At 44.2% G+C, this 72,089-nt stretch overlaps 5 protein-coding genes across 5 annotated transcripts; 2 read left to right on the top strand and 3 right to left on the bottom strand.

The window, feature by feature from the left end:
- Positions 1–468: 468 nt before the first annotated feature.
- Positions 469–10,478, top strand: bcorl1 (BCL6 corepressor-like 1; the record flags this gene model as incomplete). Its single annotated transcript, XM_080526907.1, has 12 exons — positions 469–485; positions 869–953; positions 1,080–3,719; positions 4,697–4,817; positions 5,750–6,217; positions 6,680–6,876; positions 7,189–7,464; positions 7,582–7,748; positions 8,152–8,297; positions 9,183–9,260; positions 9,524–9,683; positions 10,145–10,478. 12 exons carry the CDS (start codon positions 469–471, stop codon positions 10,476–10,478), a joined length of 4,689 nt encoding a protein of 1,562 aa, XP_080383033.1.
- Positions 10,479–25,632: 15,154 nt separating this feature from the next.
- mid1ip1l (MID1 interacting protein 1, like) lies at positions 25,633–26,996 on the bottom strand (the record flags this gene model as incomplete). The annotated part of the gene is made up of 2 exons (XM_080526861.1): positions 26,884–26,996; positions 25,633–26,217 (listed from the first exon to the last, which is right to left on the bottom strand). Exon 2 carries the CDS (start codon positions 26,140–26,142, stop codon positions 25,633–25,635), a length of 510 nt encoding a protein of 169 aa, XP_080382987.1. The 5' UTR covers positions 26,143–26,217; positions 26,884–26,996.
- Positions 26,997–32,849: 5,853 nt separating this feature from the next.
- tspan6 (tetraspanin 6) lies at positions 32,850–39,353 on the bottom strand. The gene is made up of 8 exons (XM_080525400.1): positions 39,173–39,353; positions 37,759–37,947; positions 37,563–37,637; positions 37,383–37,478; positions 36,753–36,908; positions 34,233–34,316; positions 33,919–34,003; positions 32,850–33,597 (listed from the first exon to the last, which is right to left on the bottom strand). The coding sequence occupies exons 1-7, from the start codon at positions 39,257–39,259 to the stop codon at positions 33,935–33,937; spliced, it is 756 nt and encodes a 251-aa protein (XP_080381526.1). The 5' UTR covers positions 39,260–39,353; the 3' UTR covers positions 32,850–33,597; positions 33,919–33,934.
- Positions 39,354–47,353: 8,000 nt separating this feature from the next.
- srpx2 (sushi-repeat containing protein X-linked 2) lies at positions 47,354–51,325 on the top strand (the record flags this gene model as incomplete). Its single annotated transcript, XM_080526906.1, has 9 exons — positions 47,354–47,459; positions 47,754–47,945; positions 48,522–48,698; positions 49,378–49,501; positions 49,776–49,897; positions 50,209–50,388; positions 50,558–50,691; positions 50,875–50,996; positions 51,145–51,325. The coding sequence occupies 9 exons, from the start codon at positions 47,354–47,356 to the stop codon at positions 51,323–51,325; spliced, it is 1,338 nt and encodes a 445-aa protein (XP_080383032.1).
- A 917-nt stretch (positions 51,326–52,242) lies between these two features.
- sytl4 (synaptotagmin-like 4) lies at positions 52,243–61,132 on the bottom strand (the record flags this gene model as incomplete). Its single annotated transcript, XM_080526905.1, has 16 exons — positions 52,243–52,598; positions 52,999–53,207; positions 53,329–53,447; positions 53,543–53,653; positions 53,776–53,937; positions 54,489–54,591; positions 55,708–55,886; positions 56,578–56,667; positions 56,860–56,957; positions 57,333–57,438; positions 57,699–57,813; positions 58,007–58,141; positions 58,302–58,422; positions 58,728–58,837; positions 59,164–59,379; positions 61,014–61,132. The coding sequence occupies 16 exons, from the start codon at positions 61,130–61,132 to the stop codon at positions 52,450–52,452; spliced, it is 2,142 nt and encodes a 713-aa protein (XP_080383031.1). The 3' UTR covers positions 52,243–52,449.
- Positions 61,133–72,089: the final 10,957 nt, after the last annotated feature.

The raw sequence follows: 72,089 nt of genomic DNA, 5'->3' as shown, positions 1-72,089 counted from the left end.
TTAGATGGATCCTATCTTTTAAGCATAGCAGCATAATTTGCCAATTTTACGAAGTGAGGGCAAAGCATGAACTCTAATGTTGATCATTTTATTCCCCAGCAAATGTACATAGCAATTGAGCTCCATGTATAGAAATGTGGAGTGAGAGGTATTGAAAAATTATTGAGAATACCTGAATACCTGAAAATAATAACAGCCTAAGTTATCTTGTGGCACAATTTAGATATTTTGTACTTAATTATTCAAAAGGAAGACAACTGTTTCTCAACTCTCAATATATTGCACTGTACCTACCTGATTGTCTCCCAAATATTATTATTGTTATTATTATTATTATTTTAAATATGTTTTAGGGCATTTCTGCTTTAATGGGATAGAGACAGTAGAGATCGACAGGAAGGATAGGGGAGAGGGATGACATGCAGGATATGACGATTGCTAGAATTGAACCGGGGACCCTGTGATTACATGGCTGACGCCTTAATGTACTACGCCACCAAGCGCCCAATTCTGTCCCAATTTGAGGAAATTGTGACACATCTTGTCATCAAACTTCTCTTACACACAGGAAGCTTTCAAGTTACCCAGTAGTATTAACTTAAACGAATCCAACCAATTTCCCAATGAAATACTAAAACAATTATTTCTGATATTTTGCTAAACCCTGCAACTCACAAGATGTTTCTTTTTTAGGTCCATGTGTATTAAGCTAATGAAGTCAATGATGAAAATACAATGCTGTGCTGTGGGTTCAGTGGTATCACAACAGAAAGCAAGAACGATGAGAAAACAACTAAATACTCACAGCTTTGTTTTTGTGAATGAAAATAATTTAATCATACACCTATTTCATCTCTGCATTCAACAGCATAGCGTCTTATATTGAGGGCGCCCCTGCAGTCCTGAAGTCAACTCCACGTGGGGGATGTTGTGTTAAAGAATTGCATATGCAGGTAATTGTTGTGCATTGGTATTGTCTTAAGTAAATAGCCACCCTTGACAGGTGACGGGTGCCTTACCTGGGGAGATTAGCATGAATAATAAACTGGGATGCTTTATATACCTTTCTTTTCATCCAGGTGGATCCCACTCCAATGAATGTAAGGGATGGAGGCACGGTGAGCAGAGAGATCGGTGCACCGAACAAGGCGTCTGCGAGCATGGTGGGGAACCCCCCTCAGATGCTGCCCCCTGACCTCCGAGGAGATGGACCCCTCAGTCAGCAGAACAAGAGTACCACAGCAACAGACTGCAAAACGGTCAACGTGTGTCCAGACACCAGCACTTTCAAACATTGCCCTGAAGTCCCTCCCGCTCAACCGCATAACAAGGCCCCAATGTCAGGCCCTCCACTCGTTAGCTCTGACAAACGAACAGACAAGAGGTCAGAGATTGCCCAACTGAAGGCCGATGGTGCCGGTGTCTTTCCTACACATCAGTGGCCGTGTAGTACAAAGGTCAGCCCAGAGGATGCAGTTAACCCGAGCCACAGCAGTGTGACTTCCAATAAAAAATCTCATACACAAACCCAGTCAGTGATTAGTCTACCCCCTGGGTTTCCATGCCCAACACTTTTTAAACCAGGCCAGCCTGTCACGTTTCTTCCCTCCACTAACTTCTCGTCTCCGCTCTGCAAAATCACTCTTCCACCCGCGTTGGGTCAGATCGCAGCGTTGCGAGAGGCCACAGCCAGCCAGTTTCAGAAAGAGGGTCAGCCACAAAGCACAGGTGCAGGTGGGACGTCGCTGCTGCGGACCTACCCTTATCACTTCTCTGTGGGTCGGTGTCCAGCGCCCGAAAAGAAAGCGGCCACATCAGCGGCCAAACTCAAATGTAACTCTATGTCCAGTGGTAAGAGCTCTAAAGCTGGAGGGGAGCATAAGTCCACTATCGCCTCAGTGGTGGCTTCACCCGCCATTGGTCTCCCAATACAACACCCAGCGTTGGGGTCTGCCCCCGCAACCCACTTCACGCTGTCTCCCACCGCTGCCATCTGCTGTGGCCCTGCGCTGGCCGGCATCACTACTCAGAGCAGGCTGCTGAACCACGTGGAGAAAGGCCCGCCTCACCGCGGTGTCGACAAGGCCTCTATCGGATTTCTAAAACTGAAGGCTCCATCTGTTTCGGAGGACCACGCGGTAACTTGCCCGATTGAAGCTAGAGATGTACCCCTCGACTTGTCTGCCAAGTCGAAACGTCCAAAAACAGTCGTAGACCCTCCAACCACTGTCACTGCAGCAGAGCATCACCATAACGAGACGCGTCAGAAAGATGTCCTCACCGCGAAGAGGGCTTATTCTGCCACCTATACCTCTACTGCCCCATACCCCATCTTACCCAACACCCATAGAAATGGTGCGCATCAAAAGCAATCCAGTAGGCCATTGAATCACCAGGTCTTGGACCCCAATTCATCCTGGGTCAAAGGTTCCTCGCAAGGCCCTGTCAATAATCTCCCAGGAACATATGTAGGTGTAGCCAGCCCAATATTAGCCTCAACACTACGTAGCAAAGATGGGAAGGGTGCTTTCGTGGACGACCTTCAGACCTTTGCTAAACAGGAGACTATCTCCATCATTGACCAAGGGGATCAACTGGCCTCAAGGGGAAAGAAAGCATCGTTCATGATGAAGGGCAACCAGCATGTTCACGGTGTGAAGCACCCTAACAGTACTAGCCCAGCTGTGACACAGAGCTGTCCTTCTAAGGGTGCTTTCACCACAGCTCTGCCTGGCTCTGCCAACTCATACTCTCATCAGAAATCTGGTGTTGGGAAAGCAGCAATGTCATACTCCTCCACTATCGTCAAGCCATTATGGCAGCAACCAGCTCTCCTCCCTCACCAAGGGGCTTCTGTTCAGAGAAAGGTCATTCAAGGGACCCCCAAGGTCAAAGGGGCCACTGGCTCTGAAGGTCCCAAAAAGAGTGCACATCAAAGCCCGTCCAGAATGGAGGAGGAGAAATGGGACCGAACCAAGTCCCCCCTGTCCAACCTTGAGTCCATAGTGAAGCAGAAAGCTCTAGAGACAACAGCTTTGACTGTCGGTCACCTATCGCCTGTGGCGTCCAGAAAGCCTGAAGTGGTGAGCTCACACTCACACACTGTGGTCCATGACACTGTGTTTCACCAGACTGCAGCGTTCGTATCTTCACCATTCAGATCGTCGGACAACAGGGATGGGAGGCTGTCCTCTCAGGGGGACTCTACACAAGCTATGAACAGACTTGAGAAAACCAGTGTCTGTGAGCCCAGAGAAAAGAGTGCTGAAAAACATGGGAAACAGGGGGAACACGCAGGAGGCAAAGAGAGCCAAGTTATCGCCAAGAGACTCGCCCACACCTATCCCTTTGGAGGCAGTTGTTTGACTAACAGAAACAGGATGGAGAGCAAATTAGCCCAGGAGTTGGAGGGAGGGATGATGAAGGAAGAGAGTGTGACATCTGGCAGTCTGTCCTCCCATGCTGAGCTGGAGGGGATTGCTCTGTCCATCTTGACCGGCCAGTGCGCAGCAGAGGTAGCGGAGGCGGAGAAGAAAACCAATGGAACCAAAGAGGAGTCTCCCACCAAAGCGAAAGCTGCCATCACCAAACCGAAGAAGCCCAGGCCGAGGAAGCCAGCGAAGGAGAAGCCGTCACCGGACCCATCAAAGAAGGCTGTAGTGAAGAAAAAACAGGATAAGGACAGTACCACACCTAAGCAAGAACCACGTCCCAAAAAGGTGTGTGGTGAATCTACATTTACTATATGAACATATCTAGATTTTTGTTAAATGCATAATTACATTTTCATTGGTGAAACTGATGTGTGACAGGGTCTGGTGAAAAAGTCCCCAAGTAGGGCAAGGTCATTCTTCTTTTTTTTTTTAAACTTTTTTTTACAGATTATGAAAGTGCAGATTGTAAGCTTTCAAATTATGTCATACATTGAAATAGTTGAAGAGGATATGCTTATTTGAATGTTAGTACACCTTAAACCAAATACCAGAGAAAATCTGCTAGGAAATAACATCGCTATGAACATCTAACTGCATGTTGTTGAGCACATCACAACATGCTGATAGAACATCAACTTGTTAAAAACACATAATTACACATAATTAGATGATCACAGTCCTTGCTTTTGAACACGTCCTAAAACGTAAGTTTGTTTACAAGCCATGTATCACTAACCCAGTAGCCTGAAGCAGGACGTCAGACGATACAGGGAATCCAATTCACAAATTATAAGTAGGCTATTTCGTGATACTAAAACTGTTGTTTGTTATATTGAGTGGGCTCTTCAACACTTCGTAAAAAGTGTAAAAAAAAAAAGACGCTTTTTGGTCATTTGCGTGACTTCAGAATTGCCGGCATGCAGACCTTTTCACCGGACCGTGTCACATATAGCCTCAACAACAAACCTGAATCACACCCAAGACCACAATTCCAATAAAGCATCATGAAAAATATGTCCGATATGTGTCAAACAGACATTTGACAGCTTGTTTGACGGCTATCAAACCTGATCATCTTTCTTGTGTTATCTCACCCGAGTAATAGTGATTTATGTTAGTATGCTGATTAAAATGTCAACTCTAATGTTGTATACAGAGCCCAGTAGTTGCTCGTATGCTCTTTACCACCATCAAAGCCTTGTGATCAATAGTCTGAATGCCCCATTTAGTGCACTCACTCTGCCTCCCGCGTGTCGCCACAGAAGAAGCAGTGCGCACCTCTACTGGAGCAGAGTCTGGCAGCAGCAGACCCATTCCCATGCAGCGAGGAGGAGGAGGCTCGCAGCAGCCCCGTCAGCGTGGAGCAGGCTCGCAGCAAACCAAGTAGGCTATGTCTCTGTTCCTAATGATGCTGTTTTGACTTATTTTTTTTTTGACTTTTTTTGCCTGAAATTTCTGAGATCTTACCGCAAATAACCGTAGCGTTTAAAATAGACGGGAGGACACTTAATCTGAAGTGAATAGGTAGAATGGCATGGAGTACTGTAGCTCGCAATCGCATTGTGTTTGTCCTTGCTTATAGGCGAATTGACTTTCGCTTTATATCAGCATTATTGTGGCCATCTGAAAATATAAGAGAGGTTGTTAAATAAATTCCCCTTAAGTATTGTGAATAATATGGTTGTTAAAAGGGCAATCTTGGAAAGGTACATCAATTTTGTTTTCTTTTAAATTAATGATATATAGCCGTTGATCAGACCCTAAATATAATCTTATTTTACTCTCATTTTTGGAAACATTGTCGGTGTTAACAAACGCTGTATAGTTTTAACCACGTTTTAAAGGGATCATTTTGATCTCATGGATGGTCAGTCCTTGCACCCATAGCTCCGTTTATGCATTTGAGATCGGGTACATTTCCCATCCCTCAGCTGTTTACAAAAGAAAGTGGCAGGGTGACCGTTTTGTCGTTATTTGAATCCCAGATTGTCCTTTAAAGTGCATTTCAGGACTGTTGACACCTAAGTGGCACCTACTGTGCCTCCAAAAATACTGTTTTGGAGTTTCTGTCATGATCCCTTTGTCCCCTTTGTGGTGGAGCATCATATTTTTTTTTTTTTTTTTTTTAAAGTAATGTTTTCTGAGTGGGGCAGTCCCACTCATATTTTTCATTTTATTGGACAGATACAGTGAAGGATTCGAACCCATGCCGACATGGGCGTATGTGTGATCTGTAGACCGCAGCGCTAGACCACTGGACCACCCCAGGCCACGGAGCATCATAGGTTAACGTGTTGTTGGTGTGTGGTTCACAGGTGGTGGGACCGATCCTGTCCCCAGTCCCCAGAGCCCTGAGCCCCCGGTGTCCCTCAGCCGCTCTCGCAGACCCAGTAAGGAGTCGGGGAGCGCCACGCCACGGCTGAGGAGGGGGCGGCGGCGGACGGACGAGGCTCGGCTAGACCACTGGGGCTTCGCCACTCCCTCTCCTCCACCTCCCCCTACTCCTCCTCCTCCCCCACCACCCACACCACCCCCACCACCTCCCACGCAGCCCGTCCGCCGCCCCAGAGGGAGGCCGCGCACCAACCCCCTGCCAGATCAGGCTGACCGGGGCAAGGCCAAGCCCCCTCAGAGCGCTGAGAGAGACACCCCCACTGGCAAGAAACGGAGGCGCTGCCGAAACAGGAAGTACCAGAACGGGGAGTACATCACAGAGAAGGAAGGAGGCGGGGAGGGGGAGGGGATATCTCCCTCCACCAGACAGGGCACCCGCGCTGCAGCAGGTACTGGCTCAGACAATGATGCGTTTCAATGAAAAATCTGTCTGTTTGGTAATAAGGCAAATGACACAATCATGCTACATGTTGCATCAACAAGCGAATGATGCAAAGTTGTTGATTTATTCAATATATATTTCTGAATGCAGTAGCTGATTTCCCATGTAGGTTTGCTTAGCATCCCCATCATGTGATATCTATGTTGTTAAAGTGCCGTTAATCCACCTTCTATTCTGGACCCCACCCTGAGAGAGGGTTGCATGTTGACTAGTCTCCCCATTTGCTCCCCCGACAGTCTTCAACCAAACGTGAGAAAGTTATATACGAAGTTAAGTCTTCCCAAACAAACTTTGTCGACTGATTATAGAACACAGCTGGTACTCCTCGCTAAGCGTGAGATCGGAAGATGTTTAAATAACACTCCTAATTTAACTCTGAAATAAAATAAATGTGTTGGTGTCATCATAGATTCGAGGGCTGATATGTACCCACGCCTCAGCGCCACCCTGACCTGCCGTGGCGCCAGCCCCGAGCCCAGTCCCAAGAGGCCCTCGTTCACTCGGTCGGGGTCCGTGCGGCGCCTCTCTCCGGAACCTTCTGCCAAGCCCTCCGGGAAGAGGAAGTTCAAAAGCAAGCACTTGTGTGATTCTGACGAGCCCAAAAAGGTAGGAATCGCTGCAGCCATTCATGAGGGCTTCTTTTATTTAGATTTTTTTTTTATCTCATAGACCGGGTCAAGACCGGGTCAAGCTCCTTGTTGTGAGATACATCGTGCCCTGGGTCTTAAAGGTTGGTCCGTGGTGCCCCCTTGTGGCTCAAATAAACATTACAATATATTTCTTCTCTTTTTGGGGGGGGGGGGGGGGTTTGTTCATGGCAGCTGATTTCACGGTGCAGAGTGCGGGGGCCCCTTGTCCTTGCTGTGACACTCCCATTACACACAACATTCCTATGACCCTGCAATTCCTTTATTCCAGACCAAGACCAAACGTGGATCCTTAGGCAAGCGATCCGCCTCTCTCCCCACGGACGATGACAGCCCGGACGCAAAGAAACCAGCAGTTCTCCTCGCCAGTCCAAAGGGCTCTCCCTCTCCGTTCTCCTCTCCGTCCAATAAGAAGGGGACGTCAGGGAAGGGAGCAGCGCTAGACTCTCCCCCCGGGAGGCCTGTCCCTCCAGAGGTCCGCCGGCTGATCGTCAACAAAAACGCCGGGGAGACTCTGCTACAAAGAGCCGCCCGATTGGGCTACCAGGTGCTGCTCCACCCAATCACGTACATACATACTGATGTCAACATAACACGTGATTAAACTGTTGAAGTACCGGTTTACGAGGGTGTGCGGCATCCCTGTTTTGCCTCCCCCCAACAGGACGTGGTTCTGTACTGCCTGGAGAAGGATGTGCGGGAAGTGAATCGCCGTGACAACGCAGGTTACACGGCTCTCCACGAGGCGTGCTCCCGAGGCTGGACCCACATCGTACAGCTGCTCCTGAAGCACGGGGCGGACGTCAACTGCAGCGCCCAGGACGGAACGCGGTAGCTAGCCAGGCCTCTACAGGCTCTTTATAAAAAATATATAAACCACAGTGGCATGAGCATCTGCTTTATTTTCCCATTTCCATAAGTGGCAGTCACTTTAAAGCCTAACGCAGAAAGAACACTGAACACAGAACACACTTGTTCTGTGCTCCCAACTATTTTTTTTTTTAAAGATTTATTTCAAAGTTGTTGGGTGTATCCTCTTGTATATTAATTTAGTGAGGCATAAACCCAACACTCTAAAACTGACAATAAGGATTATACAGTACCCCCAGTAAATCACGATGGCCTTTTCCCAATGTGTTTATTGTTACAAATTCTAACATAAGCTTATTATTTCCACGAGGCCAGTTGTAATGTAGCTGTACTCTATGATTTCATGTGTGGTTTTATTCTTCAGCCCAATTCACGATGCAGTGGCCAGTGATAACCTGCCTGTGGTGTGGATCCTGCTCAACCACGGGGCAGACCCCACCTTGGCCACCTACTCTGGCATGACTGCAGTCAAGCTGGCCCACAGCCCCAGCATGAAGACGTTCCTCACAGGTAGGAGGAGGTCTTGTGCTTTCACTTTTACCTTTTCACTTTTAAGCGACACTAATTGTCACTTTTACCTTTTAGGTCTTGTTCTTTTAAGCAACACTGATTGTAGAACTCATTTTTCGGTGGATTTGATTTGGATTTTATCTTGAAATTCCATGTGACGTATTTTGAATTTGAAAGTGAATTATGAATCTATATCTATATCTATATCTATTTGTCTATATATATCTATACTGTATATATACAGTACAGGCCAAAAGTTTGGACACACCTTCTCATTCAATGCGTTTCCTTTATTTTCATGACTATTTGGTACATTGTTAGATTCTCACTGAAGGCATCAAAACTATGAATGAACACATAGGAATTATGTATTTAACAATAAAGTGTGAAATAACTCTAAATATGTCTTATATTTTAGATTCCTCAAAGTAGCCACCCTTTGCTTTTTTGTTGTTAATAAAATATATAATAATAATATTAAATATAATATGTGTTAATAATAATATGTTATTATATACAGTATATATATATTTAATATTATTATTATATATTTTATTAACAACAACAAAAAAATATTTTATTAACAACAAAAAAGCAAAGGGTGGCTACTTTGAGGAATCTAAAATATAAGACATATTTAGAGTTATTTCCCACTTTTTTGTTAAGTACATCATTCCACATGTGTTCATTCATAGTTTTGATGCCTTCAGTGAGAATATACAATGTAAATAGTCATGAAAATAAAGGAAACACATTGAATGAGAAGATGTGTCCAAACTTTTGGCCTGTACTGTATATATAAATCCTTGCCTGACCTGATCAGGATGTCACAGAGGAGAGTGTTTTCAGGCACTTTACACTGACTCAGGATCTGCTGTGTTGTAGAATACTTCACAGACCTCGAGGGTCGCACTGATCCAGACCCCAATCTACCCTGGGATTTCTACAGCAGCTCTGTGTTTGGTAAGACATTTCTTACAGTTCAAAGTTGCATTGAATTGGATTGAATCTGTGAACCAGTGTTTACTCTTGCTATTGATTTGTGTGATCGCGGCTTTGTTCACACACACACATCCTATGGTGGATGTCATAATTAGAATGTGTAGCACGCCTGTTATGAGCTGATTGTCCAGTAGAGGGAGACTTAAGCCCTTGGTGGAAAGGCTTAGTGTTCTCAGAACAAAGGTGAAGCGGGTTCAGCTCACATCACACAACGCTTTTCACAGAGACGGCGTGCTGGGACTTCCTGCTCTCTCAGCAGGGGGAGGATGAAGAGGAGAGAGGGGGGAGCCAGGATAGAGATTCTGATAAAGACTGCCTCCTGTTTGAATTCTCATCGGCACCCCTCTTACCCTGCTATCATGTCCAAGTGTCATTAACCCAGGGGTGAGTTTGGAAAGAGATCATTTTGTCAGCACTATTGACACACACACACACACACACACACACACTACCCCAGCTTTTCCCCTCTCATATACTCTCATAAATATTGTTAGCCTCATAGCATAATTGCTTGAGGTCATATTGAAGTCATATTTTGGCCAAATTGAGTTATCTGCCTAACTCTACTCTCCTAACACTGCTGATTCACTGTGCATTATTGCCTATGCCATCAGCCTATCAGAATGCTTGTTACATTCCAAAATCACTATCTGCCCAAGTCACCTCTTTGACATAGGCATTTTTGACAAGATGACCACAAGTGAAGCATGACTTAGGCAATTATGCTATGATGCTAACGATATATATATTATATATATATGTATTTTTTTTTATCTTCCTTGCTTTTTAGTACCCAGACCGTTAATGTTGTTCTAATACCCGCCACGCCTCTCTGCCCCTGTCAGCTTTTGCAATTGGTTCCTGTTGACGGACGTCCTGAAGCGCCTGAAGATGTCGTCCCGGATATTCCGGGCACGGTACCCGCACCTGGAGGTGGTGAGCCTGGCGCGGGCCGAGCTCTGGAAGCAGGTGGCGGTCAGCCAGGTGAGCTCAGCCCCCGCCCAGCCTCAGAGGGACGAGGAGGAGGAAGAGGACGAAGGGGATGAAGAAGAGGGACTAGTGGAGCTGGTCCGCTGCGTGCCAGAGCTCCAGACACTGCTGGGCTCCTCCCTCCAAGTCTTACAGGACGAAGACGATGACGAGGACAGGACGGAATCAGCCAGGCCCTGCAGCCGGTAGCCCCAACCCACCAGCCTCCCCCCCCTCCCCCCTCCCCCCCCACACACACACACCCAGACTGTTCACCTTCATGTCTCCAGTATCTCACCCTGATCCTCTCAGCCAGCAGCAGATCAAACTAAACAGTCTCGGGAGGCTCCGTCCAGTGTAATGAGGGTTATGACATAAGAGGACTTGACCTCTAGCTACTGGAGCCACTGGGAGGAACTCCGCTCTTAAATGGCCTCTGACCTCCACAGGTTGCCATGGCGATTCCACCTTGAGGATGGTGGGAGTACTCAGTTCTGGAGAACAGCGTTCAGGTCCCTTTATCTGTAGGTATTTTTCAGTACCCAAGATATATTCTGAAAACCTTTTTTTATGATTATATATGTATATGGTAGTATAAATGTATATCTTGCCATCAGGGTAAACACATTTGGTTGTAATATATTTCTTGTGGCAAGGGATGGATTATTTTAAGGGTTTTTTGGTTTTGTTCAGTTTGTTCCTGAGGGGGAAAAAACGAATATTTTTGGTGGGAGATAATCCAAGGCTTTTATCTTGGTGAACTCTTGCGTGCAGCTAAGAGGCTTACAGACAGCTAACAGAGGCAGGAAGGCCGTTGGGCCAGATGGTTTCTCTGTTAACCTGGGAGACCCAGAGACCTATAGAGAAGAGACCACTACATGTTCAACCCTCACCCCACGACCCTACACACACACACACACACACACACACACACACACACACACACACACACACACACGCACACACACACACACACACACACACACACACACACACGCGCCCAGCTCACTGCTTCATTGTGCTCAATTTCAACATTCTCCTAGAATACTCTAGTCTGAAGCTATAAAGTAGATGGCCACTTACTAGTTCATCGTTTTTATTTTGTCTGTCACTTTGCAGTGGATGTTATTTCACCAAGTATCTTTGGTGTTAACCCTTGACCTACCAATACCCTACCCTCAGATTATGAATTGATTTCTTGATTGATTGAACTTGAGAATTAATACTTTGTTTACAGATCTTGACAGATTCACTGTAGTAGTTTTTTTTTCTGCTCCTCATGCTCCTCCTATGATGGGAATTAATTATATATATATATATCCTATCCTATATATATACGAATCCTGTGGATCACTTTCAGTAATAAAGAGAGGAGTCGCTCCACCGCCACCTTCTCTGGAGACCAGGGTCTACTCTCCTGTTATGAGTGGAACCTTCACTTTGCTGCATACGACTCTGGGGAGGGAGAGATCTCCTCAGACTGGAGGGACAGATCTCCGCAGACTGCGCCTCAGCCATCCCTCCTCCGTCCTCATGGTGTTATGGATCCCCAGCGTGCTTTGTGGCGCGTGTGATTTATTTACACTTGTTTGTTGTTTGTGCTTAATTTAATAGTCATTAAAAAAATATTTGACCTCTTGTGTATTTGACAAACAATTGAGATGAAAAAATTGCTTTGTATGGTTGGTTGGTGCTTCACATTAACTGTATAATTAAGGATCCCTTTATCCTGAGATTTGATGTTATTTTTCCCTCATTGCAACAGTATTTTAACAAGCAAAAGTACAGTTTTAATGTACTGGTGCTAAGCTAGATTTTGTGTTGACAATCAATGAAGTTTTGTTTGAAGTTACAAACCAATAAATGATATTTAAGATGAAAGAGACAGAAATGTAAAGAAAGAGTATAGTTTCATTACCTTATGATGGAAAAATGGAATACAGCTGGAGACTGGAGGATAATGTACTGTTTGCGTGAGAGTGCTGTTTAAACAAAGGATAACCTTTTTGATTTGATTCTTTTTTAAGAAATCAACCAGAATAAAGCATGATTGTGAAGTATTGTCTCAGCTATTAATTTTACACCATGATGCCACCATACCTCAAACCCAATTCTACCCACAGTGATTTGTGGTTGTTTGTATGACTGGCGTGTCACACATCAAGCTGCTCTGAACTACATGTAATGACCTTATCTTCTCTTATGAATTGGTGAGCTTAGAATGATAAGGTTCTATCTCCGTTTAGGGTAGTTCAGAGATATTGAGTGTCAACGTTTTTACATTCCATTATGTTTTGTGAGATGGAACCTTTGTATTTTATGAATTACTAACTCAAAAATGTCAACATTTAAAAAATAACACCACACCGGCATTAATAAACACCTAATGGATCAGATTATGTAAAAAACTCGATCTTGAGACGCACGTCAACTATCTATGATCAACTAGGCTATATAGAGAAACCTGTGTGTGTCGCGGTTGTACCTGTCTTGAGCTCACAACACCCAGGGTATGACCAATTGAGAGACTCGCCTTTGGATGTTATTGCTTTTGTGTGAGCGTCGTCGTCTAATTAAGGGTCATTATGATTCACCAGAGATCATTTTAATAGCCTACAATACAGACGTATCCTAAATGAGAAAGCTTTCATGGGAAAATCGTGGCATTACCATTGCGCACAGTCAGCGAAATCGCTATACGGTACTCTTCGTTAGAAATGCTCTACGATAAGGATTTGATGACACAAGAGGGAACCAGTGAGTCATAATTTACAACAATAAACACGTGAAGTTGCAGAGGCTGAATTCGTTGGTTACGTGCATCAATTCATGACTGTATTGCCGGCTTGGTGTATCAACTCAACAACCATTTGTGAAGAAATAACACATTTTAGTGCGCATCTGGAAATGGAAATATGTGTACATGCCTATTATTGTATATAAGGATTATTGATTCTATATGGTGTCAATTGCTCAACATATATGCCTATAGATCTATCCTCTCAAACGTGGACAGGAGTCGGTCCTAAGCCCACAGTACAGTTCTTTCACAGAGCACTGCCAGGTCTTAAGTTGTGTTGTCCCCTTATGGACCTCTTATGAACATTAATTGGGACTGCTCCGATTTTAGGTGATGATCATTCTCCAGCAGATGGCATCGTGTTGACTGAGAAAAGGATCTGTTACTGAGTTACAAATGGCGGAGCGCAGTGATCGTCATCGTACCGGTGCAGAATGAAATAGCTCATGTGTTTGTGACCTATGCTGACCTGTGTTTTTTTTTTTTTTTTTAAAGGGGAAAAAAAGAAATGTGTAGTGTGTATGGGATCTCTGACTGAAATGCTGGCCAATTAGCCGATGTATGGAGCCAGGGGTTTCTACTCCTGACTAATCTTTTGTCTTCCAGGCAGCCCAGCCCACCCATACAAAATCAATGTTCCCTGCCAAGGTGTTGGTTCTGGCGCTGGGGGCCTGATGAAGAGTGAGGTAGGAACCCTGTCTCATCCATGGGCCTAATTGGCCAGTATTTCATTACTTCTACAGCTCAGAATGTTCTTTCTTTTGAGTTTGCACCTCATTCTGGGAGGCTTGCCCAATATCCATTGGGTGTCAGTTGGTAGTAGCTGGAGTTGCCTCTCAATATTTCCCATGTCTTGTCATATGTTCTTCTCACTGTCTCTCTGAATGCTTTTCCAGACTGCTTGAGCATTTGACTGCCTGATGTGCCACCCTTCCAGGAATGGGAAAGGTTGACCTATGATCTATCATAAACACATGAGAGGAAATCTCATCATCATGACATTTTTCTGTAGAAAGAAAAATAACAGTGGGGGTGTGTGTCTCGAAAGATATCATGCACCTGAGTGACAATAGTAAGGAGAACTGATTTGAAAATCCGCCTATAAATAATTAAGTGTTTATGTTAAACTGTCATATGCAGCAGCAGGCTGGAACATGACTGTCACTGCCATTCAAACAGTGTCAAACCCTAACCCTCATTGGGCCCCATGCTTTAAACCCTGCAACCCTCCTGAGGCTACTAGACTTCATACGGAACTCCCAGTCTGATTGAGTCAGTTGAGTCAGTGATTTTGACAATATAATGTTACAACATTCAAACCTATGTGATCCTAGGAATACAGGAAATGGAACTTGTATCATGAGAAAAAGCACAATACAGATACTGTTGCCCATTAAAGATGACTCAACTAATTTGATAATAGTGTTCCGTGTTCCCTCTAGTGTTCAGTGTTCACAAAATGTTTTATACTGTGATAAAGATAGTCAAAAGTTACATTAATTGCATGCCAGAAAGGGTCTCTATTTCAAGGCTGTAGCAGAGCTGGAAAGCTAATAGTTCTCTAAATCGAGCCCCATGAGATCATACATGGAGTAGGTTTCAGAACCGCCCTTTCATCGAGCCCCTGGGATCCTGTCGCGTTCATTGGCTATCTGTTCTAGGGCAGTGAATTCTGATTGGTTTAAAACGAGGGCAAGTCTCGACAAGACCTACTGATTGACTAACATAAAAAGGGGGAAGAGAGAAGGTCGACGGGGTGCTTAAAGGTTTTGCATTGTTCCTGTATGCAGCAGGCCAGACCCTGTTGACACAAAGGGACATGAAGAGTAGATTAGATAGCTTTTGTACAGCAGATGATGTGATAGATGTGTCTATAGCTGCAGGGAGGCAACAGACAGTTATGTCACACACAGTGCTTCATTATAGGGATAAACTGTGGCTCTCCACATAACAAAAGAACAGTACATTTACAAACTCATTCAAATTCAACTTCAATTCAATTGCATTATGTACTATCTATAATCACATATTATAGTCAAATATAACTATAACATGAGGAGCCTTTTTATTATTATTAGAAAAACCCCTGCAGCTAACTTTCTTCAAATCATCCTAGTTGTTTTCATATGAAGAAAAAATTGGTTCCCACAAATGTTCCTTAGGCTTTGCTCTTTAAAACGTGTTGGACTCGAAACCCCTTTTCCCTTTGCCTGTTTCCTCAAAGTTCATGGAGGTTGTCTGTTATTCTAACCAACCCTTTGGGTTATGTAACAGTCGTCTTTGAAACTCCACAAAGGGGAGGAGGTTCCTGTTCGCTTGGCCTGTCTCTAGCTCAGCCTAGATGCTTCCTTTTCACCCATTTCCTATTCAAAACCACTCGCCATATCACGAAGCTAGAGAGACCACTCAGCATTGCACAGAATCTTAAATGACACTCTGATTAAGATATGTTATAATTAATGTTGCTTTTTCTACATCTTTAGTCCCTTTACCCCAAGCAGTAGCTAATGTAGAACATGGATGTGAAAGTAGAATTTTGTGAGCCTGCAATTTGTTTGTAAAGTGTCTAAACTAAAGGTTGTCAATAGACAGTTCTTTGATGTTGAATCGGTTATAAGCAGTTACATTAACTGAACACTTTATTGGGAACATCTGTACACCTTCTCATTCATTCAGGTGGTGTAAGGGTGTGGTGATTTGTTGTTGTTTTCTTGGCACACTTTGGGTTCGTTAATACCAATCAAACATCGCTTGAATGCCAGAGCCTATTTGAGTATTGTTTCTGGCCATGTGCATCCCTTCATGGCCACAATTTACCCATCTTCTATGGCTACTTCCAGCATGATAATGCACCAAGTCACAAAGAAAAAGTCGTCTCAAACTGGTTTCATGAACACGACAATGAGTTCAGTGTTCTTCAGTGGCCTTCCCACCGGATCTGAATCCAATAGAACACCTTTGGGATGTGGTAGAATGGGAGATTCACAGCTTGAAAGTGCACCTGATAAATCACACAGGAATTGTGTGATGCAATCATGTCATCATGGACCAACATCTCAAAGGAATGTGTCCAACATCTTCAATGCCGCAAAGAATTTAGGCTGTTTTGAGAGCAAAGGGTAGTTTAGTGTTCCTAATAAAGTGTTCGGTGAGTGTATATAAAAGTGTGATCTTCCCTTTGATACTGGGAGTACCACTAGGTAGCTTGCTCTGATCCTCAATCGTTTAGTACACAATTATTTTAGTACACAGGGAATTAAAGCAAGCCACCTATACCTTGCGAACAAAATGATGATAAATGGGTTATGACTGTACTGAATAAACATATACAGTCTATTTACTAATTCTAATCACTTTATGAACCCCCAAAAAGGATACCTCAGTGTAGAGCAGGAGAGGTGGTCCTCTGTGGCTCAGTTGGTAGAGTATTGTGTTAACAATGTTTTATCTCTAAGGGTCTGTAGAAGAGCATAGAGTATTCCAGATGGTTCCCCTCATATAGATTAATTAACAAAAAAGAAGAGAGTTAAACTAGCTTAGGAACAGGTCCAGCTTTTCACTTGACAGGAGAAAGAAAATTGTACAATCAACGTTCCTAACAGTCCTGGACTATGGGGACATCATTTATATGCATGTGACCTCCTCCACATTGTAACAGCTAGATGCAGTCTATCATTCAGCACTTTGTTTTATTACAGGTGATACGTTTCGTACTCATCATTGTCTTTTTTATATCAGGCAGTGGATGGCCGTCCCTAACCCTTAGAAGGACCCAACACTGGCTCTTGTATATAAAGCCTCTACGTGGATGCAGCAGTCGCGCTATTCAGTCACAGCTTTTCACTGTCCTGGCTCCCCGCTGGTGGAATGAGCTTCAATCCCACTGCTGTGAGGACTGCAGAGTCACTACATGTCTTCTGCCGTAGACTGAAGACCTCCATCTCTTCAGGCTAAAGAGCCGACTCTTCAGGCTACATCTTGACTCTCCCTCCTAAATACCTCTTCATCCTCAGTCCCCCCCCTACTGTAAATATATATTTTTTTTTTTTTTAAGTAAAATTATAATTAGAATTCTTCCTTCTTCTAGCATTGTGATTGCCAAAGGCCCATGATCCTAACATAGGTTTGTTTTTCTTATGATAACTGATGTGTAGATGATTAACTTACTTAGACAAATGTACTTGTTGTAAGTCACTTTGGATAAAGGCTAAATGTCTAAAATGGAAACATTTATCAAGGAATTCTCCTTACACCCCCATGAAAGGATCTGTTTCATCCTGGAGATCTAGGACATGGTCTCAAGACTGGTTAGTCCTCGAGGTCCCACGTGTATCCTCTGAGCTGGGTAGAACTGCCTTTAGTCATTGGGCCATTTTAGAACCCTGAGTCATCAGTGAAGGAGTGCTGTTTTATAATTGATTGTTGTCTGTAAAAGAGTATAGTACACAAGTATAAATAGTAAATAAAATCTTGAATCTTTTAAATCTTGATAGTGATGTGTATATTCTGTTATCAGGCCACCCATCATCATGTGTCCCCCTCTGAACTCCTCCACTCCACATTTCCCCACACACAGACTATGCTAAGCATGTTCAATAGCTAGACATGCTGAGTAATGCTGAAAGGATACTGTTACTGTTGCCAGCCCTAAGTCAAAGCCCTAAAGGTATTAATAGACTGACCTCAAATGTCAGGTAATCTGCTGCTATCTCTGACTTTAACAGTCCTGTGTTAGGACCACCACTCCTGGGGGCTAAATATAACTGCAGTGAAAGTTATGGCCTATCATGCATTGCCACTGTAATTGACCCACCTTGGCCAGACACAGTAGCGCTTAGTCAATCTGCATGTGGACACAGCATGCAGGCTTCTCATGGAGTCTAGACATTTTTACAATGCTGGCAGGTCATCATGGACCAATCCAGTAGTTATACCTTTGAACCTTTCACTTTTCACTCTTCTGTTTTGTGTGCATGCTGACTGAACAAGCAACCCGCATACAGTATGTTTGACATTGTCTTCAATACTTTTATTACTTTTACAAGTATTCTTTAACGGCTATCCTTTCGTTTATAGTCCTGTCATCATTCTTAGAATCACTTGATATACTTTGATGTTCTAGAATGTAAGGTTTTGTTTAGAGACAAATCAGCTCCTCTGTTTTGTGACCAATGGATTCTCATGTGAAGGGAAAAGTGACGGTAGACGGTGCCATTGTCGGTGCCATTGTCTTGCCTCATCTTGCAGATCAGATTGAATGAAATTGCTCCACCAGGGATGGATGTAAGCACTGACCTGTGGAGAACTCACCTTGTTATCTGGCCGTGTATCCTCCAGGCCCTGGCCCTGGGAACAGGGCGTTTCTGCATTAGGGACAGAAAATGATGGTTATTATCACCTAACTGACAATTATTGTAAACTGACTCCTAGGAGGAAACAAAAGCGTTTATGCTATAGTTCATGATTCCCGGAGATAACTTCTAGGTAGGAAAAGAAATGCCGAGTTTTAAAGGTGGAAAGCAGTCAAGCAGTACATGACTGATTGCTTTTTAATGTCTTTGTACCTCACATACAGAACATACAGAGTATGGCGTTGATGTGGGATAAATGGGAAGCACAATACCAGTGCTAAAAAGGAGCCCGTATCTAAATAGATTCTGTTCTGTTCTGCAGCAGCAGTGAGCATGTGCAGACAAGGCAGGGCTGAGTGGGCTGTTGTAACATTCTCCAGTGGAGGCTGGTGGAGGGAGAAATCGGAGGCTGGGCTCATTGTAATCCATACAACGGAATGAGGAATGGGAATGGTATATGAATTACAATAAGCCCGTCCTCTGATTTCTCCCTCCACCAGCCTCCCCAAAGAGACACCCAGGCGAGGCAGCTAGCAGCTCCAGCTGGGCCCCACGCCCACTCTGCTGTCAACGGTTACATAACCTCAGCCTAGCGGACATTCCACGCCTATATGTTGTGCACAGCGCTGGCATACAGATCGTGTCTGCTCAGTCCATGGCTGGAAAGGCAGAGCCAGTGTTAACATGAACTATAAGCCTGCTTTTGATGGATTTGATGCCCTATATTCTCACAAACCAGAGCCCAGATTATTTTGTAGGTTGACTAAATTATAGTTACTAAAAACAATGAGTTCCTCCTTTAGAAGACTTTTGACAATCTTGAATTAAATGTACTTCAGCTTGTCTGCAGCCAGTTAAGAAACTCAATATCTCTGGGTTTGGGATGATTTGTTATATCCACTAGCAGTGCAATTTGTGTTTTTTACTATGTTTTTAACTTAAGTTTTTAGGCTGTTTTTTTATTTTTTTATTTTTTTAATCTCTGTAGCACTCTGAGATTATTTTGAATGAAAAATGCAATACAAATAAAATGCATTATTATTATATTATTATTATAATTATTATTATTATTAATAATAATTATTATTATTATTATTATCCACAAACACATTAATGCATAAATACTGTAGAACACAACGTAGGACTGGGACTCATACAAGGGGGCCTGGCACTGCTCAGCCCAGCCCAGCCCCTATCAGCGGCAGAGGGGGGGGGGGGGGGGGGGGGGGGGGGGGGGCTGGCGATGCACTGAAGGAGCTCAGTGGGAAAGCATCTGCCCAAATGAAGAACACAGTGTTCCCGACTCCACAGCTGCGGCCGGGGCTGCCAAGACAAAAGATTTATAGCCAATCTGAGGCAAACGAGCAACGACGGACTTTTCCACCTTTTTACTGATAAAGCAAAAATAGACCACCTAAGCTAATGTCTCAATTGTATTTCAACCAAAATATATATTTCAAAAATATTGTTCCCTAAGAAAGCTTTAGGATATACAGTATGTACAGTATTTCTATCCTCATTGAACGGCCTAAAGTACATTTATTAGATCAAATCCATTTGAAGAAGTTTATGCAATAAATGACAATTACAACAGTATTTATTGCAGATGGGTCATGTTTTCAACCAATATGTGTTACTGATGCTTACAGTAGTTAATTGACAGTCAGCAGTCAATGGTATGTCCTGGTATGATACGTTCCAAAGCCATGGACGTTTTTAATGACTCTTTATTGTTCTACATTGGATATGGCTCAAGGTAAATTGTTATGGCTAAAGCCATCGCCTAGATTACCAGCAGAATTGACTTTGTAATGCTTTATAATGACGCCATTTATTTATATATAGGAGGGCAAACTCCGGCACAGCTTTGCTTTATGCAACCAGGCCATCTTTTACTGATTAAGAGATGTTCCCTTTGCCAGGAATGTTTGTAGGTAATGACTTGATAGAGCACGCGGGTCCTCATTAGGTTGAGCAGCACAACGCTGTGAATTGTAAGATTAAGCCATGGGCTGCAGTTTCTCCAGCTCTATAACCAGCTGATCTTATGTAAGAGCAATGCCTAGCAACACTAACAGAAGACAAGCAGAATCTAATAACATAATAACACTAAACTACTACTACGAATTCTATACAAGCGACGCCTTGGAGTGACATGTCTTCAGGCTGATCAACCCGGCGATATTCAAAGAAAAGAACTGACGTGTCTCACTCCAGTATTTCATTCAAACCAAGGCCAGGGACCTTTAAGCAAACAAATTCAATATATGCAGATGTTTGCTTTTGGAGCAGCACTGTTGCCATAGTAAGGTGGAGACCTTCCTATGCAAGCAGTTGATAAAAGAAAAGTAGGCTACAGGTTTAGTGGCCACTATCAGCTCATGACGTATGTATTGGTGCTTTGCGAACGGTTTGCGATATGGTTTGATATCATGTATGTTCATTGCCCTTCAGCACCGAACCAAGTTGATTTGCCCATCGATTTGTCTGTGTTATAAAGATCATTATCTGAGTGACCTGTCTGGGTGTCCGTTGTAATATCTTGCTCATGCCAGCTGGGCTGAAGTTGTTCCAGCAGTTGAGCAACCCTCCTCAGAAAGAGGCAGCCGGGCAGAGAAGGCATGGCTGGGGCAACGGGGCAGAGAAGGCATGGCTGGGGCAGCCGGGCAGAGAAGGCATGGCTGGGGCAGCAGGGCAGAGAAGGCATGGCTGGGGCAGCTGGCTGAGATGGGGCACGCACCCCAGAGGAACAGACCATTCCCTGCCAAGTGTCCTCTAAGTGATCACGCAGTCCCACGCTGGCCTACGGCGTGTGAGGCACGGATTCACCTATCACAGAGACTCTGGGCACGCGGGGGGGGGGGGGTCTTTCAACACAGACACCTTCATGTGCCCTGTATTATGTGTCCCCATCTGAGTCCTGCTTGGTCAAGCTCCATTCATTCCACTCTCCAGTGAGTGAGTGAGCATGCAAATCACTCGTGTCCAACTATAACCCTGACACCAGTATCAAGGACGCTTAGCCAATTTTCTTGGGGTTACGGAGAGGTTGGTTACTAAAATACAGCCTTGGCTGACCTGATCAAGATCAATCTCTTGGTTGGATTTCGACAGTCACATTTCTTGGGACACTAGCGCAGTCTAGAGATACCATCCAGTGTTTTATAACATGACCCAGACACTTGGTCCATAATGTTTGAAGGCAAACTGCTGACCATGGTAAAAGTCATCACTGCCACACCATAAAGTCTGAGATTTGGAGTCTGCTCAGATCTCAATTGCATCTCTGGACTACTGGAAAAATGCTCTAGAGTTTCTTAGGACATTGTTGGTGGACACAAACAGTTAAAAGAAAGTGTAAAAAAGGCTTTAATTTTCATCTTGTTTACTTACTAGTCCCCCACTCTTGTCTGTACATAAGGTGAGGGGGATGGGGGTTGGGGGGGGTCAACTGAAGTGAACTGGAATTCAATTAATTGATGAAAAACATAAATCTCATCGGAAAAAGAAATGGCAAGATCTCAATTCATGAATTGTATTTAATATATCTTAGCCACTCTGCCATCATCCAACTAACAAAGGTAGACCTGAAGTAAACATACAGTGCCCTGCATAAGTCATGGGACAGTGATGCATTGTTTCTTCTTTTGGCCTTTTCTACCAAATCAAATCTCAAAGGTTTTGGATTTTAAATCAAACAACACATTTTATGCATAGTTCCCCTATTTAAAACAAACTGTCACCCCCATACTTAAAAAGGTGGATGACTAAAGAATGTTCACCATGATTACAAAAACCCAGCAAACAAATGTCCCACAGATCCGGAATCCTCTCTAAGAAGTAGGCGTGAATGTGTCAGAGACGACCATCCGCAGAAGACTTCACCAGCAGTACTACAGAGGCTACACTGCAAGATGCAAACCACTAGTTAGCCACAGAAACTAGATGGCTAGATTACTGTTTGCTAAAACGTACCTAAAAGAGCCTGCAGAGTTCTGGAAAGGTCTTGTGGACAGATGAGACAAAGATTAACATGTACCCGAGTACGGTACAAGAGTAAAGTTTGGAGAATTTTTTTTTCCCCCAATATCTAAAACATACTATCTCATCGGTGAAATATGATAGAGGGGGTGTTATGGCTTGGATATGTAGCTGCCACTGAAATTGGTTCACTTAATTGTCTTAATTGTTGACGTAACTCCTGACAGCAGCAGCTGGATGAATTCTGAAGTGTACAGAGAAAAAGTGGAAAGTTGTTGACTGGCTAACTTAATCTCCAGATTGAAATCCTACACATGAACATGTGTTTCATTTTTCTGAAGAGGAATTTTAAGGCAAAACGTCATCAAAACAAACAACAACTGAAGATGACTGCAGTACAGGCCAGGCAGAGCATCAGCAGAGAAGATACCCAGCATCTGGTTGGGTCAATGGGTACAGGCTTCAGGCATTTATTACATGCAAAGGATTATCAACCAAAAACTAAACATGATTGCTACATTTGGACATTTGATGAATTTGCCCCATTACTTTTGGCTACCCTGAAAAATGGGGACTATGCAATGGGTTTTATATTCATTTATTATGTACACAAATATCATCAAATAAAAAAAAGAGAATCTCTACTTTAAGCCCACTGATATTGTTGATTTAAAATCCAAACTGTTTGGAGTGGAGAGCCAAAACAAGAAAAAATGCTTCACTCTACCATTACTTACTCAGGGCACTGTACATCTCCTCTTGAGTGCATCCATTGAGAGTATCAACATATTGTACTAAAATGTGTCTTTCTCCTGTTTACAGTCAGGTAAACAAAGAGCCAACCATCATGAGAGCCCTAAGAGCCAACCATCATGGGGCATAATTTGATGAAACCCAATTTCCATCCATATCAAGCCTGACCAGCTGTCACACAATTGCTGGTTGACCTAGTTCACTTGAATGGGCTGAAGGATTCACCAACTTGACCACGGCTATTTTGTGTATAGTATCTGCGGATACTTCCTATGGTACGAAGAGTAGCACAGTCTCATTCTGCACAACCAGATTGTTGTAATACTTGTCCCCTACGCACATTGTTGGGTCAGAGAAGCCCTTGGAGGGTTGCTCTTTCACCCTGCCTGTCCCCCTCTGTCCTCCACTGTCTGCAATCTTTTAATCACTGCTGTGCCTTTGAGAGAGAAAAAAATGCTTTGTTACCCTATTGGCTACTGTTGGTGGAGCTGTTGCTAAGGGGAGGGGTTCAGAGAGTGATGGAGGTGGAAATGTGTGGCAATGGCTGTTCAAGGAAGCCATAGATATAATTTGTGTCATGCAATGTGTGGCTTCAGATTGATATACTGTGATTACTGTTAATCCATTTACTGACACTATTTTTTTCCTAGAGGTGAATGGTCCCCTTGATTCAGAACAATTTAAAAAGTGTGTACTAAATTAAAAAACCAAGCCATCAGCTGACTGTCTCAACTAAATAAGCCCTTATCTCTTATCATCCCTGACTAAGAGTAAGTGCAATATTTATTTATGATACTTTCTTTATAGCTGTCTGTGACCTGTCATTCCCACCCCGAGTCAATTGCTATAGCCATAATATGCAAATTGTAGCCATAAAAAAACTTTATTCAGCTGATGGTTTGACTGAGGAACAAGGAAAATATAAAGCACCTAGGTTACTAACTCCCATCACATACGTTTATGATATTGACCTACAATAACTAACTGTAAATCAGAGTAATACATTTTATTTCCTCAACCTGGGCCACACTAGCAGAAACACTAGTTTGCACCCAACTCACACCTTGGGGATTAAACCATGAACTCAAAAAGTCAAAGCTGATTATTACATTCACGTTATTTTGACATGAAATATTATATCCAGAATCAAAACATTGTTTCTGAGTGCATACATAGAATGTTTCCCTCCAGGTAAAAGCTATGAAATGTCAAAAGATCATTGGGGCACTCCACACATCTCTTGTATAACATTAAGATTGTTCCCAGACTGTGGCTTATGTCACAATGGTATAACAGACAGCAGTGTGATTTCACAAACCAGACCCCGTGTTAGAACATGTCAAAGGAATCATCCTACATTCCTAGTTGCCCGCAGCAATAAGAACCTTACACAGGTAACATTCACAACATCAACTGGCTCTGTTGTTCAGGAATTCAAACTCAATTCTATATTAACAAAGTACTAAACCTAAGACGGGTTATACCCATGTGACATTAGTATACCCATCACTGCTCTGTGTTCCATTCCTGGTCAATTACATTGTACACATTTGAAAGTGAACAGAGGCTTAGACAAGAGGTATTTAATTCTTTATTCAATGTTTGTACTGCATTTCTGCTCAATATAAAAATTAATTTGCAAATATCCAAGGACAATAGATAGAAACGAATAGTGGTGTATAGATACCTTGACGCCCCCGCCCCCCTCCCAAAACGGTAAGTTACCATTTTTATACCATTCAGACAACGTGAACATGAACCAGACAGTAGGAGAAATCTGAGCTGGACTTGAATGAGTTATAAAAATTCAAGGCACACCATGTTTCAGCAGGAGTGCTACAAAGTGGCAGAGATGGATACATTTGCTTTTTATCTTAATAAAGGCCCTTAAACAAGCCCAAACATTATATAATCCTCTAAATCTTAAGGAGGGGCAGAATAACCAGCATTCCAAATTCTCCTACAGTCAGGAACTTTTACTTTAGAGACATTACAAAGACATGGTGTATACACACAGAGACCCAGTTCCATTGACATACAAACAAATCTACATGATGAATGTTTCTGACTTGAAATGAAGACTGAGGTTTCCGCAGATCTACCAGAGCCAGAACTCAGACCCCAAATATGCTGCCAAAACCTCATTTAACAGCCAGAAAGCAAAACATGTCAACCCATGACGACCAACTTACTGTTTAAAACAATCAGACGTCATAGCCTTACACTTTCGGGGACATGTGCAGGTGTCAATCAGACTGGTTTACCATTATGATTAGTGGGGCTTTGGGAAGCAAAAGGAGGGGATGGCATGTCACTACTCAGACAGATGGAAACAAGGTCACAAGGTAAGTGCTCTGGCCAGTTCACATATGCATTAGGAGCGCAAGGCCTCCCATGACACCACTTCCCGTGTTTTGAGAGTCAAGCAGTCCATGACCAATAGGAGGAGACCACCCCCCACCCCCTCCCCTCCCCTCCCCTATCTCATGAAGTTGCCACCCCCGATTTCCCTCTTGTAGCGGTTGGTGAGGTCGTCTGCTTGCAGTGTGAGTTTCGACAGCACTCCAAACAGTCCCTTGAGGTGGTAGTGGAACTGACCCTCCAGGTCAGAGTTCTCTTCGTCAGGGAGCCCCCCAGTCACAGGCTGCTGCTCCTCTTGCTTGACCGCCATCTCGAGGAAGCTGGCCCCGCCGCTCATCTCCCTCTTCAGCAGGCCCCACTCCATGTCGTTCTTGATGGACTTCAGGAGGAGGTAGTGCTCGTACATATCCCTCTGCTTGTTGGGGTAGGCGAGCTCATTGTTGTTGTTCTTCTCAAACATGGCAGCTTGGCTCTCCTGCCTCTGCTGCTCCTCCAAGGGCACGTCCCTCAAGAGGCTGGGCACCATGATGGTCTCGTCCATGTTGTTGGTCGCCGCTATGAAGCGGTGCATCACATTGATGAGGGAGTGCTTGTTGGTGACTGTGTCGTTGTTGATCTGCATCATCATGTTGGAGGCTTTGAGTTGGTTTTTTCAGGAAACAGGGAGTAAGGCAGATGTTAAGGCTGGCTGGTTCAAATGTCACTGTAAGGGAGGGGACAAATAGAGAAACCATGAGAATGCATTCGTTTGAGATTCACACAATTTACCTTCCATAAACAAGCTAAACTTCTAGGTTAATATAAATATCTGACCAATGCTACCAAGTAAGTCTGTCGGGCCATGATGTACTAGGAAGTGACGGTCAAACAAGCCACTACCTAGACCTTACAATGAATCGCACACTATTTGATCGTAAGGGAGAAATAGGCGACAACACATTAACTTCAGTAAATGACGGACAGCCACTTGGTGAAAAGTCTAAAGGCTTAAAGGCTTAACCTGACTAGCGTCGCTTCCCTTTAGGCTGCATGACATTGGTCACCGATGAGACGAGACACATTGAATAACACAATTAAGCCTTTTATACAAACGAAGCGAACCACTGCCTAACAAAACCGGTCAGCTGCGTTACAACGAGATTGGCTACGCATCGCATTGACAATTGCATGTCCACATGAATAAGATCAATACGTTTGTTTCTGTAAAATATTTTGCATTTGGACAATCTTAAAGCGCGTTCAGTGCATGAGTGCATTAAAAAAACAAAACCAGAACGGTGTTGCATCGCATCCATTTGACCTTGCCATATTTGAAGAATATGCACAAACATACGGTCCATCATCATCAAATGAGAATATAAATACTGACCTGAATCAAAGAGTAAACCTGAGCAAAACGTTGTGTTGATAGTGTGTGTCCGTTAAAGCCAATTAGAAGATTTGCTCAGGCTCCAATCTCCACCAGCCTGGAAGAAAAGCGTGGACTTCCTCAACCTCACGACGGGAGAAGCTGAGCTTTATAGTGGGCACGCCGGGTGGAACACAAGACCCCTCCTCCTTCACCATTTACTTGAAGTGATAGGACCGTATTAAGGACATGGGGCGGTCACTTTATGTGACTGACAGTAAAAACAACCAATCAGAGATGAGATGTCAGTGTCTGTCAAATAGCTTTCTGAGGGCTTGTCTTCAGTCACGCCCTGATTTTCACAGTTATATTATTGCATGATAAACGGATACATTGCAACTGCAATTATATAGTGCAGTTTAATGCATTCTTTATAATGCATTAACCATTTTAGTGTGCTGTTAATGATCAATGGCTGCTTATAGCATTTATCATTAACCATGTTCACCTAACCCCATTTGTGCTCTCGCTTTCGACCACAAATATTTAATCACAAATGATCAGAGTTTTGCAATATCCTGAGTTTAATCTGTTTAATCGGTCAGGAACAAACCCAATCTGTGAAGGCCTGTACAGATTACAGATAAGTGGGACGCTTTACATGTAGCAAGAATGACACATCTTGGATTCATTTATTTCACACATCACGGATACAAACCGGTTATATTTCTCATAACCAGAATCGACTGTAATGTGAATTACATTGCCTAGAGCTGTCGTTGAGCAAACGACAGAATCGGAGAGACGTGCGAAGTTGCCTATCCGATCAGCTCTCTAGTCATCCTTTTTTACCATAGGCCTACTGCCACCTGGCGGTCAACATAGGTCACCTCAATTCTATATCTATTCTCCATCTAAACTACTGACACCTGCCTACTGGAGAAGGGAACCACATAACATTGACAATCTAGAGCTGCTAAACTATAGCCCATCGTGTTTGGCAAAGTATTGCCACTTTCCACATACTTTTGGGAAAGTATAATATGATATCTTCACACCATGTCAATACACCAAATTCCACCAAAAAAAATACATTTTTAAAAATATAATTTCAGTGACATTTTGACCTTGATTTTGCAGTGTGTTAATCACTGAGCCTTTGAGCTGACATAACTGACAGATCAATATTTTCTTGACTTGACTTCTGAGTGGCTATTCTGATTCTACACCATTGGAATTACCTAATCTTAAGCGATGTATCCCTTTTGGGTAAATGTCAGGCTGGGTAAATGTCATCACAACTTTGTGGAGGAGGGTCATTCTTGTCACAGGCTCTATAAAAGGACAGAGAGTTCCAGCATTGTGATCAAGATACCTCCTGTTTGTGATATGGAGAAGCTGTGGCAAGCAGTGCTACAATCATTGTGCCGAAAGTGTAGCGAGAGTCGTAAAATGCCATTTGGAGTATTCCAAACTCCTTGACTGAGTATTGTCTCCAAAACTACAATCACTGCCATCTCCTGCCATCTCCTACAACACAGCCGCAAAGCCTGTGCCTTCCAACTCAGCCTCCCAATAACAGCATCCTTGAAGACTCTGTTTGCACAGTATTTGAAGCAACGAGGCAAACCTCTCTGGGTGACTATTGGTAGAAAGGGCAAATGTAGGGAAGCACACTTTGTTGTCTGCAGACAGAGACAGGTGCCTATTTGCTGTGTCATCATCCAGTGTGAGCTGGTGAAATATTTTAGAGGAGAAAGAGCATTTGATAGTTTATGGGCAAAATCCATCTTTATTGAATATGTTTACCCATTTTGCCTGTGACATTCATCTATTCACCGAATTGGCCATGTTAACTGTTTAATGTGTGAGAATCATTGTCTCCAAGGGTCAGAAATGTGTATATGTGTTCATGTATGATTACCGGCATGTAGTGTTATAAAAAAAAATGTTTTGCCTGCAATGCCAGACAGATGGTGAAGAAGACCTAATATTCCTGTTAAATAATAATAATTTAATTCCAGTCAAGGTCAACGAAATAAATTATTCATTATTCTTTGTGAATAATTTGACTATGTTATTAAATTCCTCTGTGGAGATGTCTTTCAGACGATTCTCAAATGCAGAGAGATTTCTTCATGTCCCTAATAGAGATGTGTGGATTCACATTGGTGCTGGGTAATTCATCAGATCCGGAGGGTGTCATGAGAGACTCGAAACTCTGTAGAGGTATAAAGAACGACAGAAAAGTAGAGATACAATCTAAATAATAGGTTAATAACAAGACCTTTTATTAGAGAGTATGTCCATTCGAATTAAGGATGGATGGATACCTAGTCAGAGGTTTTACTCTAATGGAAAGGTAATGGATGTGATCCTCAGTGAGTGTGAGCTGCTGAGGTTCAGCATATCTTTCATCTCTTCTCTTCAATTTAGAGACCTCCCACTCAAACCCCCCAGCAATCCTCACTTCAGTCTTCTCCCGAGCTTGGCTCTGCGACTTCACTCCAGAGCCCCATACCCTCAAGGCTCTGTTCATCTCGGTGAACGTGTGCTCAGTGTACTCCACAGCTGACTGTGCATTGTGTTGTTAGGAGACAAGTGTGAGTATAGTTTAATTCTCAAAGTATTTATTGAACCTGTTTGAAAAGATGGTTCAGGACCATGGCCGCAAGGACAAACAGACTGAAGAACAGCTTCTACCACAGGGCCGTCCAGGCCCTGAACACAGCAAAGACCTAGGTTCTGGGCCCTGGACAGTCTGGACGGATTGATGGCAGCTGCTGGACTGAAAAAATCAGGTGTAGTGCTGAGGCACAAATATGTACATTTCAAGCCTGCAAACTGCGACACTTTAAATAAATGTGCAATAACACTATGTGCAATATGACAACCCTAGTCGTCTATCTGTACAGTATAGTATAGTGGATAGTGTACATAGCCTTTATTTATGTAAACCAGCTCCTTCCCTTCTTGTGTTTTTTTTAAAGTGTTTTTTTTTCTTTCCTAACACCAGGGGAGCCACCCCTCCTAAATGTCGTTGTTTGGTACCTGTACTGTAGCAATGACAATAAAGACCATTCATTCATTCATTCAAAAGGGTTCCAACACTACACTCTAAAACAGTTTCACCTTGAGAGTCAGTCTCAGTTCCTTCACTTCTGTCTCTCCTGGGCTTTCTTCTGGCATTTCTGTTGCATTTCCTGCAACTTTGAATGCAAAACAAACAGCAGAAGAAGTCAGAAAACTAGTGGCCTATTTATTTTATTAAAGTATTCACAACCCCACAGGATAAGTCAGCCCTCATCTATCTTCACCTGTTTCTTTTTCCTCTCTGTTGCAACTGAAACGACTTCATGCCCTCTGTGTTCATCAATTGCTGGTCCCGCTGACAATACCTTTCATATTCATCATAGCAGTTTATCATGACAATAGCAGGTATTCTTCTTTAGTTGAGTAGAGGTGTCGACCAGGGTATGACTCTTTAAGGTTGGAACCTCATGGTGAGGCTTCTGGTGAGTTCCACAGGGAGTTTTTATCCAAATTCAACACGAAATGCTACTTTTAATCCCTACTGCAGTCTAAAAATTATTCAATCCCCTATCTCAAGCACACCTGCTGCAACTAATCAAAATGACCCAACCCCCTGTTTCAACCTGGTGCAACTACCGTAATCAAGGGCTCAGTTCAGGTGTGCTTGAGATAGAACACATAAATACCTGGACTGGCCAGGGGTTTGTTGAGAGTGACATTTGATTGCATGTTAGACATACGACCGTGGTAGAAATACACTCCCTGGACGTGGCAGAAAAGAGGAAGCCAACAGATTCCTGAGGAGGCAAGTGGTCAAAATCCCTCGAGTGACTGCAAAACACCTGCAGCAAGACTTGGTGGCAGCAGGCATTGAGGTTTCAGTTTGCACAGTAAGGCGCATACTACACACTGAAGGGCTCCATGCCCGGACTCCAAGACGTACACCACTACTGACCCAAAAACACCAGAAAAGTTGGCTCCAATATGCTCAAAACCATATAAATAAGCCACAGACATTTTGGAATTCTGTTTTGTGGAGCGATGAAACAAAACTGGAACTTTTCTGGCCTGTGAATCAGCAGCATGTCTGGAGGAAGAAGAATGAAGCATATGCTGAAAAGAACACCCTGCCTACAGTGAAGCATGGCGGTGGCTCAGTGATGCTCTGGGGCTGCTTTGTTGCCTCTGGCACTGGAAACCTGCAGCGTGTGGCGGGCACGATGGATTCAGTCAAGTATCAGGAAAAAACGTCATGCCGTCTGTGAGGAAGCTGAAGCTTGGGTGTCATTTGGTTTCAGAAGAAGAAATGGTAGATTCTAGAGTGGCCGTCACAAGGGTTCAAGGCCAGGGTACTTTATTTGTCACATGCACTGAAATACAAAGTAAAACATGCAGTGAAATGAAATGGGACTTGTCACTCAACACTGTGCCAGAGAAGAAAAAGATAATAGTAACAATAAAAGACACATAAAGTGTCTGAACATAAAGTGCTGTGCAGTAGCAACAGTATCCTGCACTAAATAAATAGACACATTTTTAAAAAGGCAGTAGCCTAGCGCAGTAACAAAGGGAACCAATTAAAATAATCTATAATAATTTAAGAAATAAAAAGGTGTGCTGCGGTCCTTCTGCTTCTAATGTGCATGCGTTTAGCATGCGGACGGCCTGGGGGAAGAAACTATTTTTGAGCCTTTCTGTTCTTGCCTTCAGGCTACAAAGGCGTCTCCCTGACCTCAGCAGGGTGAACAGGCCAGAATTGGGGTGTGTGGCATCTTTCAGGATTTTGTGAGCTCTAGCTCTCACCCGCTTAGAGTAAGTGTCTTGCTCCGCTGAGCGCACCACCCTTTGCTGGGCTGCCTGGTCCCTTTTAGTACAGTTTCCATACCAAGCGGCAAGCGGAGATGCACCCAGTGAGGACACTCTCGACGGCTGAGGAGTAGAACGTCTTCAGGATGGATGGTGCGACCTTGAACTTCCTCAGCCGCCGGAGGAAGCACAGGCGCTGCCAGGACTTCTTGAGCGTGTGCTCGGTGTGTAGGCTCCAGGAGAGGTCCTCACTAAGGTGCATACCCAGGTATTTAAAACTGGAGACCCTCTCCACAGGCTCCCCACCGATCGTCAGTGGGGAAGTCAACCACCATTTCCTTTGTTTTGGCAACATTCAAGGACAGTCGCCTGACTTGAACCCCATAGAGAAAAACTGGTGGGATTTGAAGAAGGCAGTTGCAAAAAGCAAACCCAAGAATAGAATATGACTGAACTGGAGCCCATTGCCCATGAGGAATGGACTAAGATTCCTCAGGAACGTTGTCAGAAGCTGGTGTCTGGCTATGCATCACGTTTGCAGCAGGTCATAACAACAAAGGGGTGCTCTACTAAGTACTGAAGATGCTTGTCATGAAGGGGTTGAATAATTTTGAGACTGCACTTTGTGTTGAATTTGGATAAAACCCCTTGTAATATTAGTTTCATTGAATTACTTAAACCGTTCTTGTGTAATTTGTTTATTTCAAACAGCTAAGAAATGTAATATTTTGCCAATAAACCTAATGTGCAATGGTGGTTGAATAATTTTGATTGCAACTGTAGGTGGGTGTGTTGGGGAGAGATGAAACAGATCTTTTTTTTTTTTTTCAAGTATTTATTTCACATCATGCTTTCCACATATGAACAACAAACCATTAACACTGACAATTATAATCTGAGGAAATGTAATGCATTATGATAATGTGCACACATACAAGAAAGATAACAAAAGATAATGGGCAGTTAAACCCTTCACAAAGACACTCTTTTCAATCTAGGTCTATAAATTGCCTTTCCAAGTGTTCGCACCAGAGTGATCACGAGGCCTGTGAGGGAATAAACTCCAGTCCCTACCAACAAACTGTTCACCCTCAACCCCACTACTACCATAGTTGATGATGGCCTTTTCTCAATTGTTAGGAACACGATTGTTTGCGTCCTGTCCTCCGTTCTCTACTCTCCTTTTTTTTTTTTAAAGAATTGGAGAAGATATAGGTATACCTTTTGAGAAGAGGAGAGTGGAGGACAGAAGAGAGTTGAGAAAAATCCCTAGCTTCAATCTCCACAGAAAATATGTATAGACAGCTGAATTATTTAACACAAAGTATAAGGGTAGCATGGTGTTGCAGATAGACCAAACGGCCACCAGTTTATAAGTTCGGAATGCCATTCATACATCCCATTCAAAATACAGGAAGGTTACTACACCAAATATCATTTAACTATAATATTTGAGACAGCCTTTTTGATGGGAACACAAAAAATGAAAATATGTTTTTACAAATTTAGTTGAGCTCACCAAATCAATTGCAATGCAATTGTTATACACAATAGTATCAAACAATCACAAACTTTTCATGTGGATCAAAACAGAAATATGGCATCTGCACATTTTGGGATTCCAGCATAAATGCTTTCAAGCACAGCAGAAACTGTATTCCACACACTTACTTCAAAAATACAAAACTTGCAAAAAAAAGGGCAAAAACATTTCCCTTACAATGCCCAATAACATCTTCCCTTTAGTCTGGTTGCCATTCAGAAGTGAAAGTCTAAAAAAGCAGCAAAAAGGTTTTCTAAAATGAAACAGAACTAATACATATCATATTATACAAAAGATTAAAACTATTGGAGTTCCCTTTAAGTCAGTTTGCATCGTGAGCTGCCCGCCAGTACCTGCAGAACCACAACAACAATGAGTAAGGCAGCAAACTCTGTCATGTCAATGTTGAGAATTTCAACTGAGAACCTACTACATATATGAATATAAATGTCTTCATTTAAAGAGTAGAGTAACGTGCCATTTCTTTCATGAAAATACACACAACTGCAACAGAGTGTGTAAATAAAGTTGAATGATTTCAGTTCCCTATACTCAGTAAAAAAATGAAATAGTTCAGCTTCTGACAAGCACCGACATGCCTTTGTAAATGAAAATGAAATGAAAGAATCAGATCCCAGCTCAGCTGCTAGCCCATGTAGACGGCGCAGTAGTACCTGATGAAGGGCAGTGCTAGACCATCTCGTACTGGTTGTTGGTTATGTATCGGGACAAGCAGCAGGCCAGGAATATCCCGATGAGCTAATCAGAAAGAATAAGACATTGATTGTCAATAAGATGAATAACATTAAAGAAAATGCACACCATACATTAAAAAAAAGAATGAAATCAAATTCTCTTTAAATGATCTCCATGAACTAAAAAAATAAAACAAATAACGGTCATGCTGGTTATAAGTAACATTGCTTAACATTGTTAAACATTGCTATATCCTTAATCCTTGATATAATGCCAGCAAGGTTGGATGTACCTGGAAGAAAGCTATTCCAAAAGATATCCCTGCAACGATTCCCAGGTTGGACTCCATCACAGTGGTCATCAGTAAAAAGCAGCCCTAAGACATGGTGGACAGAAAGAAAATCTATTTTAAGTTATAGCTATTGACGCTGACGCGGTCATTGACATCAGAAAGAGTATCTAAACGACATTTAAGAAAAGTGTTCGGCATTGTAGTTCACTATACCGTATTTTCCGCCCTATAAGGCGCACTTAAAAGTCCCAAAAAAAAAAAAAACGACAGTGCGCCTTATAACCCGGTGCGCCTTATATATGGATCAAAATGTAAAAATTACATGACCAATATTTTTTTTTTAATAATAATACAATGTTTCAGTACGACTGGTAAACTACAAAGCCGCACCGCTTGCAGCATTACGGTAATCAGTAAACGACGGCCGCCATCTTGGAATCTCCGCGAATGCTATGCTTGTGGTGGGTTAACATAATTCACCCCCGGAACTAATAGTTGGGAGTATTGTTCCGTACGGAGGGTTAAGTGGGTGGTACTGAGTTTTAGTTCCTGTTTTAAGTGTGTGATAACAACTGGTTCATGTCTGTCAATAAACGTCTAGCTGTGACATTTAATACGCCGCCTCCGACTCCCGTCTCTCGGCACTACATGCTATTGTTATTCTATCATGTGCTCTGAATGGATGCCGTACTCACCCAACTGTTCAATTCGGACACTCACACCGCTTGCAGCATTACGGTAATCAGTAAACACCGGTGTTGTGCTTACTCACAGTCCCACACCACAAGACCCCAAGTAAAGAAGACTAAACAGAGTTTCCGAGGGAACAAAGTGAGATTCTTGGTGCTTTCAACTTGAAGTTTTAAAGTACCCACTCGATATAATAAACAACAGTTTAACGATCACTAAACACTTATCATTTGTGTATTGGATTCATTATTCTCGTTTGCCGGAGGCTACCGGTAAGGGAGGGTTGATTTGTAAACATACTTTCGTTTTAGCTCGTGTTCAAAAGCAAGAACTGTGTGTTCATCTAGTTATGTGTAGTTATGTGTTTTTAGCATGTCGATGTTCTCCCAGTATGTTGTCATGTTATTAAAATACAGTTTAGACCTTCGTAGCGATGTGTTTTGTTAGCTGTTAGCCGCTAGCAGCGTTTGTTCTCCCATTCAGTGTTTGAGATGAACCAACATTCAAATACGTCTGTCGTGTTCAATCTTTCTCTGATTTGAATGTATGACACATCATTTGAAAGCTTACAATCTGTAGTTTAAGCATGTGTAAAAACTGAAAAAGTACGTTGCACATTTCATCAGGAGCTGTCACATATTGGTTGTTGGTTATAATTGTATAGCCTATTGGTTGTTTTCTGGTGTTGTTTTGCTCTGTTTGTAGTCTACTTGATGTATTTTTATCAGCTGTTAAATCACCACAGCGGTTAATCCACTAATAGAGATAATAGCAGATTGAAAATGCTTGTAGCTAACTACTCTATATCTCGTGGTTGCAGCTATTGCGAATTGCTATTCACGCGAGTCAGCTGTGAATCACCGCAGGTCCTTGACGCTTGTTGCAAAAATGGATGACGAACGGCTGATACTTGAGGTGGAAAAATATATATTTTTGACAGTGGAGCAGGTAGAACGTTGATGGTGACAACGCTCAGGTGGAGCTTGGACAACGGGAAGTTGACACAACACCGATGGAGAGGTGACGCAACGCAGTAGGTGGAGCTTGGGCGTAACGCAACCCCAGTCAAACGTTTGACTGCAGTATCTATTCTATGCGCCTTATAAGCCGGTGCGCCTTATAAGCCGGTGCGCCTTATAAGCCGGTGCGCCTTGTATATGAAAAAATTTCTAAAATGGGCCATTCATTGAAGGTGCGCCTTATACTCCGGTGCGCCTTATAGGGCGGAAAATACGGTATATATGAATATGAAATATATAAAAATAATAATGAATATATTGTATGTGTTCACTATTCCTTTTTAGATATATTTCTCATGTCGTGGTCAATCTAGATGGTTTTGAGGTGCGTATCTTTGTTATTTAGCTACATCCAGCAGCTGCACCAGCTAAACTCAGCAAGTAGTTTCCTGCTCTAAAAAGCAGAAGAACATCCTTCTATAACTTCCGAAGCGACTGTATAGACAAAGTAACAAAATATCCTTTGAAGGTTGAGTTTAGATTTTTTCCTTTTTTTTGTAAATGGCATGTTGGAGAAGGGTACAGACACTTTTTTGTGAATTTGCTTGGTTTGTAGAAACTAACCAGCCCCGGTGATACCCTCACCAGGCTACAATTAAACACATTTGTACAACCTTGAACAAAAGCTCAGAAAACATCTGAAGTCCTAAATTGCTATACTGGGAGTTATGCAGTAAAAAAAACTGTTTTCAATATTTACATTTTATATAACCAACAGAATCAAACTCAGCCGGGTCAAATGCTAAGTAAACCAGTACACCAAACTCTCACTCAATTGCTTGTGACTTTAATAAGGAGGCAGTTCTCTTACCCGGTTATACACCACTTTACCAGCCGCGTCCATGTCTTTACGGGTCTCTTCTGAACAGTCTATCAGCTCTTTGCAGCAGCTGGCAGGGATGCCATTGTCTTTGAAGTACAATGTCTGATTCCAGTCCCTCCAAGTATCCACTCCGCAGCAGTGCAACTACACAACACACACAACAAATTATGTCATAATGTTCTGTACTGGCCATATACTATACCAGTGTTTCCAAAGGCTACAGAGCAAATACAGAGCATCCAGGCCCTCTCTCACCAAACCTTTCAAAGCAAATCAATAGTAAATATCAAGCTCTATAGAGTGCCATTATGCAATGGTATGGGAAACATGTATATTCCAGGCAGATATTATAGTAATAATATAATATTACTGTTTAAATATTAAACATTAACATGTAGATATTAAATAGTGACAAGTTGACAGATATTGTCCTCTTAGTACATAATAAAACAAATAGAGTCATGTATATCAACAAGCTCACACATTGGACTCAAGTTTATAACACTCCAGCAGGGTGTCTCGGCAACTACGCTAAACAGCATGTTTTGTGGTTTCCCAAAAGACATGTAATTAATTGAAAACTAGATAGTAGTTAGATGTAAGATTAAAACCACTCACAGTCCTCTGAATGGTGTCAACTGCCTCGCTTTTAGTGTCAGTGGCGTTGTAGTCCTTCACAGCAGATCTGTAGGCACCACCTAATATAGCCTTTATCTGCAAGGAACAAAACAGATTGGATTGGTGTTGTGGTCAACTGTTTTGTAAGGAAATCAGATGTATTATATGCCAATATCTTACCTCATGCCTGAAGAGGAAGCCAGAGATTCCTGCCACAAGCTCAGCAAGGAACACCAGCACCAGGAACATGGCATACTGGGGGGCCAGCCAGACAAAACAAACAAACTTACATTTCACATACTAACCAATAAACTTTGAGGACAGCTTTTTTGCATCCATAATGCTGAGTCCCTATACTCCAAATTGTTACACTGACCAATTTCAGCATCCACGGGCTACCACGGCATGTGGCGAAGCAACCAAACAGGCCAAAAATAACAATGGTGGCTCCGGTTGCGATGAGGACATATGGCGCGTTAGTGCTCTTGTCAGAAGCCAGGGTGAAAAAGGTTTCCAGGCGCACCTTCCCCCACACTCCAACAGCCAAGAGGATCATCCCTGTAACCTGGGAGAGAGAGAAGAGAAGAGCCGGTCATCTACACACAGTCTCCGATTACTGAGGTGTAACAGAGGTGTAATTACACACTGTGTGTGTGTGCACCTAACAATTTGATTAAAGCTCAGTGGAAAGCTTTGGTTGAAGGTTATCAGGGGCCACGGCTGTAGTTGAAGGTTATCAGGGGCCACGGCAGCCCAGAAAGCTGTAGTTGAAGGTTATCAGGAGCCACAGCAGCCCAGGAAGCTTTGAGGTTTGTTTAAGTGGCGGCAGAGAAGACCTAGAACAGATTTACTGTAGAGCCACAGAAGAGTCAACATGCAGCTTAAACATCCCCCGGGGCCAACCTCAGGTTTCACATTAGCGCAACATCTACCCCTGCAAGAGATATGAGATAGGCCTAATGCCAGTTCATTCCCCTCTAGACTGGAGTCATCAGTCCATCAGACCATCAATGATACGACTCACCTCTATGGCAATAAAAAAGGAGAGATAAAATGTGTTTCACCTGAACTTTGAACCGAGTAAAAAGCCACGTTCGATAATGGATGTAAACCATTCAGCGCCATTAATCGAACGTGGCTTTTTTTTCTTCTTGCTGAGATCATTAAGACAAAGCTCGCTTGGCTGTAATTTTAGGTTGTCAACAAATCCATCAAGTCATTTAAAGCAAATGGGCTAATTGCAATAATACATCAAACGATTCGCATTTAAAAAAAATTCTCTCGAAAGAAAGTGAAGAGATTCGGATGTTTCTGCGGGTTCATACGAGTTGTTGACAACATCTGGCAATGGATTTGCCTCCTGCATACACTCATTATGCCGAACACATGCGCACTCTGCCACGATCAGAAGAGAATAGATACAATGTTTCTATCACCTCGCAAAAATATATCATAGTTTATCTGACTTGACTTGATCTGTGTAAACTAATCGCAACATTGCGGCGATCTGCGCCTTCATATCAAAGAAACGTCCAGTCTCACTCGTGGCGTCGCAAAATCTAACAAGTGGTTCTTTTAGATTTAGTCGAATAAATGTGTGTCGCACTTTTGTTCCACGGGATTCTTGTAACCGGGATGTTTGATTTTCAATAAATCGAGTTCTTTCGTGGCTCCATAAGCTATGCCTTTGTAAAAAAAGGCTTTCATGTTGGCATCGCCGCTCACTTAGCCCATTGTTGCCTAAGCGCAGAGTCAGACACAGAGTCACACACACAGACTCCAACACTTACCCAGAATATGAGACTGTAAGAAATTAGGAAGGTCTTGAGACATGTTATCACAGGCTTCGTCTGAAGCCTTCTGGACGGAGGAGACATGATGGCTATTTCGAATTGGCGATCAAATCTCGACGTCGCAGAGTGGAGTGGGAGAAAACTTCCAGTGTCTGGCTGGAAAAAACCAAACTTTTTCACGTCGACAAATCCGAGGAGGAGAAGGGAAGTGTCGTCAGAGACCCAGGTCCACTTTCCTGTGAGCCAAGTCCTTTGATTTGGGGACACAACAATGGACCACAAATAGATAATTTCACTCCATTATTGTCATACATGGTGTTCCTCTTGAAAGAAAGCCACTTTAGTATAGAAACATTTTTAGTATAGAAAAAATATTTTCATTATTTTTCTAGTATAGAAAAATAGATGTGTTTTGATTTGAACTGGCAAACGTGATTTTAATATGGATAGTCGATTTTTATATGATTGATGTGATTTGTATATGTTCATTTTTTATAAAAGGTGTTCATAACAGATTCATAAGGAATTACAAGCAACTTACTAGAAGGAGGCCCATTTCAATCACATTTTGGGGTTGGACAGCCAATGAGAAGTCCAAGGCTGTGTTCGGAATAGCGTACTAGCATACTACTCATACTAGATATGACGTAGATTTTGAGTATGTAGTAGTACGTTCCGAACGTACAGTATGCGAGATTTGAGTATGCGAGAAATTTAGTAGGCAGTATGCAATATATACTCATTGAGTATGCTAGTATGCAGTATGCTAGTACGCTATTCCGAACACAGCCCAACACTGCCTCCCTGCGGTGTTCTGTGGTATTCTTTTCGAGACGCGTAATGATGAGCGAGGAGGATCTGCTCAGAGAAGAGAAGAATCATTCTACGCAGTAAATCACAAAAGTTGCCACTTTCTTATTTGACGTGAGCGTTCAAGCGTGATTCTCCAGGACAAGGGGACATTCATTATTTATTTGGATCAAAACTATTGACACGAATTGACGGGTAGCCAATGTTCTTTAAATTGGAACTCGCGTTTTGATCTCTGCGCTCTGTCATCACATTGGATACAGTTTAAAGCCTACCTTAATTTTATCAGCAATTTTTTGGAATGGTACAATTTCATATCCTTTCACTTTTCATTGTGCACTTAACAAGTGAACTGCTGGGACAAAGCGATGAAGGTAAGATTAGAAACAAAATGACATTTAAACGTTTGACTTTTATTCCGTGTTTCTGAGAATACATTGACAGTATCAGTCATGGAACATTTAAAGAAGATCCATAATGACAACAGCTATGGAAATATGTGATTACTCATGCTGAATAAGCGTTTAATAAGAGAATGATGCTTTCATTGGCAGACACAACATGCATTTGACCTGTCCGTCTCTACAGTCTTGTTTAGACAGAGACAGACCAGGCTATGAAATCATTATAGCCAGTTGATGTGTTCCCTATCAGTCCCATTTGTATGGTCTATGACTATGACACATTCCAGGCCGTGGGGAATCACCACGGTAATCCATTCTATTAGAAGCAGATGTGCTGGGAGCTTTAGGGAACTGAATGAATCCAAAAGGGAGCATGGAGTATTCCCTAGAATACCATTAGAATCAGAATCAGAATTGCTTTTATTACACAGACATCTTAGGTTCAGGTTCTTCTACTTTGGCATTGGAGCCAGCAAGCCACTGGAAGTTTTTTTTGCCCTTCATTACCCTCTCTTAAAGATTTTTCTCTCTAAATAAAAGAGACAGAGACACAGGTACTTTTCCTCTCAAGCAACTTTTACGTGTACCTGTTTTTACATTTTTAAAAATATAAACCTATTATCTAATTTGTGCAAACGCCTCGTGTTTGCTTTGTGGTTCTCCTCTGATGTCGGGTATGTCAACCCCCCCGCCCCCCACAGACCTGTGTAATTACAGCTCTGCTCTGATCACAGGACACAGCTGCCAAGGCCCTAATTTGACCTCTGCAACACAGTGATTTGAGTCACCTCAGATCTCACAGTGATTTGTGATGATAACACAGTAAAAATCATGAAGTGAAAAAGTCGAGTCAAGTTGTGGTCTTCGTTTTGTTTCTCCATTGTTATTTTTAGAGTCCCACATTTTCTCTTAAGTTTCCTCTTTAACAGAAATACAAATGAGGCTTGTCATCTGTAATGACCCTAATCAACCTCAAACCTCAAATCACCTACTCATATTGAAACAAGCAGTTTTCCTGCCATGAATAGTGGACAGTACACTGTACAGTACACCCTCTCAGTCTCTACTATGACTAATTTCTCCTACTCCGATGTTCTCTGTGCAGCGGTCACTGCATACTTTTCTGGGAAAGTAAGCAGCGCCCTGCAAGCAGTGGTGTGTGTGCCTGGCTCCATAACTGATTCATGTTCTGTGTCACAGTCTGAGTATTTTACAACCTCACCGTCGGTGGACAGCCACAGCAGCGGCACCTATGAGTGTAATGGAAAACAGGCCGCGAGGATGCCAAGTTGGGACTTATGCTTATTTAGGTTATCGAGTCTGACATGTACATTGAGTATTTCAGTCAGGAGTGTGGCATATTGTGCCAGTTGAGAGTGGTCAGGGGGTACTGCTCAAAGCTCACAGCAGCATGTCAGTAATCTGCTCCTGGAGACTGTGTATCTCATGACTGTGACTTCATGTACCTCTGAATAAAGACAACATATAGAAGGAGAGTGTCCTTAAAACATTATTGTTGCATATTGGCACATGTTCAATTATAGCATCTCAGCATTTGATAAAAGGTGTAATAACATCATTGTGTAGTGCCGGAGGAAAAAGGAAAGACGTAGGCAACGTAATGATAACTGTTTAATCAAAACAACAACTTGTACTCTCAGTACAGGACCAGAAAATGGTTACCAAAACTCGTGTATCTAAACAGGAAGGTGCAACGTTAATAATCCTCCCCTCTGCCCCTAGTGCCAGAACTGGTTCCCTCCCACTACACAACCAACAGTAAGAGGAGAACATGAACCCATAATGTAGTCACTACACCAGCCCCCCCAGTGTTCACCTCAATATTGGAAATCCTCACGGCGAGGAGGGCGTATGGCCCGGCCCCTACGATCGTAGGTAAAGTCAGGAGGTGCGGGAGGAGGTGTGACATCGCCCATCACGTCCTCCTGCAGGGAAGGACGGGGGGCAGCGACGACCGGGGGCTCGCGAGCTGCGGGGGGTTGTCGGGGTCGGAGGGGGGAATGGCCAGGGCGCGGCAGGGGAGGTAGGACTGGAGGCCGGCCTCTGCGCGGTGGCAGGGCCAAGTCCAGGGGCAGTTCAAGGTCCAAGTGGGCCGGTTTGAGGCGATCAACGGACACACACTCAGGCCTACCCCCCATGTCAACCATGAAGTTCTTGGCTCCGGCCTCGATGACACGGAAAGGCCCGTCATAAGGAGGACGTAGTGGAGTCCTGTGGCCATCATGACGAATGAAAACGAACCTCGCTGAGTGCAGCTCCGGGGGCACCCTCGAAGTAGGGACACCATGCTGCGTAGTCGGGACCGGGACGAAGGTCCTGGCGCTGTCCAGCAGGGAGGCGCGCTGAGCGGCGGCGGACCAGGGCTCCGTTGACTTGGGAATGAAGTCACCGGGGACCCGCAGCGGCTGTCCAAACACCAGCTCAGCGGACGACGACTGGAGGTCCTCCTTAGGCGCTGTCCTGAGCCCCAGCATGACCCACGGCAGCTTGTCAAGCCAGTCGCTGTCCGTGAGGCTGGCTCGAAGGGCGGCCTTCATGGATCGATGGAAACGCTCACAGAGCCCGTTCGCCTGCGGGTGATAGGCGGTTGTGCGGTGGAGCTTGACCCCCAGATTCTCCGCCACCGCTGCCCACAGCTCTGAAGTAAACTGTGAGCCACGGTCAGAGGAGAGATCAGCAGGGGTGCCGTAGCGGGAGACCCACACCGCGATGAACGCCCGGGCCAGGTCGGGGGCTGTCGTTGAGGAGAGCGGAACTGCCTCCGGCCAGCGAGTCGTCCTGTCCACCATGGTAAAGAGATAGGTGTATCCGTGCGAGGGGGGCAGCGGCCCTACCAGGTCCACGTTTACATGATCGAACCTCCGCTCAGGCACAGAGAACTGCTCCAGGGGGGCCTTGACGTGTCGATGCACCTTGGCGCGCTGGCAGGCGATGCACGTGTCAACCCAGGCCCTCACATCCCTCTTGAGCCCATGCCAGACGAATTTCTCTGACACCAGCCGTGAGGACGGTTTCCTCCCAGGGTGAGACAAGCCGTGTATCGCCTCGAAGGCGGGGCGCCTCCAGTTGGCGGGGACCACCGGTCGTGGCTGACCCATGGAGACGTCGCACAGGAGCGTGGCCCCTGCGTCACCGAAAACCACCTCTTCTAGGCGCAGTCCTGTGTCCGACAACTTGAGAGCCTGGACGGCGGGGTCGGCGGCCTGGTCTGCAGCCATGCGCGCGTAGTCCAAACCCAGTTGGACCGCACCAACCACCGCCCTGGAGAGACAATCCGCGACCTGGTTGGACTTCCCAGCAACGTGCTGGATGTCTGTGGTGAACTCGGATATGTAGGCGAGCTGGCGCTGTTGGCGGTCGGACCACGGCTCCGCCACCTTGGACATGGCGTGCGTGAGTGGCTTGTGGTCCACGTAGGCCGTAAACTCGCGGCCCTCCAGTAAAAAACGGAAGTGTCTGACAGCAAGCCACAGCCCGAGGAGCTCCCTGTCGAATGTGCTGTACCTTTGCTCTCTGGGAGACAGCTGGCGGCTGAAGAATGCAAGAGGCTGCCAGGCGTCCCCAACCCACTGTTCGTACACCGCTCCCACAGCAAAGTCAGAGGCGTCCGTGGTGAGAGCAGTGGGTGCCGAGGGCGAGGGGTGGGCCAACATGGCAGCGCGGGCCAGGGCCGCCTTGGTGTCCTGAAAGGCTTTGACACGCTCCGCCGTCCAGTCCACCGGCTGCTTCAGAGTCTTGCCCTTCTGGGCATCGTACAGAGGCCGCAGGATGTGAGCGATGTGGTGGAGGAAGCGATAGTAGAAGGTTACCATCCCGATGAACCCCTTGAGCTCGCTGATTGTGCTGGGGCGCGGGAAAGCAGCGACAGCTTCTACCTTCGAGGGGAGGGGGGTCACCCCCTCTGCGGAGACCCGGTGCCCGAGAAAGTCGATGGCGTTCCGTCCGAACTCACACTTCGCCGGATTGACAATCAGCCCATGTTGGCTGAGCCGTGTGAAAAGGGCCCGGAGGTGGGACAGGTGCTCCTCCTCCGTGGTGCTTGCGACGAGGATGTCATCCAAGTAGACGAAGAGGAATGGTAGGTCCCGGAGCACCGAGTGCATGAGGCGTTGGAAGGTCTGCGCCGCGTTCTTCAGGCCGAACGGCATCCGCAGAAACTCGAAGAGCCCAAATGGCGTGATTACGGCCGTCTTAGGGACGTCCTCGGGGTGCACCGGCACCTGATGGTACCCCCGTACCAGGTCCACTTTGGAGAAGAAGCGTTTGCCTGCCAGGTTCGCTGAAAAGTCCTGGACATGTGGGACCGGGTAGCGGTCAGGCTTGGACGCGTCGTTGAGGCGGCGGTAGTCCCCACATGGGCGCCACCCGCCGTCTGACTTAGGGACGATGTGCAGGGGAGACGCCCAGGGGCTGCTCGAGCGCCGAACGATGCCCACCTGCTCCATATGCGCAAACTCCGCCCTGGCGATGGCCAGCTTCTCCGGGTTGAGGCGCCTGGCCCTGGCGTGGAGGGGAGGCCCCTCGGTCTCGATGTGGTGCTCCACTCCGTGTTTCACCGTGGGCGCGGAGAAGGTGGGCTTGGTAAGGTCGGGGAATTCGGCGAGCAGCCGAAGGTACTGGTCACTTTCGGCGAGCGTATTGGACCACCCGCTGTAGACCGCCTCCCCCTGCGTACAGGCGAATGAAGCGAAAGTCTGTGAGTTGACCAGGCGCCTGTTCCCCACGTCCACCAACAGGTTGTGGGCGCACAGAAAATCCGCACCAAGGAGGGGAAATGTGACAGCCGCTATGACAAAATCCCACGAAAAACATTGCCCTCCGAAGCACACGTCCACCGCCCTAGTGCCGTAAGAGCAGATAGGTGTGCCGTCCGCGCCTGCCAACTGCGGACCACGCTCCTCCTTCGCCATATCCGATCTCTCTGCCGGAATGATGCTCCACTGGGCACCTGTGTCACAAAGGAAACTGCGACCAGAGGCGGTGTCTTGTATGAAGAGCAGCCTGTTGGTGACGCCAGCGCTCAGGGCCACTACTGAGCGCCGGCCCCGCCGTTTCCCGTCGGTCCGAAGGTGCAGGGTGAGCGGCACCGTTTGGCCTTGGCGCCAAAAGTGGCGTGGTAGAAACAATGGCCCGCAGCGTTACCCTGCTGGCCAGAAGGTCTGGCGTCATCCTTCGCTCTCCTGCGACGGTCGGGTGGCGGGGCGGCCGCGGGAGCGAGCAGGTCGGGGGACCGTTGAGGCATGGCCAAGACGAACCGGTCCGCCTCCCTGGCCAGGGCGCGGGGCTCCATGATGGCGGTGTTGGCCAGCGCCATCCTAACTTGAGCTGGCAATGTGCGCATGAACAGCTCTGTGAAGAGGATCATGGGGTCTTCTGTACCGAGCAGGTTTAGCATCCTCTCCATGCTCGCAGAAGGCCTCTCGTCACCCAAGTCCGACATGGCAAATAGGCGACGCACCCTCTCCGCAGTGGACAGTTCAAATGTCTCTAGAAGCAGGGCCTTGAGGCGCTCATATTTGTTCGTCGTCGGGGGAGCAGACAAAAAACCTACCACTCGAGCCGCGGTGGAGCTGCCCAACATTGCCACAGCATGGTTGTACCGGTCGTCGTCGTCATCGATGTCACTTTTATTGAAATGTGCCTCTACAATAGCAAACCATGCAGCAGGCGTTGAGTCCCAGAATTCTGGTAGCTTGAGAGTGGGAGTGTGCGCACCACGCGTTACCCTGACAGGGGATGGTGATGGCTGCCGCTGGTTTGAACGTCTTCCTCGCCCGGACATTTTGCAGGATTGTAATGTTCGTCGCTGGTTTTCGTACACAATTACGTTAACAAAAATCCACGTCGGGTCACCAGTGTAGTGCCGGAGGAAAAAGGAAAGACGTAGGCAACGTAATGATAACTGTTTAATCAAAACAACAACTTGTACTCTCAGTACAGGACCAGAAAATGGTTACCAAAACTCGTGTATCTAAACAGGAAGGTGCAACGTTAATAATCCTCCCCTCTGCCCCTAGTGCCAGAACTGGTTCCCTCCCACTACACAACCAACAGTAAGAGGAGAACATGAACCCATAATGTAGTCACTACACCTGTAACATTTTCCAGTGGAAATGTATTTGTTTGTTTATTAGGATCCTCATTAGCTAATGTCATGCCATTAGCTAATGCCATGACATTAGCTAGTCTTCCTGGGGGGTCCGACACAAAAATCATATAAAGTTAAGCAGCATGTAGCAAAGTGCTCAAATTACCTCATTAGGAACTTTATTGAGTTGTGTCTCCATGAATTATCATTGCAGTGAATTAACATTTGTTCCATGTTAGCTAGCCCCTGTCTACGGCAGTTCTAGAATGTGGAACACTTTCTGCTTACAAGTACTTAGGGAGAAGACCTAGCTCATAATCGATTGGAAAAACAGAAGTCTGGCCAACACCCCTCTTTTATAAACATTATACTGTACTCTAAGCATTACACGCCCTCCTATCCTTCAGATGGATCATGTGCATGAAATAGCATAAACCACAAATGTGGGGAAGGAATGATGGTGGTGAGAAAGAGATATATGGAAAGTTAGATTCAGCTCCTTGGTTTATAGCTATAGTGCAATGATGACTGGGCAAGACGGAGAGCCAGCCAATCAAAGACCTAACTAGTCATCAGTTTTAAAATGGAAACCAGAGTGTTTCTCCATAGTCAGACTTGTCAGTACTGGGTGGACTGCCTTTCAGATTTGGATTCAAAGCCCAGCAGAGTTTCCATGGTATTTCAGACTTCCCTTCTTACAAATCCAGGTGTTTTTTGAATACTAGTGAGCTGGCCCAGAAAGGGACTCAAATCTTTTTAGCTCAAAATCCTTTCATACCACTTTAAAATAATATGGGTGGGGAGAAACAGTGCATGGATATCATATCATATACCGTATAACCACATTAGGGACCAATGGACTTGTGGTTGGTTGCTAATAATAGACTGTCATTGGTTGCAGGGACCGGCTACAATGAGGTGGTTCCAGAGGAGGACAACTCTCCCCGCCTGGACTACAAGAGTACGTAAGGGTACACACACACACACACGCACACGCACACGCACACGCACACACACACACACACACACACACACACACACACACACACACACACACACACACACACACTGTTACAACATTGAAATCTGAAATAAGGATAATCTTAAATCTGTAACCTCTTCATACAGTATCCTAAGACGTACTTTATATCGTATGTCAGTTCGCTCTGTACTGTGTAGATCATGGTTAGATCTGGTCTCGGTGCTGTCGTTGTACTGTGGATATGCATTTCCACCGTTTATTCTTTTGATGCAGATCCAAGATGGTGTCACTCTCCCAGCCTGGCCCACGGGGAGGTGACGTGCTTCTCCCCCCGCGGAGGGAACTACCAGAGCACCCTGGGCACGCGCTGCCAGATGACCTGCGACCGCGGCTACAGGCTGCTGGGCAAGAGCTCTGTGCAGTGCATGCCCAACCGCCGCTGGTCAGGGACATCCTACTGCCGCCGTGAGTGGACGACGTCAGACACTACATTAAATTATGATTATGTAATGATTGGAGCACTTTGAGCTGCAACGTTTGCAGGAAAAGCGCTATACAAATAGTTATTATTATTATTATTATTATTATTATTATTATTATTATTACAGGGCTTATTCTCCTTTCTATTACTTTCATGTCACTTTTCTGTCTATTTATGTGCAAATAAATAAGAAAAAGATAATAGTGGAATTAAAATGGACTGCCCTTATATAGCGGCTTATTCCAAAGAGCTTGACAATAGCCTCTCTTTCACACATTCACACACAGACCAATGGCGACAAGCTACCATGCAAGGAGCCGGCCCGCTCGTTAGGGGGCAATTGGGGGGTTAAGTGTCTTGCCCAAGGACACTTCGATATGTGGCCAGCCGGGGCTTGAACCGCTGATCTGCAAACCTTGTGATCGTTAGCCAGCTCTACCTCCTGCGCCACAGCCCCGTCCCTAATAGTGTGTGTAATACTTATTAAACTGTAGTAACTACCGAGTTATATATATATTTTTAATGTCTTGTTATTGGTTGTTGTGTGTTGAATTCTACAGAGGTCCGGTGTCATGTGATGCCCCTGATCTACCACGGCACGTACAGCTGCAGCAACGGTTTCGTGGTGGATTCCAGGTGTGACTTCACCTGCCACCCAGGGTACCGGATTGAGGGGGACCACTCTCGCACCTGTCTGGAGGGGGCATCATGGAGCGGGGCAGAGCCCCTCTGTGCAGGTATGGATCGAATGTTTCGTCAGTAGATCGAAGTTATCTAGTAATATCTGATATCTAGAATTAACTAAATATGTTAATGACTTTTCAATATGGGTTAATTACCGGGGACTGTGGAATGCCCTTCCACACTGTGCTGTTGGTTTGACTACTTGTTACTAAACAAGTAATCTGTTTGTATCAGTTGTCAATAGACATTATTTCAGTGTGTTCATATCAATTGTAGAACAAACAAACTATTTGCACTCGCCTTATTCCTAAACAACTTACAATCGATACATTTGACTAAGTAAGTCAATCATCAATTCACCAGTCGTAGCAGGAAGAGTAATCTAGCTCAGGCCAGGGGCCATTGGCAGTCGTCGTGATAGAAGAAAGAACGATTTTTTTCTCCAGAAGCTCAGCTCTCTATGGGCTTGCTTCCCACCCACACAGATATAACAAAGACTCTCATCTAATACTTTTCCCTTTCACATGTTTCTGTTTCCTCTGTTTCCTGGCCCAGAACCAAGGCCAATGGGTATTTTCTAATCTCCAAAGCACTCCTCCCTTGAAAGAGGAACTGTTGCAATTGACCCGAATCAACAGAGGATGTTAACATTTAACTCAGACATTTCTCTGTTCTTTATTTTCATAAGCTCGTGCTAACATATTTACTGTACTAAAACTGATCTTCTTTCAGATCACGAACCCCCAAAAATAAAGTGTCCCTTGTCACGAATGAAGATCGCTGATCCTGGGAAACTAACCGCTAGGGTGACGTGGGACCCCCCTGTTGCCACGGATACTGCTGATAAATCACTAGAGTATGTCACTCTGCTTTGCCATTTCCTCTGTCTTTTTTCAAATTGCTAAAACATGCACACCACCACGCTGTCTCTGTTTGTGCTGCTGGGAATACAAGCCCCGCAGATCAATTCATGGTCCAACGAAATACTCCCAGACACGATTTTATCTCTGCTTTATCGATTGTGCCAGTAGTTTTTTTTTTTTTACGTAAGTGACTCTGTTCTCTTTCCCTGTTGTTTATCTAGAAGTTAAAGGTTTTGTTTCTTTAATCACATTTTTGTCTCTTTGCAGTGTAATACTGATAGGCCAGGGACCAGAGACTGCCTTTAAAGAGGGGATAAACATTGTCCGCTACAAAGTATACGACCAGGCCAGGAACAGGGCAGCCTGCAAATTTATTGTTCGTGTTGAGGGTAAGGTACTGTGGTCAAAGTCAAAGGGAACTACTTGACATTTGGAATGGAGTGAAGCCCGGGCTGGATAAACAATGGATACACAGTATACACTGATGATAAATCATTCAAACGATGCATTTAGTCCTGAAAAGCACACATTATTTAAAACGGACTGGATATGCAATGATGAACCATAGACATATTTCACACAGAAAGAACTACTAGAACACGTTTGGAACATCCCATTCCGTGACTCTACAGAGAAATAATTATGTAGAACTCTGGAGTGGAGTTTTGAAAGATGTTTGCTCTCTGTCTCTCCCCTCCAGTGAGGCGATGTCCGGTCCTCAAGTCCCCTCGCCATGGTTACCTCACTTGCTCCTCCGAAGGGAGTAACTACGGGGCGGTGTGTGAGTATCACTGTGACGGGGGCTACGAGAGACAGGGGACCTCCACCCGCGTCTGCCAGTTCAACCGCAACTGGACCGAGGCCCCCTCAGAGTGTGTCAGTGAGTATTAAGAACCAACGACAGAGACCGAGTGTGGTTTGGTGTGCTTTCATCCTTAATCATAGACCTTTATGATTCTATGAGTTTCCCGGAACCTTTAGCTGTGGGTGGGCTAAGCTTTTTGTATGTGTGTGTGTCCGTTTGTGTGCGCTTGTGTGTGTATCTGCAGTAATGGACTTTAAAACAGATGTGAGGACATTCTCTGCTCTCCTGGACCAGTTCTATGAAAGGAGGAGGCTCCTGATTGTGTCTGCACCTAACATTGCTGATCACGACTACAAGCTTCAGAACATCATGATACAAGTGGGTGAAAGAGACACCAGGGCTGGTCAGGGCAATGTCTACAATACTGAATTTGCTTACTGAATGAGTGAGTGAGTGAGTGAGAGAGAGAGAGAGAGAGAGAAAGAGAGACCCTCTGATTGAATGTAAGAGCCGCTTGCCTGTACTTTTGTGACCCATGTTTGTTGTACTTTTCGGGCCTAGAAAGCAGACTGCGGTCTGGACCTACGACAGGTGACCGTGATCGAGCTCCTGGGCTCGCCTCCTCGAGAGGTGGGTCGCATCAAGGGCCGTCAGCTGGACTCTGAGGTCGTGGAAGGCCTGAGGTAACGTGTCGTCCTGAGCGTGATGACGCACGCCTGCTTCATCTTCATCTTCAGTTAACAACCGATGGCATTCTCTTTTCTCTGTCTTTCATTTGTAGAGATGAGATGTGTAATGTGGTAGTGTGTGTGTGTGGTACGTGTGATACAGGCAGGCCCTGCGGATCTCCAGGTCCTACTTCAGCATGGTTCTGTTGGACGAGCACGGCGTGGACCGTGAGAGATTCATCACCCCCACCACCTCCGACGAGCTCTTCTCACACATCGAAGACTACCTGCTGGAAGAAGAAGAACGAGAGCGGCTGGAATTGTACAGAGACTTCTGTGACTAAGCCGACAGTGCCCTCTTGTGGCTAGGTGCTTAGCTATAAGCTCAGAGGGCAATGCTCTGAAATGTAGGCAATGTCCAGAAACAATCCCTTCCACTTTACTCCAGGCACTATATATATCTGAAAGGATTGGATAGGTATTAGCAAGATGGTGTAGCGTAGCTTGATAGATGGAAATATGGCCATTTTGCTTGTGTTTATCCAATACTCTCAGATTTACACTAGCATCTAGGGAGGGCAATGGACACTGGTACTGAGAACAAGGAAAGAAGCAGATAGCATCCCCTGCTAGTCAGATTTGTTTTGACTGAGTGGTCATGCTCTGATAGTTGCAGAGTTTGTAGAGGTAGAGCCTGTTTTTCAGGTCGATGATTGATGTTGATGTATTGCAAATATGTGAGCCACTTATGAGTCTTACTACCGGTACTTTTCCTTTACTGCACAGGTAGAATGAAAGTGGAGGATTACAGGTAGTCATTTGATATATTTATTAGATGAATAAAATATTTGATACAGCCATAGTAAAAGCAAACTTGATTCACTTGGACCCAAGTTACAAGACAGACAATGACATTTACATTCAAGTCTATAAATAATGTGCAGTAGAGTGGAAGATTAAAATATATCTCCTGTGCTGTTTTGTGCAATGTATTTACATAAATATATTCATTTACCACAAGCTTGACATCCCTTTATCATAAATGACCATGAATCACTTAACAAGAGTGACGTGGACTAAAAGTGGACATCATTTCAAATGTTTTAAAGTTATACATTACTTCTAGTCTTTATAATGAATGGTGTTTGGGTGTTTTGGGAGAATTTCACTGTATAGAGGACATCTGTGAAAACAATTCTCAAAAAGAAAACTCAATGAAACCAGAGTTTGTAAATAAATACCGTCTAAACCTTTTGGTTAGTGCTGCTTGTGATTTTGAATAATAAAATGTGCAGATATAAACGTCCTCTAGTATACAGAAATTCTAAAATATGAAGTTACAGCTTTCCTTTCTAAAACCTGCATATTTCAGGCTAAAAGCATAATAGTGTGGTGCTGGTACTGACTCTTGGTTACAGAAGACTATGACATAACTTTAGGCTTCTCTCTCATTTAAGACTTGGTGTCCTCACTTGCTCTTGTTCTTGCCCATAGAGCAGCGCAGTGGAAGAGCGCCCTCTGCCCACGAGTCAGGGTACTGCATCATCTTCTCCCAAAGAGACACCTCCTCCCCTGTGGAGTCCGCCTCCAATTCCTCCTTTCCTACCATCAGTGTGCCTGAAAGAAAGGACATAGAAAGCACAGTGACTTTGTGCAGCCACACAAACAGTGACCATAAAAAGCACACAATCTGTGATATTGGGGATTTGACTGCTATCTTAGTTGAGGTTCTATTCCTTCCGTTATATTCTCTATGGGTTCAGGCTTATTTAACGACACCGTCTTTCAGCTCTTTGACACATCAAGTAGCTTCACCATGAACTCACTTTAGCTCCGGCATAACCAATATAGCTGGGCTAGACCAGTAAATATTGCTTTGAAACACATGCAAAATGTTCAATATTAATGTTGCGTACTGACGTGACCTTACAGTCGCCCAGTCAAATCAGCCAGCTTTGGGGTTGTTACCAATGATGTGTATCCAAACCAAGTAATCATGTACGTCTATGGTCGTTACCTGCGCCCGTGCTGAGACGCACTCCTCCCATGAAGTCGTTGCTGGACAAGGCCTCCCTGTCCCACACCGTCAGCTCCAGCCACATCTCCCTCAGCTGCTCCGGGCTCAGGTCTTTGTACACAAACGTGTAGTCGTAGTGAGGGTTCAGAGTTTTCTTCACCACCGGAGTCTTCCTCTTAGTAGACTTAACCTTGCCAGGCAACAGATACCTGGGTTAAAAAAAAAACATCAGGACATCATAAAAACACAACACTCCGAATAGAACAGAAGAATAGACTATCCAATTAGAAAGTGCACGTGAGGAACGACGTCGCGCGTCGAGCCGCTCACCCTTTCACGAAGGAATCCGACACGTCCCCCGTTTTCATCGCTGTCAGGTTCTTGGCCTCCTTGATCAAGACGTGCAGCTCCCCTCCCTCCTCCGTCTTTGACTTCTTGCCTAACGGGAGACGGTACTGTCAGAAACAAAAACACTCCCAGGGGATTTGTTCCCAACGCAGACACGGTTGACTGAGCCTGCCTGTGGTCCCCCGGCCCTGGCGACTCTCCTACCTTTGGTCGTCTCTGTCGGAGGCTTCTTGGCGGTGACGTACTTCAGGGAGATGACCAGCTCCCCTCTGTACTGAGCGAAGGCGGAGGACGGTGACGTAGACGCCGTCTAAAGACAAGAGGAGAGAAGCTGAGGTAAACCCACTAACCCGGATGGAAACGATACGCCGTATACTTAAGAAATAGATGATGTACAGTTGGCGAGATGGAGGGACAACTCAGACACACTTTTCCCATGAGCAGCAAACACTCCTCGTGGGCGGGGTCAAGGTCCCTGCCGTCCAACGCCAGCTCCACCTCTCCGAGGAAGGCGTTACGGCTGAGGCGACCGTTGTGCCAGACGGAGAGAAGGAGGGAGCGTGTCACCAGCTCGGAACGACTGATGGAGTACTGGCGAAGAAGAAGAAGAAGAAGAAGGGAGGGTAGTGTAAGTCTGATTACTCACCCAAGGTTTGAATTCTGATGGTTCTGTGCACTCTGATAATAAATGAGGGCACCTTCATGAATATTGCAACACAGTCTGAGAACAAAAGGTGGGTGCCTAGATATTGTGAAAATATTGGCATTGGTTGCTTCAGCCCACAACCTTTGGGGCACTCAAGTAGTCCGCCAATTCAAATCCTAGTCTCACCTAAAAACCTCCTTTTGTAATAAACATTCCACTCCTTCAGTCTTTTATGGGAGTTACCTGGTCTGTATGCTCTATATAAAAGGGCAGCAACATCAATATTTATCGAACGGCAATAAACTTTCCTTATCTTGAATGTCTGTATCAATCATACTGCCTAGTACTGAGGGTACAGCTTATCTGCCTAACGACTATTGTTTTTATAGTTGTTTTTAACTATTGCCATTGAGCAGGACCAGAAATCAGGAATGAATAATCAGTTTTGGATCATCAGTCTTCTCCATATAATTGGGACACAGAGATAGGCCGTTACCTTGAGGGTCTCGTTGTAGGTGGGGCTGACGGTGTTTCTCTTAATACTGGTTTTCTTCTTGCTCCGGCGAGACTTGTCAGGAAGAAGGTAACACTTGACATACCTGCAGGACAGAAACAAGAGACAATCTGTTTTCCCCAACATGCCCAACCAGTAATTTTTCATCTGGAACTGCTATACTACTCTACAGCTAAGCGCTCACATTTCCTATCTAACGATGAGAAAAATGTTGTGTTGACTTTCAATTTCCTGTGAAACACTGGTAATAACCTCTGGGATCTGTGAACATACTACCAGAGAAGCACGTGTATCAACAACCAGATTAGAGGGAGTCTCGTAAGCACTATTCATTGACACTCCATCATACATTTTTTAAAATTGATTTACAAAAGCCTATCGCCAGATGAAAGTGTCTAGTGGAGTGAGGACTACTCTGCAGGTGGGTAATGACAACAGGATGCAGCACAACAGTGTAGAAAAAAGGAAGAGGAATAAAACTGGATAATTACATGAAAATACCCAGTAAAGACTATTGCTTTTACCTGTCACATGTTATTAGATGTATGTATCTTAAGTTTCAAGTTTATTGTTACATCCTATTAGTGTAAGTAATAGTATAAGAATAAAATCCTTAGGCTGTAGTTCCTGGACATTGCAGCGACAAGAGAAATAAAGTGGCAATAGTCAACAAATCAGACAAGAGACAAATTGAGCAATAAAATAATGGTAGTACTACAAATAATAGAAATAACATGAGTACTGCACTCGGTAGCAAAGTGGATGGTAGGGGTAGTATTGAACAAAGTGACTGTGTGCTTAAGGATAGGTAGTCCGTGGGGGGTGCTTAAAGATAAACAGTCGCTTGCCTTCAGTAGTCTTGTTTATAAGCCTGAAGATTAGTGCAGAATAAAGAGAGGAGACAAAAGCCCTTTTACACACACAGTTCTCTGTAAATTACATGAAATCCCAACCTGGGACCGCCAGTGATTTTTGCCGTTCATACATGAGCTAAATGCCCTAAGATTCCTGTGTTGTTTGCAATGGCATTCCCGGGTTTGCACGAGCTACTTGAATCACGCATTCAACTGGATGCAGGAATTTCCCTTGAAATTCTGTTCATACATGCCCCTTACCAGGTAAATTCCATGGAATTTAATGGTAAAGCATCCATGGTGTTCACACTGAGGTGACTGAGACATGCACACACACACACACTCACGGGTTGGAGCGTTGCTTTGCGGCGTCGCCATAGGCCAGTGCGTGGCACTCCTTGATGAGGATGTCGAGAGTCTGGCTCTGCTCGTCGTAGCCGAGCGAGAACACGATGTCCCCGCTCACCTCCACACTGTCATAATCTCCTGCTTCACTGTAAATACTCATAAGACTGCCCATTGTGCTCTGTGGAAACACACACACACACACACACACACACACCACACACACCACACACACCACACACACCACACACACCACACACACCACACACACCACACACACCACACACACCACACACACACACACACACACACACACACACACACACACACACACACACACTAAATGATCACTTCAGTCAACATAGAAACTTTGGCTGTTGTCAATTAACCCAGTTTTCACCCACTGCACATTTGGACACATGGCACTAGTCACTTTGTGGGTTGTGTTTGGCTCTGTGAGTTGAGACTGAAACCTAACCTCATGACTATTACATACAAATGCAAATCAGCTATATTATCATAATAGGTACTGTATACATGTTATGTTGAGAGTTTCCTTGAGGACATTTATCTTGTTTTTTTTAAAAGCATGCAACCTAAGTGCAAACTGGGACTCAATCAACCTCGCTAAAGGAGAATCCGGGCTTATTTTGATAAGATTTATAAAAAAAAATAAGCCTGAGTTTTCCTTTAGCAACGTTGATGGAACACTCCCCAGGTATCACATAAATCTGTAATCAGGACACATTATTTCCTGAACTGTTTGTGTCAAGTTATCTACCGGTAGCTGACTTATCTATTCTGCTTCATGAAATATCTCACATGATATCTCACAATAAAAATAAGATCAGTGAGGATCAGAATGCGCTTACCTTGGAGCCACGAAGAGTTGAGTTACTTGAGGTCACTGTATTTCTATGGAGGCTCACCAAGTTATCAATATCCTCATCCTCCTCCTCGTCCTGCAAACAGAGTAAACATTTCAAAAAGATGCCTCTGCATCTCTCATTTACACGCTCCTTGGCGAGTTAGTTTCCCTAGTGAGGCATTCCAGGAGAGTGAGTCTCTTGAATTAATCCATTTTATTTGACAAAAATGTGTACTGTATAAAGTATAAAGTATCAAGTATCAAGTTACGGGGGTATAAAGCTCACCGTGGCATTGAGGCCCGGCACAGACTTGCTTCTATGTACCATAGAGCCCAGCGAAGGCTCATCCCCGTCCCCACGCAGGTCCAGCACTGAGGTGAACTCTGAGAAGCCACACAGAGACCAACCAAAAATAAATAAATAAATATAGGGTTAGGGTCAGTGCCTTTCTGTCGGGGCATTTCACTGACCATTTATAGGCAACTATGGGCGTTCAAAGGGTGGGACAAGACGCTCGTTCACGTGCGCAAAATCTTTTGTTGATTGTGATTTATAAAGGGAAACGGGCGTGGGACTTGCTTGCTCACCGTTTTATAAATCCGAATGTTGGTGTGCGTAAACGTTCTTGCTTGTCTACCTACTGTAATGGCTAAAATTAAGTAACACATTCACTCCCTCTAGCAGGCCTGAAGTCCGTGGACAAAAGTATGTTATTAGGGCCTGGTAATACTGAGACCACTGAACACAAGAGGCTTTACCAGAGGGTTTCTGAGTTCGTCTGACGCTCTTCGCGAACAGGCGGTCAACCTCAACAGACCCTGGGGAAGGCCCTGGGCTGGGACAGGCACGGTTCACCACAGGGGCCTAAGGAAAGCAGGTAAGAGTCAGGCAACAGTAGAATACTGCATGTATTGGCTGCAGGGAGGAGAATATAGTCCTTTTTTGGGTCAATTCCAATTCAATTCAGCGCTTTGTGTGGAATTGCTGAATTGAGATTGAGAATCACCCCATTAATTATGTCGAATTAAGTCGATACAAATAATTCCATTGTTTTCTATAGACTTCTATAGACTAATGAATTGAATTTCATGAACTGAACTGGAATCGACTCTGACTCCTCTCACCATGTCTGCCTCTGAGGTGGAGCTGGGGATGCTGATGCTGTCTGCTCTTCCTGGAGCCACCAGACTGGACGCACTGGATCCTGCTGGACTGACCCGAACCGCCGTCTTCTCTTTCCTGGAGGAAAAAAAACACAGCTCAAAATGTGCAAACATGGCAACGTCAATGTCGGTGTGATTTGCATGTGGCGCTACCGTTTACATGTGTACCTAATGTATTTATTCATCCTTTATTGACACAGGTTATCCTATTGACCCAAGAAAGCAGCCCTCCGTTCCAAGTTATTACCCTGTTTGGGATGTAGACTGACCTGGGTGAGACAGGGGACACGCTAGACGACTCCGTCTCGGTCCTGCCACTGCTCAGACTGGTCTTCTCTACAGACTCCGTATCACTGCGCTGCACCTGATCCTTACACTCTAGTTCGAGGACCTCATTGGGCGCACTGAGACACAGAAATAAATATGCGTCAACAGTTATTCTGTGCTGGGTTTCAATAGTTTAAAATTCAGTGACGTGTCCCTCTCCATATTAGTCGCTGCTAAATTATTTAGCTGTTTTGACATTAGTGTCACCCCCCCCCCCCAGTGGTGAGGAGGACTCACGCGTTGTTGGGGGCTGACGGGTCCTTCACTCTGGGGCGGGGGACGGGGGCCGTCTGGCTGGAGGAGGAGGTCATCTCTGTGCTCTTCAACAGCAGCTCACCCACGGTCGATCTTTTCCATGCTACAACCGGCAGACAACAGCTTAGGCATGGCAGCTTAACATGCTGCAGAGGCTTCCATTAGATAAGGAATGTGGGTATATCTCATGTTTATCTTCTGATTCAATCATAAAGGTGATCTGTTAAAAATACAGACATGAAAGCTATGCGGAATGTTACGCCTCAGGAACATATCGATATTACAACTGAGTTGAGGGATTCTCTTATTTGAGCTAATGCCAGACAATAACATACCAGTCTGAACGAGATGTGAGAATGTTTATAAATTTTTGGTCAGAGGGTGCCCATATCCGTTTCCTGTACTCACAAAGGGGCCTCTTTTTGAGGGAGGATCTCACTATGTCACGCCCAGGGGTAGTGGAGAAACGGTTGACGCGCTGGTCATAGAACCAGTCCCCCGTGCTTTTCTTCAGATCCCTGGAAGAAATAACATCACTACGTTACCACCATAATTATGACAGCAGGAACTAGATCTCAACAGTTGCAGAGATGTTGTAAAAGCAGAGCTATTGTTAAAAGAATATAATGAAAATAAAATAAACAGCATAAAGTTCTTCCATGGCCGTCTCACGAGTGCCATAGAGTCAGCTAGTTTGAAACCAATACAGCTACAGGTTTGTAGACGAACAGAGAATGATAGGTAGATGAACAGAGAATGATAGGTAGAGTTAACACGTCATTGAAATCCTAATATAAGGGAGCAAGTGGGATACGCAGATACGAGGGGGAGGAGGGACGCTTACGCCTCTTTGTCACACACACTGCACAACCAGGATCCACTGGGGTGCCCTGTGCGGCAGCTCCGGCACACATGATGTTTACACGCCCTACACTGGCTGGGGCCGCCCGTCAGTCGACCCAGGGGCTCCTGGCAACGGGCGCAGCTGCGTTCACTGTACCTCCCGGTGCTGCGCTTCGCCCCCTTCCTCCTGATGTCCAGCAGCTCCGTCTTCAACTTCCTGAAAACAAGGGAGGCAGTGAAGGATCTTCTTGTGGATAATGATGGAATGGATCAGTCTATAGAGGATAGTCGTGATCTTAAATGCGTTGTGTCATCTCTGGGTAGACACGGGTGCGCAGCAAACAACAAGAAGTGACAAGGAACGGATTCAACACGGGTCGGTAATGATCACTCAGGTTTATTTAACAGAAGGGACCGCATACGGAATGAACGTCTTCTCGCATCTGAGATCAGCATTAGACAAATCACACAACGGCCAAGGATGGTTTAACTTCTCATTGCATCACAGTTGTTACGTTGTAAATTATCAACACATTTCCCTCTGACCAGCCCTGGCGCCAAGCATCTCACGCAAGACATCCAAGGTCGGTCCCCCCTGGGAGCCAGATAAGGGCTGCCGAAATGCCAGCTAGTCTGTCTAAACATGACAGACAACCGCAGAGCAGCATGACCCCTGTACTGCCACATAGATTATATGTAAAAAAATACACTAATATCTAACAGGAGGCAGGAGGTTGAAGAAACACCTCACATGTGGTGTTTTGACATCCTACTGGGGTTCAACCTCAATAGTCAACAGGGCTTCATCTGCCTTCTACAACAATGTGAAAGAACTGGATAGGTGAGAACAAAATAGGAAATTCCCCCAATCAGCATCCATTGTACTAGTTTCACCTGTGCCGTCATGTGCATTTCCAAGTCATTGCAGATGAGTGAAAGGAGAGGAGACCCCCTTTATTTATTTATTTACCAGGGACAGCGCACATTAATCAACAAATCAGTTTCCACATCAATGTAAATGCGCCAGAGTTAGCTCATGAGCTAATTTCCATCTGTAGTCCCTGAGCAGGCTATTACAAAATGAATGGTGTAGTGTCATTAAAAACATCAGCAAGCACAACAAAGCGACACAACAGGCAATACACTACATGACAATACAAGACAAAGCAAGACAATACAAGATAAGCAGGCACAGCAAAATGCATTACATTGCAATACAGTACAAAAAGAGATAATACACAGATACATGACAAAGTGACGAATATAATTAAAAACAGTGTTTACGAGGAGTGCCTGAAATTAGTATGATTACTCATGATCACAAATTTGGTTTAGTTTAAGCCACCCCTTAAGTTTAAGTTTAAAAGTTAGAAAGCTATTGCACTGTCTTAGATCAGTAGGAAGGGTATTCCAGTAATGGATGGCTCTGACTGAGAAGACTGTTTGCCCAAACTTGCTACTTTAGACGACTGGGACGTCGTCCGGTGTGTCTGGGCCTCAGGCCTCAGACCCACCGGACGCCTGTGTTCACACAAGCGCGTGTGCGTGGCGGAACTGCCGCGCCACTCACTGTTGCGGCCTCCATTCTGGAACCGTGTCTTCTGTGGCTCTAACTGCGGACCTGCTGCTGCCAGCCCTGTCTTTGTACGGTGAGTTTTACCTGCAAAAATAGGCGAGAGTCCTAATCTCTAGATGGCGTGCCGCAGCAGCCAGTGTGAGACACACTTGAGTGTGTCTTCTATGGCTGCTCTAACCCGTTAACATGGGCGCCGAAATGAAACGCGCACGCGCCGCCGAGGTTGACGCTTGCGGTGTGTTTGAGCCGTCGGCCCGCGTGTGTCGTGTTCTCACCGGACGCGCTGCTCCTCGGTCTGCCTCAGCTCCTCGTCCCTGCGGAGAACCTCCAGGATCAGCTCCCTCTCCGAGTCCGTCAGGAAGGCCACGTTGATCATCTCCACGGCCTGCAGCATCCTCCCTCGTTCACAGCCAGACTCTTTACAGTCAGAGAGGACCCTAGGACAGGTCACTCCTGCTCAACAGAAGAGAAGAGCAGGCAGGCTGTGAATGACAAGACCTACCCCTCTTATGTCAAAAAGATTCCCATTAAACTCTATTCAACTTCAAATCGGATAGAACACGGATTCAAGATAGGAGGAAAGGTAAGCTGACAGATGCAGCTTTATCCCCTGCTATTGTGTAGTACAATGGAGAGCGAAGCACCATTGAGGAACCGCAGCCAGTAAATGAGACCACTCCACGACCCCCCATATGGGTGTTTCGAACAGTGGAGACCCTGCAGTGACCGGAAAAGCCAGAGACGAGGCAGACAGACAAGTAGACAGTGACGCAGTATTAACAAAGAGAGAGTGGGTAACGGAGAGAGGGGGTGACCTTTCTCTCCCTGTGCCTCTGTGAGCCTCCATGCAGAGAGGCTGCTGCTGCCAGCCTGACAGACACCCCTCCCTCTAGCCCTGCTGGAGCTGGGTAATTAGAAAGATGAAACTGGCAAGCAGGGACACACTGAGGATAGCACAGTGCCCGACGCAGAGCCAACAAACTGAGATGACCCCCGCAGACCAGAGGAGACACCTGGGATAAATCATTGTGCCAGCATTTCACACCTAGGAAGGATGGGCTACACTAGTTCTTCAGTTGAATTATCTCTGATGTCAACAACAGCATAGTTTCCCTAAACTACCCGCCGGGCAGATATCGAATGCCCTTCAGTTTAATGGCGCACAAACATTTATCAATAGGTTGGCATTCCTATTTCTTTCTGACTGTCATTCTATGGTAAAAATATAACATGAGCACATGGGAAGATAGTCTCTGTCTAGGAGGTAGATCTTATTTACACTGGCAGACTTAAGTCAAAATTTCCATAAGCAAATAAGCAAAAGATGACTAATAGGATCCAGGATCCTTGTGGTTTTCTGTCCCATAGAGGGAGACTCTGACAGGGTGAAAGGTGGCTGAGAGGAATGGGAACAGGAAAGGCAAAAACAACATGAGCTCAGCACCGTATCTAAGGGTTCCCACCCTCTAAGGACACAGAGACTCGGGTGGAGTGCAGTTGTTTAACAATTTGTTTAATCCTACTAATCAAGCTTGTTATCACAGATGGACCATGTTCCAGTGTTTCATGAGATGAATGGAACACTAAAAAGAATTGAAATATGATCAGAACGTTTTATTTGATTTGTTATGATCATGTTTCAATGGATAAGATGTGGTTAAGTGGCCCTACAAGGCCACCTGCACAGGGATTGAGGTGCTGCGTCAGTGTCACTCAATGCAGACCAACTTGATTACAACTTGTCCTCATTGTTTGAACACTTGAGGCCATGCTTGAGAGGTGAGCAAGACCTGTAGGACAGCTTGGTTATGTAGAAAGTACTCAAGGAGGACTTGGAGGAAATGGCGCATGCGTCTGTTAGGTGACCCACAAGGCAAAACACACTGAACTTGAATAATCCTTAGTATACAAAAAGATTAAAGAGAGAGAGGACAATATCAGCTGTTCAAGGGCATCGGATTGTGTGGCAAACTGGCAATTATCCAAAATAATGTTGAAACATGAGTTAAAATGCATCATAACATAATGTACAACTTATTCCACACTAACGCCATAGGACTATACAGAAAACCTAACTCAACAAAATCAACTATTTAATAAAAAAAACAAATAAAACACAAGAGGATCATAATTGATCTAGGATTGTATATACGCCTACTGCATTTAGTAAACTTTAGTAATTTAGTAACTTTAGCATTTAGTAACTTTAGTAAAGTAAACCAATACAAAACGCCATGTTTCATTAAAGACAACAACATAATCAAAGACGTGGGAGAGACAGCCTGGATTAATGTGATGGATTTACATTTACCTGCCCAGAGGCGGAAATCCAACAGCCACTTTATCACCATGAACCTCGATCACGACATTGTTCCCAAAGTCTAACCAGCAGGCTTGACTGGCCGGGAAATACCACTTTGTAACCATGCAAAACAATGCAGTAACGAAACGAGGAAACTATTGAATGCAGACCAATCTAATGGGGAGATCTCTCACTTAACTTAAAGAAAACAATACTCAGTGTATGTAAAACAACTTTGATTCAATAAACAACACTTCAATAAATAACGTTTGGATCGGACCAAACTGAGTTTACCTGCTCGGTTTACGTTGCTTCCGACCGTCGTGACTGTGACTCCCTATCTCTGCTCTCTGAGCTCAGACTGGTGGCTTTCAGACTTGTTCTGCTCCCGGAAGATATGGAAACTTTGCGACTGAGAGGGGCAGGAGAGCTACTGAAGTTTTTCCGTGACAGGTGCATTTCCTCGAGGCTATTTACCTCTGTCGGAAAATGTCGGAGGGAGTGCTGATTCATGTTCAATATGCCATTAATCAAAACAGGCGACATGTGAAAAAAGATTACACCATTTGGTCCGCAAAATAGAAAGCACTGAAAGCAACGGTGAGACTTCTTTGCCGTTTTCATTTGTAATAAATGATTGCTTCCAGTAAGTAAGTAAGTAAGTAAGTAAGTAAGTGTCCAGTAACGTGTAGATCAGTGGGAAAACCTAATGTAATGTAGCTATTTCAATTCCTGGCTTTGGAGCAACAAAAGGTGACTTCTCCGTAGGCTACTTTCTATAGACACTGTACCTTAACTGTTCATTGTCATCACTTTCATTGAATATAGATTAAAGCATAGAAGAATACAGTTGAATAGAACACAGTTCATAATAAACCATTTCACACTTCATGATGGAATGGCAAAATGCAGTTTCTGTTTATCCACAATATTTAAGAGCAGAAGAACCAGCAACAAAGTGAAAATCTCAATGACACTCCAGGATCTTGCTTTGCATACTATTTATGAATAGGGAAAAACATTTCTGAAATATTTTTCTGACTGGTCAAACTTAAACATAGGCCTGCCTGATGATATCTCTAACTAGGCAAATGTCTCTCTCCAATCCTGCTGCACTTCAGAGAGATGACTCTTCAGAGTGGCCTGGGGGGTATTTCATCAACATTGCTAAAGGAAAATCCAGGCTTGTTCTGATAAGTCTCACGAGAGTTATCAAAATAAGCCTGGATTGTCCTTTAGCGACGTTGATGGATTACCCCTCTGGACTCCAGTGGTCCAGTACGATATGATGGATGTGAGGTGCGTATGACTTGATGTGTTCAATTTGCTGTACACCAGTCCTCCATGGTTGTCCAGTGATGTCCTGCAGCAGAGAGGCAATGTAGATGGCTGTGTCATCCGCCCATGCATGCCAAACCTCTCTATCACTCATAGGAGTATAGCCTTCTCTTGGTCCCCTGGGGAAATCATAGCTGCTCTTGCAATGTCAGAGACAGAGGAAACGTTGCAATCTGTGTCCTGTGGTGGCGGTGGTGAGGTAACATTCTGGTGAATGTGAAATACCACCGGTGACTTTCTTTCAGCAGTCAACATCAACAGGCCAGCCATCCTCAGAGCTTAATTATGGTGAACATTCTTCGGTCATCCACACCTTCCTTGGCCTACCAGCCCTTTTGTGATTGCTATATATATATACTGTATATACACTGCTCAAAGACATTAAGGGAATACTTGCGTCCCCAGCCCATCACTGACACGCCAAACCGGTCGTGCTGGATGTTGTTGCAGGCAACATAACGTTCGCCACAATGTCTCCAGACTCTTTCACGTCTCTCACATGTGCTCAGTGTGAACCTGCTCTCGAGTGAAGAGAACGGGGCGCCAATGGCAAACCTGCCAATTCTGGTGTTCTCTGGCAAATGCCAATCGAGCCGCATGGTGCTAGGCTGTGAGCACAAGTCCCACTAGAGGACGTCAGGCCTCATGCCACCCTCAAGGAGTCTGTTTCTGACAGTTTGGACAGAAACATGCATATTAGCCCGCTGAAGGTAACTTTGTACCGCCTCATGCTACCTGTCGTGGCAAGGGCACTAGCAAAAAATGCAAAACTAGAGAAAAATCAGTCAGGAAGGTGTAAGGGTTCAGGAGTGTTGGACGAGTGCGGTGCAGCACAGAATGAATGAAATGAGGCACGTGTAAAAGACAACATTTTCTCTTTACTGAGAACAAATGGCAGGTTAAAAAACAAACAGCAGACTTGTCTCTAAATAATCCAGTAATCCACACTGATATGTAAAACATTAAATAAACAGGCAAAGCAAAAGTTATTTCAAGGCAACAGACAGGCCTGAACAGGATACTCTCACAATGAGATAACAAAGTGATCAACTGACAGGGAGTGCATGGAAGTGGGGCACTTAAACATCACTACACTAATTCAAAACAGGTGCATCACATATAGTATGGAGGGTGTATCATGCCTGATTTAAATACAATACAAACATCGGAATGCAATACACACATCGGAATGGAATACACGTGTAACACCAAATACAATGCAAAAATACGGAATGTTTGTGCCAAAATAAAAGCAATGTGTATTACATTTGAGCGCAGCGTATTCCATTCTAGCATGTGTATTGTATTTGGTCACGAGTGTATTCCATTCTGCATGTGTATTACATTTGAGCGCTGTAGGTATTATGGCACTTGCAAATAGGCACTTGCAAATACAATGCAAATTAGTATCCGCCCATATGCAAATTAGTATCCGCCCATAGGTTCTGGGTACTCATTTGCATTGCTTTTCGATATCCGGTTACTCATTTGCATTGCTTTTCGATATCCTATGTAAATCTGATCTAATTTGCATTGTATTCCATTCCGATGTAGGTATTATGGCACCTACATCGGAATGGAATACAACCTTCCGGTTCCAGCCATAGGTTCTGCCCTTTCCGGCCATAAGTGGCGCTGTGATTCGCTATGGGAGCTTCAAGAGAGTATAAAAACCTTTTCCTTATAATAGCCTTATAGTATTAGCCTAGCATTTATCATATCATAAGGTTAACAACATGGACGCATTTGAGATTGTACGACGAGAAATCCGTGGCCTCCAACTTCAGACGGAGCAAAACACAGTGTCTAACGATTTTGTGTTCTACCGCGTAGAGTGGCTGTTGGATAGAATGGGGCAAATCTCTGCTGCTATGGGTGTAGAATTTCCTCAAGTAACGGTAACCGCCTTGATGACCATTCAACAGGAACATTTGTTGACATTAACGATGCCAAACGCAACAGCACCCGAGACTGGGATCATCACCACTGGCCGACCGGGCCGTCCAAAATTGGACGTCCCGTTCAGTTTAATTGAGTTCTACGTCAGCTTGGGCATATCAGCGACAGATGTTGCCGGTATACTCAATGTTTCGCTGAGGACGATCAGAAGAAGAATGGAGCAAAACGACATGAGGTCAGTCACACATTGAACTGAATACTAAAACTAAAACCAAACTCTGATAATTATATTACCGTCCGGATTGACATGTCAGTATTTGGTAGGCATTGCATGATTTTGCAGATATCTGTGTTAACTGGTATGTAATATCGTGGTTCCAGTGTTGCAGCATTCGGCAGAAACCTTCGTTTTCCATAACACTGTAGGCCTACAGGCGAAGGTCCTTGCAAATAAACCCAGATAGACTTGGCAGTAGTCGGAGCCCTCGGGGAGTTAAAGTTTGTTTTGAAATATAATCGTTCCATCCAGACTCTAGATGTCGTATCTGTTTTTCCCCGCTTTGCGCCATTTCAGCTTCATCTTCTTAATTTTGATAACATCACAACATTCTGATAGAACATCGACATGCTAGAAACACATAACTACACATAATTAGATGATCACACAGCCCCAAACGAACGTATCCACAAAGTATGAGTATTTTGTGATCGTTAAACTGCTGTTTATTATATCGAGTGGGTACTTGGGTACTCGGCTGCGTTCGTAAATTCGCTCTGGAAATCTGATCAGCAGTCATGGAATGCCTCTTGTCCAATCAATCCTACGAACGGACACACACAGACATCACTGTAAACTGTATGTAACGTCATATAAGTATGTCATAAATATTACAATATATCTTTTTTTCACAATAGGGTATCAGATTTCTATTCTGATGTGGAAGATGAGCACCTGGACACCATTATTTCTGATATCCAGCATATGTTTCCCAACTGTGGGTACAAGATGGTGCGAGGACATCTTCAAGGGAGAGGCATCAGGGTTCAGAGTATGTAGTCTGATTCAGAGTTTGGCAAACCTACAGCTATCTTGGCACCAAAGGTTTTATCACATGAATACATTTGCCATCAAGAAAGTTTAAATCATGTTTACATCCAATGGACAATCATTGAAAAAGGTCGATGGTGAAAATGAGTCCACAGCAGGATCCGTATATCATGCTTGAACGCTTGTGAACCCTGTTGGAATTTCCACACATTTTATGCTTTTATTTGATCTTCATATGAGTCCCATAGTCTGATGACGACTTTCAAGCATGACTGTATACAGTGTATTGAGGGAGGGGGATTTGGAAAGTAGCTTGTGTTGTTAGTGCAGAACAGTATACAAAGCTCCAAATCCCACAAAACAAGGTTATGTGATGTATTTTGTAACCATATTGTCCTTTTAAATTGTATTAATGATCACTGTTATTGGATATTATGATCATAGGTCTCCGAGTCCAACAAGCAATGAGACGCATTGACCCAGAGGGAGTATTGGAGCGTACATTACGTCTGAACACAATAAGAAGAAGGGTGTACAGTGTAGGGCTGCACGATTTGGGGAAAAAATCGAATTGCGATTATTTGGACAGATATCGCGATTGCGATTAATTTGCGATTATTTTTTTTTTAAATAGCAAAAAAAAAAAAAAAAAAAGTTTTTGTAAAGTGTGGCCATATCTCCGGCTAGGAAGGTCGTATCAACGTGCAGTTTGTTTGTACGTCTTCAGGGGACTTAGAGGCTCCCTCCTCTAGCACCCCCACAGCCCGAGCTACGAGTGAAAGAACTAAACTTACATTGGGTTGCTTTAAAGTTGGGTTGCTTTAAAATCAAGCTTCAGATTAAAACATGTGATGGAGCATTACTAACCTGACTCAGGTGGTTTGTTTCACACAACCATCTAGGAAAGCTTAATTGGAAGCTGTTTGGAAAAGGGCAGGTACTTTCAAAAAATACTTGGCAGGTGATTGGATGAATCTATCTATTTTCAGAGAGCATTACCACATGATACCATCAAACTACTTCTGCTGAAGCCATTATCAACCATGAATGTTGCTATTGCTAGCTACCGAAACGTGGGCGTTTCACGTGCGATGTTGTTGGTGTGCGTTCATTGACGTTGACGTTCATTGACGTTCACGTTCATTGTTGACGTTCATTGTTGACGTTCATTGACGTTGACGTTCATTGACGTTGAATCCGACGCGCTGTATGACGTATCCCATACGGGTAGTGGTGGTCTAGTGAGTTGGACTTGTGATCGGAAGGTTGTGTGAGTTCAAATCCCGCCTGAAACCACACCACTACTAGTGTGCCCTTGAGTAAGGCACTTAGCCCTCAGTTACTCCAGGGGGAATGTCCCTGTAATTCGTAATTGTAAATCGCTTTGGATTAAAAGCGTCAGCTAAATAGCCCAAAAAAAAAAAAAAGTAAAAAAAAAAAAAAAAAAAAAAAAAAAAAATCGCAGGCAAATCGCAGGCTTTGCGATTAGCTAATCGCATAATTTCAAATCGCGATTTCGATTTAAAATCGATTAATCGTGCAGCCCTAGTACAGTGTCCCCGCACCAAACTGCTTGTGGCACATTGATGGGAATCATAAGCTTATCAGGTATCCATAGATAATATTGGTCAGAAGTGATGAATAACAAGTAATTGAGAAAAACAAAATCATATTCATCATAAATGTGTCTCATTTCTTATGTTTTCTGAAGGTGGCGCATCATTATCCATGGAGGGATAGATGGTTTCAGCAGAATGGTTGTGTTTCTGAAAGCATCCAACAACAACCGTGCCGAGACAGTCTGTTCCCATTTTCTTGAGGCTGTCCATGCACACGGCTTGCCATCCAGGGTTCGCAGCGATAAAGGGGGCGAGAACTGGGATGTAGCAAGCTACATGGTGGCCAACAGAGGTATCGACAGACACTCCCACATTGCTGGGAGAAGTGTGCATAACCAGAGGTATTTCTTTCACAAGTAGTCATATTTCTGTAACAATACTCTGTAACACCTTACACCAATTACAATTGTTCAACACCTATTACCCATATTATTGTAATGGTGACCATGGTATGAAGCACTCTGAGGCGTTTGTATATATTTCATGGGTAGGGTTAATGAGCAGCCTACCCATGCAGTATATTTTGATATATGCATCCCTCTTTGTGGTTTACACCATACATATGGTGTATATTTTATCCCCCAACAGAATAGAGAGACTCTGGAGGGATGTCTTCATCGGTGTGACAGAGCTCTTCCACTCACTCTTTTGGCACTTGGAGTGTGAAGGACTCTTGTGTCCAGACGATGAGACACACCTCTTTGCTCTTCAATGGGTGTTCCTGCCCAGGATTCAGATGCACCTGGACTTCTTTGTCCAGGGGTGGAACCACCATGGAATCCGCACTGCCCGAAATCAGTCACCCATGCAGCTATGGCACAGGTTCCGAAAAGGCCCAGGCGCTCCAGATCTACAGCAGGTTTCTATACTTTTTTATTAATCCTTTATTTAACCAGGGTAGTCATATCGAGACAGTAGCCTCTTTTTCAAATGAGCCCTGGCCAAGAAAAGCAGCACTTAATTAAAAAAAGATGTTGTTATTATTTATTTATACTATAAAAACATACAACATACAACATAAAATAACAACCAACAAGCAACAGAAACAGTGAGCGGATACACTGTTTTTATATACCTTTAAAATCATACCAAAATAGACAGTTGTTGTCATTGGAGTTTATTGGAAACAGTAGATCACTAATGGAAGATCCTTCAACTCATGCTGAAATAGGCTGACATTCTCATATTACATTGCTGTTAAAAATGTAACCGTCTTTTTAAGTGGTGCAGCCACTTCTATACATGACATGTGTCCGTCTGTGTGTGTCCGGTTGTAGCATGAGATTGTGACGTCATCTGTCATACAGATACCTCTCAAAACCAATAACCCTATCCATTCTGTTTAACCTGATGTTTAGGTGGACATTAACTACGGCATTGACTGGATTGGACCCAGTGACCCTGGAGAAGACGCTGCTGGAATTCAAGTGCCTGAGATTCATTCAACTGTCACGGCAACTTTCTCAGGCAGAGCTAGACCAGCTCCCTCATCCTGATAACACAGTGAAAGATTATGGGGTGCACTTGTATTTGCAAACACTGGAAGTCTTGACTACCCTGTTGAGCTAGACTTTGGATGACATTGCTAGAGTCGTGAGGGACAGCTCTCCAGTGAAACACGGCAACATCCCCCAGCTTGTAGGCCTGGAGAATGGCACTGTGCTTGTTCAATGCTACGACTGGCAAAACGTTATTACTTATCATTACTTGTTTACTTGTGTTTGCACAGCATGTTATTAAAATAAATTCTGTTTCTGATTCAAGACTTTTTTGTATCATTAAAAGAATAATAGTTACAACAACCATAAAGCCTCCATAATGATAAGCTGGCTAATTAGCTTAGGTAATACCTTGCTAGGTAATAATGTTAGCTATAGCTATCTGACCCAGTGACTAACTGTTACGTCCACCAGGATCTGACCTCCATATCAACACTATCAGACCCTAACCCTCCATATCAACTCTATCACACCTACACCTGTCCACGGGCGGCTATTTGAATAGGCCTGATCTAAAGTATAGATAGTCGTGTGGAACAAAGGAGCACTTGAAGACAAAGGACTGCAACAGAGAATTTTATTTAATTTTTTGTAAAAAATTGTAAACATACATCATAATAACAATAAATTAATAAGAATAAATACATTTATACATTTTAATAAAAATAAAATAATGAAATACAACAGATCAGCAAACGAGATAAATAATCTACTGTTCATTCAGAGTTAATTGTATCAAGTGCTCTTTTATTGTTTTCTTGAAAGTGCATCTAGAATTAGTTTTACTAACATGCTTGGGTTAATGAATGAATGAATGGTCTTTATTGTCATTGATATAGTACCAAATAACGACATTTGGGAGGGGGGGCTCCCCTGGTGCTAGGAAAGAAAACTAAAAACAAGAAGGGAAAAGAGCTGGTTTACATAAATAAAGGCTATGTACACTGTCCACTATACTATACTATACAAATAAACACTGTGCTGTACTCTATGCTATACCTATTCTAACATTTCCTATCTCTGAACCTTATGTACCCGAGGGTTGTCATATTGCACATAGTGTTATTGCACATTCATTTAAAGTGTCGCAGTTTGCAGGTTTGAAATGTTCACAGTTGTGTTTCAGTATTGCACTTGATTTCAATCTAGTAGCTGCCATCAAATGTCTAGATTGTCCAGGGCCTAGAACCTAGGTATTTGCTGTGTTCAGGGCCTGAATGGCCCTGGGGTAGAAGCTGAGCTTCAGTCTGTTTGTCCTTGCGAACATGGTTAAGAGTTCCATCCTGTTATGGCTCTGTGAATTACAGTAGATTTGTCCTAGGTCTAGGAGGTAAGAGATGTCCTGAAATGGCCTGTCTGGTCAGATAGTTACTTTATACACACTACTTGGTCAGAAAAGTACTGTGGTTTCTGTGCCCCCTCGTTAATCCTTCAAGCAGTAAACATCGTTGTGCATGTGAGCGCATTTGGACAGCATACATGAGGGTACATCAGGGCAAGCTGCCATTTGAATCTAAACAGTGGCAATGTTACAGACAGTTCTATTTTTTATTTTTTTTTGCCATTTAGCAGACGCTTTTATCCAAAGCGACTTACAATTACGAATTACAGGGACATTCCCCCTGGAGTAACTGAGGGCTAAGTGC

The sequence above is a fragment of the Nansenia antarctica genome (assembly GCF_963989245.1).
Source record: "Nansenia antarctica genome assembly, chromosome: 3".
Taxonomy (NCBI): Eukaryota; Metazoa; Chordata; class Actinopteri; order Argentiniformes; family Microstomatidae; genus Nansenia; species Nansenia antarctica.
The sequence above is the reverse complement of the archived record's forward strand: the minus strand, read 5'-3'. Positions and strand labels throughout refer to the sequence as shown.

Coding starts and splice junctions, on each gene's coding strand:
- tspan6 (XM_080525400.1), bottom strand. CDS start 39,259: ATGTCTCCTCCGTCCAGAAGGCTTCAGACGAAGCCTGTGATAACATGT. Junction 37,638..37,758: donor GCCCGTGGATGCTGAAATTG/GTCAGTGTAACA, acceptor CTGGCCCCCCAG/TATGCCATGTTCCTGGTGCT. Junction 36,909..37,382: donor TTGACACCATTCAGAGGACT/GTGAGTGGTTTT, acceptor TGTGTTGTGTAG/TTGCACTGCTGCGGAGTGGA.